This window comes from Adiantum capillus-veneris, chromosome 6 (genome assembly GCF_014529385.1).
Source record: "Adiantum capillus-veneris isolate H3 chromosome 6, ASM1452938v2, whole genome shotgun sequence".
Taxonomy (NCBI): Eukaryota; Viridiplantae; Streptophyta; class Polypodiopsida; order Polypodiales; family Pteridaceae; genus Adiantum; species Adiantum capillus-veneris.
Window position 1 is genome coordinate 101289836 of NC_140936.1, and position 72089 is coordinate 101361924.

Here is a 72089-nt window from a genome sequence, read left to right on the forward strand (position 1 = left end):
CCTCTTCACTGGTTGATGCAATGGTTGATGATTCCTCATCACTTGAGTAAGGAGTCTCCTCCTCGCTCTCTTCATCTGCCGTGGTTTCATAGTTGATATCTAGTTGCTTTCCTTCTCGCCAATCATACACCACCGGTTGACCCTTCTTAAGAATCAAACGACCACTTCCCCATTTTTTATTTGCATTCACAGCAATGAGCCAAGGCCTCCCTAGGATGATGGGATAGCCCTCTCCCTTAGCTGGCATGACATACATATCCACTCGTGCATCTATGTTACATACAGAGACTTTTACATTTTCAATGATCCCCAAACACTTCACACTTGAGTTGTTGGCTAGCCTAGCTTGACAATTAGAGGACTTTGTAATTTCAAGCCCTAACCTATTCATTGATTTTTCCGTGATCACACACATTTGAGCTCCACCATCAACATATACATTAGACACCTTTTTACCCCTTATGTAAGCATCCACAATGGGTTCCACATCTTTTTGTAGCTTTGAGGCCACAACCTTAATGGAAAGATTTTCTTTCTTCTTTGGAATTCTTGTACTTACCAACTTTGGCCATTGCCTTCTTACTTTGGCTGATAGGTGTAGAAGTTGAGGCCATGAAATGTTTGGCTTTTGGGTTTGTAAATCCTCCAGGATGTTGTAGGGCTCTAGCTCCTTTCCCAATAGGAAGTCGTTGATACAAATTTCCCTTTGCCTTGATCTTTTCTTCCTGCTACTTTCAGCTACTTCTATCTTTGACTTCTTCTTCTTGTCCCTTCTGGCTGAATTTGTTCCTTCACTTCTCATGTCTTCAACCTTATCATGTGCTCTTGTGCTTTTTTCTGCCGGCATAACATCAAAGTTTAGAGTATGCTCATCTATTACCTCTTCTAACTTGATGATGTTGACTCCTCTTTCTTCCTCCTCATGTGGGACGGGAGGTATATTTGCTGGTGGTGGTCAACGAAGGATTTGTGGGCCTTGAGCTAGTTCTTGCTGCACAGTGAGAGGAGGCGGTCTGGGGGGATATATATCTCTCGAAAGTCGCCTTGGATGTGGACAATTGTACATGCCATGGCCCATTTCATTGCAATTCCAACATCGCAACTCTTGAGCTTGTCTTCGTTGATTGCGATTCCCTTCTCTTGGTTGTCGTTGTTGAGGTAGGCCCTGTACTAGATTCAGAGTGAGGTTCTCAAGCTGTTGAGTTAGCCTTTGTAAAACCTCTTGTTGAGAGTTATCGCCTATTTGTGAAGATTGTGCAAGAGGGGCCCTAATTGGTGCTTCCATGGTTTGTGAAGACTCCCTCTCACTCACTTCATTCAAACCCCTTGCTCTATGTGCTTGGAAGTGTAGTTTTCTAAACTTGATGATGGCTACCTCACGTGCTTCTTCAAAGGTGGATGGGAATTTTAGCTCTACTTTAGCCTTTAAAAGTGGATACAAGCCAACCATGAATCTCTCTTTTTTTAGAAAGTTAGGTGCACCACCATGATTTTCTAATGTAGCCTCCCACCTACCCCATAGATTGACAAAGGTTGCTTCATAAGAGGGATAGTCTTCAAGTGATACCTGCTTATGTCCAATAAGACATTTCCATAGTCCTTCAGAAGTATCACCTTGCCCGAACTTGGAGAGGAAGCTCGCTCGCAGTCTCTCCCAGTTGGACTTGATTTGGGGTTGGAAGGTCTCATACCATGCTTTAGATTCTGCTTTTAGAACCAACGGGAAGGCTCGTAGCTTTACTTCCTCTTCATCTCTCCCGGATATGAGATGTACCATCTCCAAGTTGTCAAGAAACTCTTGCGCATCTTCCCCACTTCTTGCATAGAACGTGGGAAAAGAACTTGACATTTTGTTTAGACTTTTTGAAATTTCTTTTTTTTAAAAGAAACTTTTCTCGTACGGGCCGCACAAGATTGTTGACACTATAAATCTGATTACATTAAAATGAAGATGTACACATCCATTGTTAATTCGTACTTTATCATAGGTAGAATAAATGGATTAATTGAAGCATTGATTTCATTGAGGTGAGTGGATCCAAATATCCTCCTTATGATAGATTGAAACCTAAACTTAGTTGTAATGATTATATGAATGGATTGTCGAGCAATAGGCCTAAAAGTTTCATTGTTTTGATCGTGATTCATGTGCTACTCTCTGAAAATGTGAACATCAAAAGCAGTTTCATAATTGATGATTGGAAGTATAGTTGGATTGGGTGATGCCAGTATTTCTCTAAGTCTTTCTGCACCAAACATAAAAACAATGCGTTGCTGGAAAAAGACTTTTCTATGTATGTGAACATTTACTCTAATGTGTTGTGCAATATGAAATGGATAGATGGAAACTCCATTGTTCATCACTAAAAAATTTGAAGGTAACTTGGAAATATGTTCCTCAGTAGGGGCACCACTTTATGAGGGCGAGCTTTTTGAAATGGGGCCTCTAAACCCAAACCAATGGGCCTACCCTCACAAAATGTTCGTAAAGAGGTACGCACACTACTTGGGGTACCACCTTCTTTTGGGAGTGGAGAAGGAAACCAATCAAAATAACACTTGCACTCACCCACTCAAGCAACACACTTTGAAAACCCCCTTACTCTATATACACTTTGGACACTTGAACACCATCAACGATTATGCAACCCAATGCCGTGCATCAAATGAAATATGCAATTTGTGGAATAGCATTCACCTTCTCCCCATCAGAATACCCATAATACATCCAAACTCCTCCTCTCTCAAGCACTCATCAAAAATCATGCGCACAAGACTTGCCTCTCAAACACACAAGAGAATCACTTACATCAAACTAACACACTTTGCAAAGAGAGCTCATCTCCATCTATGCAATGTCGTGACACAAATAAAAAAATCACCATGAGAGGTATCCACATGCATATGTAATGAAACAAAAGAGAGTTGGAGTGAGAAATTTCTTTAGACCAATTGAATAAGTGTGGAGAAAACAAACCAATGGTAAATTGAGAATAGAACACTTACTTGATTCCTCGCACACCTTTTAAGGGGAGGAAAGATGCTGTCTAACCATCACGAATTGCGACACTTGAAAGTTTTGAAGATGATTTAATGATCATTACATAACCATGAGAGAGATCATGATGTATTTACAAGTTATTGAGGTGCTACAAATGATTTATTGGGTTGATGGAGTAAGAGATTGTAGAATAGAAAGAGTGGAGGATAGAGTTGCACTTCCTCCAAAGAGGAGGGTTAGGAGGGAGGATGTGAAAGGGGGAGAGTTAGGGTTTTCTCTACTATTGATCAAGAAACAACATGAAGTTGAAAATATAGGTGTGTGTCCTTGAGTCTCTCCAAGGGGGGCTATTTATAGTTGTGTAGGAGTGGGATTATGCTACACTTAATTAGGGTGAGTGATTAGCCCTAATTAAGTGTCCTTTGACCACTCATTGAATATTGGACATAAAAGGGACTATTTATTCACCAAAAATATCATTTTAGACCGTGAAGGCTCCATAGGGGTGCATAATGCAGGTGGGCCCCACCATGAGGCCATACGGGTGGCTCCTACGGGGTATCTCAACTTGTCTGTCTTGGAATTTAGAAAGCATCTTTAGGCTGGTCCCATCACATGCAAGTGACCTTGAACACTCATTGCTCTTCTAGAAGATGAGTAGGGGAAAAATAAGATCTCACCCTCTTGATTTACTTGATTTACAATTCCCTTTTGCTGCGAATCTGACAGATTTACACTATTTTGACCATAACTTTTTACCTGTAGCTCGGAATGACATGCTTCAAAAGGAAAATTTGACCTTCTCAACATGTTTGATATGAATTTGGACTATTATTCATGCCCATGCACCAAGGAATTCGGTTTTTAAGGTCCACACTAAGCTAGGGAACCTTTTGCTTCCAAGTCTTCTTGTATGGGCCCTTTGCTTGTATGCATCCAAGGGGAATCATGCTTTTTCAAAAGGGTATGATGCTTAAACAAATAGAGGAGGGCCCAATATTATTTGCTTGTGAAAATAATATACAATTTGAGTCTTTTTGAAAGGAGAAAAACTATATGTATATTCTTAAGAGATATTGGGCCACCTATATAGAGGGCATAGAAGACTTGTAGAGATGGACCATAATCTTTGGTAAAGACAAATGGAGAGTTGATTTTCCATGGTAATTTATCTATATCGGATGAGAGATGGATATATTATTTTTCTACTACTAATTCACAAGAGGTAAGAAAGTTTGGGGGTAGATAGTTGGTTATTGTATGCTTACTTTTATTTACAAAGCAAAAAAGAAAAGGGTGGTAATATAAATATATGACTAAGGTGACATTTTTGGGAAGAGTACAATGTATGTGACGCCACAAAGGTTAAACGAAGAGGGAGAATTTACTCTAGATAACTTAATAGCGTAGAAAAATATATACACATATGAGGAAGAGGACGTTGAGTAGGCTGAAAAATGTTGCAAAAAGATGGTTACCATTTTATGCCACTCAATGGGATGGAACACTCGTTACATCTTTACCATTCTCTTATGTGGTTTCCATTTTGGTTCTATATATCTCCTTTAGAGCTTTTTTCAACTCTTGATATTTCTTTTTCCGCTCAAGTTCTGTCATGGTTGGATCCTTGTCCTGTTTGTTTGGCTTTGCTTATCCTTCCTTGTTTTTTTGAATGTTTTTGACATTTTTGGATTTTTCGTTTAAAGGATATTTTCAGTGATTTTGGCCTTGAAATAATCATGTGCATCTGTCTGCATCAAGAATTGTGTTCTACTGGAGACTGATGGCATAGGTCTTGTTTTCACGTTTCTGGTGTCTCTTTTTCGTCTATACAATTTTTGTCTTATCGATTTCTGGTTAGAAAAGTCAAAAAACTTATCCTCCCCTCCTTTCAGGAGTAGCTTAGCTCTCACATGTTCTTTTTCTGACCCCGAATCCTTTGAAGCAGCTGAGTGTTCTTTTAACTTATCTGTTGCATCATAGTAGAGGTCTGAAACGACTTGTTTAGCTTTCATCAAGTCCTTGGGTTCTTCAATTTCATCTTCAATGTGGAGGGTTGAAATCATTTGGATAGGAATTATGACATAGCCATCCTCATTGCAAAATTGAGTAGGCATAGACGTATTCACACATACATCCATTGTCGCTAAGATTTGAGTCCACTCAAATGGCTCAAACAAATGCTCTAGAAAGGGTTCATGTACATAGGCTTCGTCTGTGCAATCCCTTTCTAAAATACATTCTTCTCTTTTTAAACTTCCGTTTCTGAAGCTCCGCACATCCAAATAGGAGTATCTTTGTTTAACCAAGATGGAAGCTTACTTTCAGCCGAAGAGACTGAATCAAACTCTTGTATGGAAGTTTTCATGACGTTGGTGCACCTAAAGTTGGTCCAAGTTAGAAGATGGTCAATGCCAGGCAAAGGTGGCAGCTGAGTGCAGTGCAGAAGGCTAGGGCAGGTACCAAAGCCCTAGGCAGCCCAAGGATAGCGGAGGTGTATGTTCAAAGTGGTTTTTTCAGACCAAAGGTGTGCTACAAAGATCTAAGCATGGTGATGGACTTCTGTGCCTGAGATGATGGTTTTTTGTGCTAGAATGTGGTGCTCAGTGTGCTTTCCATGCTGGTCCAGACGGCTTGTCAAACGCAGCTATATGGGGAGAGATATGCCAGTTCGAAGGTGAAAGTGGTTGCAGATTCCCAACGGGATGGACATGTGCGGTTAGGCCAAGGAAGTGGATGTAAAGTGATAAAGCTGGAATACTTGATTTATGGAGCCTATTGGACTTTTCAGATCGATGATCGGAGCTACGGTGAGCAAGATATCAACTGTCAAAGTTTGGACGGGGGCCGGATCTGGGCGGTTTGGCCGCACATCACTAGAAAGTTTGCCTGCGGTGATTTTTCGGGCATCGCCAGGGTTTACAGAGTTGGTATGCAGCATGAGGGACATGCGGGAAAAGACGGCGTGCCATTCCGGGGTCGGAGCGCGGAGAAATAGCCAGTCGAAGTTGGCGGTGGACAATGCAGGTGCAGCTACAAATGATTTTTTTTTGTTTTGGAGTTCATGGTTCAAGGACGCAGTGTGGTCGAAATGCCAAGCCGGGGTGAGGGATGGAAGCCTGGAATACAAACTTTTGGTGGGATTTGACGACTGGAGCAGTGGATTTTTGAGCAGAGAATGGCCAGGGTGAGTGGAGAGGATAAAAATCAAGTTTTCATTGTGTTCAAGTAAATTTTCCAAGTCCATTGGGTGGAGCTGATGAGCAAATGCCATGTGGTGCCCCCATTACCCCACATGCGTAGCAGCCGTCAATGCGGACACGCTATATAGGGTAAGGCGTATGGCCCATATGGTGTACAACGAGAGAGTGGAGCTCTTGGAGCTCGTGGACTATGGCGGAAGGCACCTCCGGCGCTGCGCAGGAGGGTGGGTGGCAGATATCGACAGTTTTGGAGGCAAGGAGCGGCGGCGCCCATGTGGAGCAGTTTAAGGTTGAGACCATAGGGGTAAAAATGAAGGGATAAAAAATAAAAAATGAAGAGCCTAGGGGGCAATAGCGACATCGCTAATGCCCCCCTCCCCCCCCCCCCCCCCCAAGTGCAAAAGAGAGAAAGAGAGCAGATGGAAAAAGGCGGTTCCCCCCTTCCCAAGAGATACCAAAAATGGGTTCCATATGGACCGATTAGATAGCAATTTTCCAAATTGAACCCCCCACCCTATAAAAGTCAAAAATTGATCAAATTAGGGGCTTTTTCCTTGGCCTTTTAAGGAGCCCGTTTGAAGCCTGCAAAGTGGAGCTGTTGGACAGAGGAGTGTGACTGTCAAAGCCCTTTGCATTTTTCTTGTGTAAATGGCCATGGTGATGGCAGTGTGACTTTGTACAAGTGTTTGGTGAAGTGCAATCGAGCGTTTGTTGCCTCTCTGGCTATGGTTTCCCCTTCCCCCCTTCTCTTTCTCATGCTTTCATGTCTCTCCTCGGTGCCGGCTGTGTGGAAGTGTGTGCGCCCCCGGACCGATGGTGTTGTGTGAGAGAGTGAGATTGAGTGGTTGTGTGCGTGTGTAAGGGTGGAGACACGCCGTGGCAACAGATGTGCGTCGTGTGGTGGTTTTGTGGAGTGTGTGAGCAGTGTCAATTGAGAAGGCGGTGGTATGCTAGTGTGAGTTGTGTGTTTGAAGGTGTTTTCCTAGAGGATAGGGGTGCTATGAATGCCCTGAGCTGTAGAGAGGCCCTTGTGTTTGTTCCGGGCGTGTTCCCCCATTCCCCCTCTCCATCTTTTGGTGCCCCCACTGAGGACTATGTTGATGCTCCTAGTTGAAGTCGAAGCGGTGATTTTTGTGATGCCAAAGGTGGGGCTAGCACAAAAAACCATAATCTCGGGCACAGAAGTCCATCGCCATGCTTAGCTCTTTGCAGCACACCTTTGGTCTGAAAAAACCACTTTGAACATACACCTCCACTATCCTTGGGCTGCCTAGGGCTTTGGTACCTGCCCTAGCCTTCTGCACTGCACTCAACTACCACCTTTGCCTGGCATTGACCATCTCCTAACTTGGACCAACTTTAAACGCACCATCATTGTCCACCCCCTCGTTGAACATTTATGTTCAACCACACATGGCCTTATTGCACTAAAAAAACACCCCAAAACAAACTCTCTGTACACTACAAAACACCCACCATATGTACAAAAACTGACCTCTGCTACCCGCTACCTTCACTCATGCGGGTTTCCCAACCCCCTGCTTTACCTGTCACCAACCTCCTGGGTCAAACACTTTGCATTGGTCCCTTCCATCTTCCTACAACAACTTTGCATAGTGCCACACCAAGGCACATACCCAACTGCATAGCCAAACTGCCATCAACATACTTCTACCACTCCAAGCACTCCTTGGCCAACTCCTCACTCGCAACAAAGAACCTTCAAGAACACCAAATTGAGCACCTTCGTGCTCACCATCCTGTTCAATCAACACTTGCGACCTATCTGACCCGCCCTCCCATCAATGTAAAGCTAGATCCTCTTCTAGCAGATCCTGTACGTGCTCAACAGCAAATTGCACAGCCGCCTTGATTAGCATTCCCTTTAACCACCATTGACAAACCTCCTTACAAAGCTTGGACATTTCTTTGGAGTCCGCATCACCTGTCATAGAAGGCATCAACTGCAGAGGAAGAAGCTCTGACCTGGAATCCGCTTTGCCTTTCTCACCTGCCTTGAACTCAATTCCAGCATCGTCGAGCTCCTCCTCGTCAATTGGCCCTTCAAGGTCAATAAGCACCACCTGCTTGTCCGTTTGAACCAACTGCTCTTGCACTGTTGCATCATCAAGCTCTGCCAAGGAAGAGAGAAACTTGTTCTCTACCGCATCCTCTTTGTCCTCTTCCATAGGTACCAATGCTCTAACCCTTTTAGCACAACTTTGCACCTGCTGCACCACTATGGCATATTCCACCGCTATCTTCATCAACATAGCCATTATCATGGCACTGCACACCACATTTACCTGCACATCATCACCTGTAGGCCTAGACTGCTCCACTTGGTCCTCACTAGACACTTCGGCTTATAATTCATGCTACTCCATGCACATATTCACTGCCTCTCCACTCACATGTAGGAGGTCGAACTCATCATACCTGGATTGGGATGACTCGGTCTCCCAACTCGTGTCTGCGTCCATAGAGCTACTGTCACCTGACATAGTTTCCTCTTCGATTTCAAGCTCAGGAATATCCTCTAGCTTCACTGCTTCAATCTCGTCTGCAAACCGCACTCCTTGCTCTTTACCGCACTTTAATGGAGCTTCAACAACTTCACTCGAACTTGGTAGCACTTCCTTTGTCTATTCTGGAACCACCTGCACTTCCCCCACAATTGGAACCGCTCTAGCCGACATCTTCGACATAGGAACCATTCTGTCTCTTTGTAACCAAAGAACCCTTGGTTCTTCTCGCACCTGCACTTCTCTTTGCACCACCTTTGGCTCGGCTACCACCACCTCACACTGCTTTGGCATCACTGCACCTTGCAAACACCGCCTAGCCTAGTGCTTCTTCAAAATCTTCTTGGTTCGCCCTCTCGCTAGAGCTACCGCTTCCTCATATGACATTGGACCGTCTATTTCCACCTTATCTCGCACTTCCTCATGCAGGCAATCCATAAACTTACACAAGTTCAAAAACTGGCATTTTCTGTAGCAGTTACCTTGATCAATTTCCCCCAAAGGGCTTCGAACTCCCACTCGAAGGCTTGAAAATATCCCTCCAAGCTTTGCTTCAAACTTTCTAGTTTCCTCTTTACTTCATCTAGCTGCGGTGCTCAGTGTGCTTTCCATGTTGGTCCAGACGACTCGTCAAACGGAGCTATATGGGGAGAGATATGCCAGTTTGAAGGTGAAAGAGGTTGCAGATTCCTGACAAGATGGACATGTGCGGTTAGGCCAGGGAAGTGGATGTGAAGTGATAGAGCTGGAATACTCAATTTATGGAGCTTGTTGGACTTTTCAGATCGATGATCGGAGCTACGGTGAGCAAGATATCAGCTGTCAAAGTTTGGACGGGGGCCGGATCTGGGGCGGTTTGGCCGCACTGGAAAGTATGCCTGTGGTAATTTTTTGGGCATCGCCAGGGTTTACAGAGTTGGTATGCAACATGTGGGACATGCGGGAAGAGACGGCGTGCCATTCCGAGGTCGGAGCGCAGAGAAATGGCCAGTCGAAGTTGGCGGTGGACAATGGAGGTGCAGCTACAAATGATTTTTTTTCGTTTTGGAGTTCATGGTTCAAGGACGCAGTGTGGTCGAAATTCCAAGCCGGGGTGAGGGATGGAAGCCTGGAATACAAACTTTTGGTGGGATTTGACGACTAGAGCAGTGGATTTTTGAGCAGAGAATGGCGAGGGTGAGTGGAGAGGATAAAAATCAAGTTTTCATTGTGTTCAAGTAAATTTTCCAAGTCCATTGGGTGGAGCTGATGAGTAGATGCCACGTGGCGCCCCCATTACCCCACATGCGCTGCAGCCATCAATGCGGACACGCTATATAGGGTAAGGCGTATGGCCCACATGGTGTACGAGGAGAGAGTGGAGCTCTTGGAGCTCATGGACTATGGAGGAAGGCACCTTAGGCGCTGCGCAGGCGCGTGGGTGGCAGATATCGACAGTTTTGGAGGTGAGGAGCGGCGGCGCCCATGGCGGAGGAGTAGTGGCGATGATGTGGCGCCCGGCATGAGGCGGTTCCCACTGCCTGTGGGGCTCCGAATTTTGGAAGGAGAGGAAGGGAGCAATAGCGACATCGCTATTGCCTCCCCCCCTCAGTTAGGAGGAAAGTCCCACGGCGTGGCAAGGCCGTAGAGGGCAGTGAATAGGAGGAAAGCCCGACCGGGTAGAGATGAGAGAAAAGCCAAGTGGGCCCAAACCAAGGGATGTCCGGGCAAGTCAAAGGTCGGTGGAACCAAAGAAGGCAAAGGAGGATTCAGATAGAGCAAATTCAAGCATGTGGAGCAGTTTAAGGTTGAGACCATAGGGGTAAAAATGAAGGGATAAAAAATAAAAAATGAAGAGCCTAGCACTAGAATGGTAACATGACACTTTTGTGTCTTGTTAAGTGACCGTTTTGCTTGAATTATTTGAAGAGTATGAAAATGAATTTCTAGGTGCTATATATCCACAAAGTTGCCTTATGAGCTGAAAAAAACTTAGCATTTTTTTTTTAATATCGATCTCACCATTAACCTTACTCTTGCACAACATTTTTGAACCTAAACTGTGTGAAAAAACAGGTCCTGTTTTTGGTTTTTTTTTTCAATTTTTGGCAACTATACCACTCTAAACTTCATGTTTGTGAGGTTTAGATGGCTAGAGGTTAGGCCTTCATAGTTCTCAACATGTTTTGATGCTTGTAGGGAGAGCTAAGTGTAAATATTGAAAGTTATGACCAATTTACAAGAATTGCATAATCCTTTTTTTTGGCCAAAATTAGCACTTTTATGATTTTTTTGGTGGCTTTCTTGATATCCAAATTCAATTTTGATTGTGTAAGTGTAATGTATAACATAAAGCTAATCTTCCTTGAGTTTTGGGGGACCTAATATGCTATATAGCATAGTATATGATTGTTGGGATTAAAGCCCAAGTGGCCTCTTATGCGGATATGGCCGGCCGCCCGCCTAACTCACTTACCTCTAACTCTTTGTATATACTAACATATTCTTTGTGAATACTAAGGATTTGGGAGATAACCCTTCTAACATCTCTCTGCGTACTGTACTGTGTAAGCTCACTGTGTGTGTGTGTGAGAGAGAGAGTCGACCCACGCTCCGCTCCGCGACTTCAATTGGTATCAGAGCATATAATCCTTCACAGAATGGGGTTGCAGAACGTATGAATAGGACCATACAAGAGAAGGTCAGAAGCATGTTGTCAAATGCTGAGTTGCCTGATGGATTTTGGGCGGAAGCAGTGGCTACAGCAGTCCATTTGATCAACAGGTCTCCTAGTAGGGTTCTGGATAAGAGTGCAGTGGCCGAGATGCTATGGACAGGCAAGGCACCTTCGTATAAGCATCTCAGAGTCTTTGGTTGTGAAGCTTATAGCCATATTCCTAAGGAGTTCAGAAATAAGTTAGAACCAAAGAGCAAGAAGTGTATATTTCTTGGCTACGGAGAATCGGGCGAGATGGGTTACCGGCTTTGGGATCCTGAGTCCAGAAAGCTTATTCGTAGCAATGATGTGCATTTCAATGAAGCCAAGTTTCACGCTAAGCCAGAGAAGACAGAGGAGATCAGAAGAGTTGTCTTCAGGGAAGATGGACCTAGTGCTAGCACATCAAGACAGCATGGTCAGGCTCAGGAACAGCCTATAGTGGCTAGAGAGGCAGAATCAGTTGTGGTGAGACGTTCTGAGCGTGTCTCCAAACCACCTGATCGTTATGTGCCATCTCTAAATTATGTCATGCTCACAGATTGCGGAGAACCATCTTGTTACAAGGAAGCATTACAAGTGGTTGACTCGAAAAAATGGCAGTTGTCCATGCAGTCAGAGATGACAGCTCTGCATAAAAACCAGACATGGAAGTTGGTTAAATTACCACAGGGCAAAAAGGCTCTACCTTGTAAATGGGTTTACAGGTATAAGATCACCGCTCATGATAGTCAGCCAAAGTACAAAGCAAGGCTTGTTGCCAAGGGCTTTAAGCAAGAACAAGGCATTGACTTTGATGAAGTCTTCTCTCCAGTGGTCAAGATGACTACATTGAGATGCTTTCTTGCATTGGTTGCTATATTGGATTTGGTGTTGCACCAAATGGATGTCAAGACAGCGTTCTTGCATGGTGATTTAGATGTGGAAATTTACATGCAGCAGCCAGAAGGGTTTGTTGAGAAAGGCATGGAACATTTGGTATGCCAGTTGTTAAAGAGTCTTTATGGCTTAAAACAATCACCGAGGGCATGGTACCATAAGTTCCACCAGTTTATGCTTTCTCAAGGCTACAAACGTAGTGAGTTCGATCACTGTCTATATACAAAGAAGGCTAAGGATGGCAGTTGGCTGATCCTTATTTTGTATGTGGATGACATGTTGATTGCTGGCAAACACTTGGAAGAAATTTCAGCTTTGAAGTCAAAGATGGCAAAATCGTTTGACATGAAAGACATGGGTGAGGCAAGTCATATACTTGGTATGCGCATTGAGAGAGACAGATCAAAGAAGTTGATTTGGTTATCTCAAACAGAGTATATTGACAAGGTTTTGCAACGTTTCAATATGGAGAAGGGAAAGGCATTGAGTGTTCCATTGCCACCATATGTGAAACTTAGCAAACAAGATTGTCCTGTGTCTGAGGAAGAAAAGGCTGAAATGGATAAGATTCCATATGCGTCTGCAGTGGGTAGTTTGATGTATGCAATGATTGCTACACGTCCGGATATTGCATTTGCAGTGGGAGTGGTTAGCAGATATATGTCAAATCCCGGCAAGAAACATTGGGAGGCAGTGAAAGGTATCATGAGATACTTAAAACATACAAAGAGTATGCGCATATGCTATGGTAGTCAGGATTTGAGTGTCAGAGGATACACTGACTCAGATTATGCAGGAGACTTGGATAAGAGGAGATCTACATCAGGCTATGTCTTTACATTGGCTGGAGGTGCCATATCATGGCGATCTCGATTACAAGATTGTGTTACGTAGTCTACTACAGAAGCTGAGTATGTTGCAGCAAATGAGGCATGCAAAGAAGCTATTTGGCTTGGTAGATTGGTTGCAGACTTGGGAATCAATGCAGATATGCCAGAGTTATATTGTGATAGTCAAAGTGCTATACAATTGGCAAAGAATCCAGTGTTCCATTCGAAGACTAAGCATATTGATGTGAAGTATCACTTCATTAGGGAAGTACTTGAAGACAAGCAGATACAACTGCTGAAGATCCACACCAAGGACAATCCTGCTGATCTACTCACAAAGGGACTTCCAGGAGAGGGCTTTGTGCATTGTCGTGAGTTATTGGGCATTGGATAGATGGCAGCCATGTAAATCTTTGTACATTTATGTTCATAGATTTACAGTTACTTAAAGTGCCACATTGGACTTTAAGTGGGAGGTTGTTGGGATTAAAGCCCAAGTGGCCTCTTATGCGGATATGGCCGCCCGCCCGCCTAACTCACTTACCTCTAACTCTTTGTATATACTAACATATTCTTTGTGAATACTAAGGATTTGGGAGATAACCCTTCTAACATCTCTCTGCGTACTGTACTGTGTAAGCTCACTGTGTGTGTGAGAGAGAGAGAGAGTCGACCCACGCTCCGCTCCGCGACTTCAATGATGATGGTTGAGTTTTTTGATTGCTGAAGAATACGATACATTTTAGAGTAGCAAGTATAACTTTCTCAATATTGCTAGTTTCTTAGGCCAATTGTGTGTATTTTGTAGGTAGTGACCATATCTAATCATAGACTATAAACTTGGCTAGATATTGAGTAGTTTCTATGGGTTTCTAGAGGTCATAATGCTAAACCCAGTTTTTTCATGTTTGCTGTATTTTTTGCACTTTATCATTGCCCCCAAGGTTCCAATTATAAGAGATAAATTATCCTTTTGACATGCTCCATGGCTCCTTTTGAATCCAGAGGCCCAAAGGGAACTAATAAAGCATGTATATAGTATCTGTATTGAGCGTGACTATAGAAACTTTGATGATAGGTTCGCAGAATGGCAAAAATGCAACTTTTTGTACTTATTTTTTTTGTCCAAAAAAAAATTAGTGAGATAAAAGCAACCATATATTTTGGTCACCAACCCATTGAAGTTAACGGGGCATTTTATCTCATGTCCTACAAAAATCTCCACTCTTATTTATATGCATTCAACCGTAAGAAATTGCAGTTTTGGGCAAAATGCACTGGTCCATCAACTTTGGAGGCTTGTAGTGACCAAGGGATGAGAAAAATTACAAGTTTCTCATTTTTTCCATATGTAGTAGTTATTGAACTATAAGATCCTGAAAGGATTTTTCAAAATGAGTGGATCTACTATGGTTTTGGAATTTTTTCCCAAAACCCTGAAAGGACACTTTTATGTCATGTTAGGTTACCATTCTAGTGCTAGGGGGCAATAGCAAAATTGCTAATGCCCCCCCCCCCCCCCCCCCCCCCAAAGAGAAAAAGAGAGAAAGAGAGCAAAAGAAAAAAGGCAGTGCCCCCCTTCCCAAGAGATACCAAAAATGGGTGCCATATGGACCAATTAGATAGCAATTCCCCAAATTGAACCCCCCACCCTATAAAATTCAAAAATTGATTAAATTAGGGGCTTTTTCCTTGGCCTTTTAAGGAGCCCATTTGAAGCCTGCAAAGTGGAGCTTTTGGACAGAGGAGTGTGACTGTCAAAGCCCTTTGCATTTTATTTGTGTAAATGGCCATGGTGATGGCAGTGTGAGTTTGTACAAGTGTTTGGTGAAGTGCAATCGAGCGTTTGTTGCCTCTCTAGCTATGGTTTCCCCTTCCCCCCTTCTCTTTCTCATGCTTTCATGTCTCTCCTCGGTGCCGGCTGTGTGGAATTGTGTGCCCCCCTGGACCAATGGTGTTGTGTGAGAGAGTGAGATTGAGTGGTTGTGTGCGTGTGTAAGGGTGGAGACACACCGTGGCAACAGGTGTGCATCGTGTGGTGGTTTTGTGGAGTGTGTGAGCAGTGTCAATTGAGCAGGCGGTGGAATGCTAGTGTGAGTTGTGTGTTTGAAGGTGTTTTCCTAGAGGATAGGGGTGCTGTGAATGCTCTGAGCTATAGAGAGGCCCTTGTGTTTGTGCCGGGCTTGTTCCCCCATTCCTCCTCTCCAACGTCTCTATAAGTGTGATCTTTTAAATTAACCCTTGTTATAGATCCCACTTGTTTCAAGTACACATAGTTGTTTCCCGAATCTTGGATAAGCTGTACCAGTCGCATAAAAGGTCTTCCCAATATGATTTTGTAATTGAGTTTCTTCCCAAAGTCTACTATGGAAAAAGTGTGTTGATATTCAATTCCTCAGGAATTAACTATCACTTTTTCTAGCACTCCTAAGGGTCTTTCAATATGTCCGTTAGCCAATTGCAATTTCATTCGAGTTTGCCTAATGGCTGGTTGTCCCTAGGATTCCCATACTGTTTTTGTGGCTATGGATGTGCCTGCCCCACTATCTAGTATTGCCATGGTTTCAATGTCGTTATATTTCACTGGAAGGGTGGTGTTTCCTTCTTCCCCTTCGGAATATTCTCCAACTTTGTTCATTGGAACAGACTGGATCTCTTTGTTATCCATTTCGTATCTTTCCAATTTTTTTACGATGAGCCCCGTTATCCCCACCTTCTCTAGGGTTTTCTATAGATCATTCCATAAATATGGTCTAATTTTTAACAATTCTCCCAAAGTAAGAGTGCATTGGATGGGTATAGACATAATTGAATGAATACTGTCTTCTTCCAAGGTCTGTTCCTCTCTTTTTACTTAAGTGGTCTTACACACTATGGATACATCTTCGCTATCTCCTAAGCAAGAGGGTAATTGGAATTGGAGCTGATCTCTTTAGATAGCTAATTCCAGTGTTAGAAGTTTACAGCTACTATTGATATGTTAGTTCAAACACAGACTGGTCAAGGAAATATAAACAGAACTGGAATACATCTACTGGAATGAGAATCAGATTGAAGTACTGAGAATAATATTCAGATTCAGATTCAGACTCAGAGAGAATGAGTACAAAGTATGTATGACCGGAATATACTGTACTGCTGTATTTGGAATTATAGATGAAAGATTACAATGAAGATGATGTAGCTAAAGAACAACTTAAGGCTAAGGATTATGAATCAAAAGCTTAACAGAGGTACAGCCGACAAATGACTCAATTCATGCCTGCGACTTATGCCAACCCGATTACAATGTAATGGGTCCTATTTATATGCTTTGGGAATTACTGTGGTAACTGCCGTGGTAATTACTGACTGATCCATTGTTTGTCTCACAGGAGCAGGTTCCCACCCAGTGAGACTGTCTCAACCATCTACATCCTTCCCTCCTTTCTTGAATTTTGGCAAGATTCCAAAATTTCTAAAAAAAAATCCACCGTCTGATTCTACTGGAAAGATTGCCATACAAAGATTGCGAGAGACAGCTGAAAAGGCCAAGGTGGAGCTCTCATCATCTACATAGACTGATATCAACCTTCCATTTGAGAATAAGGAAAAATCCTTGACCGAATTCTGAGATGGAACTACCGAGTATCCTTCCACTGAACCCGCTTCCGTTTACCCTTTGGCCTGGATGGCGTCTGAGAAGTCCCAGTGCCATCATTCTCCTTCTGAATGAGTCTGTAAATGGTCTCCTGCTCAAGCTGATCCCACCTTTCTATGGTCAGCTCCATTTCATAAGGTATGAGAGGATGATAGTTTTTGGTGTCGGGATCATAGAGCGTGCGTCTGCCTTTGGTGATCCGAGTTCTGGCCAGTTTGTGACAATGCGAGGCTGTATGAATCCATCCTTCTAGGAGAGGCTGATTGTTTTTTATCCAAGCTTCAAAAAGAATCTCAGCCATCTCTCTATACTGTGGTCCTAGGCCTGGTTTAGCCATAATGTCCTTTTCAGGTAGTTTAGAGGACTCAACAGTGAGTTGCAGCAGTTGGTTGGTGATCTTAGTGAGGCCTCTGATCTGAATTTTCCACTCATACACAGTTTGATCCTCTGCACCTCCTCTTTCAGATCCTGGAGATCATTCAGTTGGAGAGCGTCGTTGAACAGTGTTTGCCAAGTTTTCCATTCCACAATCGATCGCTCATACCAATCCTGGAGTTCATCAGTAATCTTGAAATATGTGAGCCAATCGACTGGTTCTAGATGTTGAGGGTAAAGTGCTAGAAAAAATCTTGGCAACTCTGCCTCTCTTGCTGGTAAAGCATACAAGAGAACTACGGAATCAGAGACAAATTCTAAGAAGTTAAAGGACAGCCTGGTTCTCTTGCTGCATCATTTTTCTGGTTACTCTAACCAGCTGAAACAGTTGCCGGAGAGCAGTTGCCTGTTCTCCCACTGACATTCTTGTTTGAGGTCCCTTGCTGGTGGCAGTCTGATCTTCAAGAATGGTCCGTACCCTTTGACTGAGAACTCCCCTAGCAATCTGCATTTGCACTAAAATCCCTTTCAATTGATTCCTGACATCCTTCATGCATCTATATGTTGGCTTGTTTCCCAGCAGAAGCTATAATTCCATAGCTAGAGAGCGATAATCTGCAGTAGACTGTCATTGCCAATGTGGATTGGTTACTCTCTCTTCAACAATTAGTATCCATTCAGACACCCTTTCCAACAGTTGTATTGTGTTGGGATGCGCAGGTAATTGACAGGCCTCTTGATCATGGAAAGCAACTGATTTCCAATGCTCAGCCATTAACCTGGCTCCGACATAGAGTCGCTGAAAGTGTTCCAGATCAGATATAAGATCATCATTCTCCAGATACCGCTTGGTTATAGGAGCTTGTTGATGTCTCAATCTCTTGTTTAGCGTGATGAGCTATAATGAATGTTGCTCATCACCTGCTGGTCCCTCGGCCATAGCTTTGCCTTTCCCTTTGACATCCCTGTTTTGTTGTGACTGGTGTGTCGGTGGATTCCCAGTGTTGCTGGGTTGTGGTCTTCTGGATGTTGATTGCGTGACTGCTGCCCTTCATGCTGGTCTGGCTGGTCTGCCTGTGCTGATTTCCTCCAGTTGACCCTGTACCACCAGTACCAGGTCTTGGAGGTGGAGATGGAGGAGAGGCATCATCATCATCATCATCATCATCATCATCATTATTCCCTTCGTCTGGTTCATCCTCCTCCTTCTATGCTTCTTCTTCCTTATCCTCATCTTCTTCAATGGTAGTCTGTTGTTCAATGTAATCAAGGATAGCTTGATTTGTCAGAGAACTATTATATTCAGTAACTTTATCCTGCAAATCACTTTGCATCGTCTCCATAAGAGATTTCAAGTTATCCATGTCGAGAACAACATTGCCTGCTGGATTCAAGATCTCAACCAGATTATTATAAATATATATTTCTATTAGTGTGGTCTTCAGAGCATTGTGGCGGATTAGTAAAGAATTGAACTCAACTCGCTTCATTCTTAGCATGGTTTCAAACCTATCAGCAGCTCGTTGTGCTTCAGCCTTTTCTTGCCGCATGATTTGCATCTCAGACTCTACCTTGGCTAGCTTACTTTGTAACTGCTGAATGGTCCTATCTGAGTGAGCTTCAAGGAGAGAGTGGCGCAAGTTCTGGGCTACTCTCCCTTGGTCCAGCTTTTCAATCTTCTCCTCAGCCTCCCTCAATTCAGCTTTTACCTTAATTATTGACCCTGTAGCATCCAGCATTTGTCCCATTCAATTGACAATAGTATTCCATGATGAATGAATGAGTACTAAACAACCATCAATAACTGTTGCTGGGTTAAAATCAGTTGGCTCATAGACTATGACAGGAGCCATATAAGGTAATGCAGCATAATCAGATTTCTGCAATAGGAGACGTCCCTTGAATGGATGAGTTTGCAGGTGTTGTAGCCTATCTTTCTTGGTCAAGTGAAGGGCTTCTCACTGTATGGGATGGAGACTCGGCCAAGTGGATTTGGAGAAACTGGGCCTTTGCCCTTATCAACCTGGTCTGCTGATTTCTCAGAATTAGCCTTTTCTGTCTAATCTTGGCCACTACTGGTGGTTACTGAAATCTAGCCTGCTGACTGGTTGGTTCCACCAGTGGTCTGGTCAGTCTGTTGTTTAGTCTGGCTGACTGGGATCTTTTTAGTAGACACTGTTTTGACTTGACTTTCCAGCTGCTTCAGGAGAGCACTACTCTTAGTCAGTATCGTCCTTGGATTCTTTGAACTGCCAGGTTCATCTTGTTTAGCCTTCCTTTTTAGTCCAATAGGAGTTGACTGGCTTTCTGGCTCTTCTTCATTCGATGACAAGTCAATATTTTTGGATAGTGGAAACAGATTTTGACTCCAAGACATTCCCACCTGATCATGGGTGTCGGGAGCAGTTGCCCAATACAGAAACTGCCAAACATACCAAGCCTTGAATACACTTTGAGATTTCAGCTTGGCAGTTTGCCGAAGCACATTGTGCGACAATATCTGGCAAAGGTTGATAGAGACTTTGGAATCTAGTCTTTTTGCTAAAAGCATGGCAAACAGTTTCTCTGACACATATGTCGGGTTATTCTTCAGACTCACAGCTTCATCCACAAACCGATAAGTAGCGGGAGCTTCCAGTCCTGCAACTGGAATCCCTTGCACACTGGCTTTCCTTTTCCTCTTCGCAGCATCATCCTCCTTCAAACCTGAACTGATCTGCTCTGCAGTTGCCACAGATGGTTTGGGCCCTTTTGGCATACAGAATGCGAAAGCAATGCTTTCTGGTGTGACAGACACCTTCTGGCCATAAATCACAGCATTGCCATCTTCAACATTGAAAGAGTCCAAGACTTGCCTTATAATGGCTGTGTCAAACTCAATCCTTGTGGCTTGTAGAACCACAGGCAAGTCCACCATTGGAGTAGAGCCATAGCTTGCTCAGTAAACACATAATGCTGAATTTTGCTGTAAGGGATGAGTGGAAGAGTTGCCTTTGTAGCAGTAATAAGAGCTTCGGTTTTGTCGATAGTGTCTTGCATCTTTTCTGACAGTTTCCTCCTACTCATGCACCGTGAAGATGATGAAGCAGGTGAAGAAGAAGATGACTTACTTGATTCTTTGAAACCGTACCCAGGTGTGGCTGGCAAAGTTAGAAGACAATCCACAGTCTCCTCAGAGGATGAAGTTTGCGGCTGCAATGAAGACACTTCAGATCTCGGCGATGGTGAGTGGACAACAGGAGGTAATCGTCACGCAGGGGATTTGAGAGGAAAAATTCCTACTTGCCTTACTATTATACGCGTTTGCACCATAAAAGCTCCACCACTTACCGTTCCTAGACTTTGGTGCACCGCTACTGACATGGCAGACATGCATTGGACATGAATTTCACCCGTCATTGAAATAATTACCAATGATATTCCATCTGACTGTTGGTCCCCTAAAAACTCATAACGTTGTCCCCACTGTTCTGGTCCTGGTATCAGCCTGGCTTGGTCCCGCTGGTACTGGTGTGAAACTGGTTCTGAAACTAGAACTGGCTGCACATGAAAAAGCCCCAAGATAGCTGATTTTGGAATTTCTTGGTCTTCAACGCCCAGATTTGCAGTACCCTGTTCTTGGCAAGGCTCTCTAGCTTCTGAATAGTAGAGCTTGATTTTAGCTCCATTATACACCCCTGGCAGCAGTAATCTAGATAGGTCTTTGAGTCTTACCATGCCATTGGAGAAAACCCACTCCACTTCAAATGGTCATGCCCAGGCTATCTTTAGATTCGGCTTCTTAGGACCCAATCTAGACTGATATAGGAGTACCATATCCCCTTTCTAAAACTCCCGACCTTAATTCTTCGGTCATGCCAATGTTTCCTTCTTTGCTAAACAATCCCCTGTTCCAGCATAGCCTGTTGTCTCAGTTCATCTAATTGGGTAAGCTCCTCCAGTCGCTTCTTAAGATTGTGATTAAAATCTAACCCATATTCTATAGCCATTCTAAGACTTGGATAACAAAATACATAGGGACAAGACCTTCAGTGCCATATACCATTCTAGATGGTGTTAATCCTGTAGTGACCTTAAAAGTTGTCTTGTATGCCCATAAAGCAGTCTGAAGCTTCAAATCCCACTGGTCTGGACTTTTTTGCACAATCTTAGTGAGAATAGTCTTAATGTTCTTATTACTACTTTTGACCTATCCATTGCATATAGGATAATAAGGGGTGGATTTTCGATGCTTGACTGAAAGCATATCCAGAAGGATCTCCATAGTGTCATTGATGAAGTGTGTCCCTTGGTCCGACACAATCTCCACAGGACATCCATAATGATAGACAATATTCTCAAATAAAAATCTTGCAGCGGATTTGGCTATGTTGTCAGGAAGAGCCTTAGCTTCTACCCACTTGGTTACATAGCAGGTGGCCATCACTATATACCTATTCTTTCTGGGAGTAACCTTCTTGAAAGGTCCCATAAAATCCAAACTCCATTTCATGAAAACACCCAGTGGTTGTACTGTTGTTAAGGGAGTCATGTCTGCAGTTGTGGGTCTACCAATTCTTTGGCATATGTCACAAGTTTTACAAAACTTTCTAACATCAGATATCAATGTTTGCCACCATAAACCAGCCTGCAAAATCTCCTTGTAAGTAACATCAGTAGAAAAGTGTCCACCAGATTCTTCATTATGCGCCTCTGAGATGACTTGCATTCTCCCCTCCATAGGCACACATCGACGAAGAATACCATCAACACCTAATCGGTAGAGTGAGCCCCCGATGATGGTGAACTTTATAATTTTGATGACCAGAGCCTTCTTTTGGTGTTGCTTCCAGTCATCTGGGAAACCACCCTGAGAAAGAAACTGATATACTTCATATAATTCAGGATCAACTGATTCTACCACTTCCAGCTGAAATAATTCAGCATCCACTGGTTCGTCTCTTAAAGACACTTCAGAATAGCCCACCATACTCCTAGAGAGAAAATCAATGCCACAGTGGTTCTTGCCAGGTTTATGGAAAATCCGAAATTCAAATTCCATAAGGAACACCATCCACCGTATTAGCCTGCCTTGAATAATGACTTTATTAATCAAGAATAAAAGAGCCCGATGATCCACATAGAAATGAAACAATTTTTCGAGCAAATAATGCCTGAATTTTGTAGCACTGAAAACCATCCCTAGAGCTTCTCGTTCAGTGGTTGTATAACCTTGTTCAACCTGACTGAATCTGCGACTGGTGAAGTAGACAGGATAGTCAGTCCTTTTATCTGGCCGTGCTAGTATTGCCCCCATCACTAGCACCAAAGCATCCACATGTACATGGAAGATAACATCCCAGTTTGGTTGTCGAAGGACTGGTTTATTGATAATGGCACTTTTTAAGTTCTAGAAACTTTCCTCACACTCAGCAGTCCAATTGAACTTGCTGGTTTTCTTTGTGAGCTCATATAGTGGTAAAGCTTGGGAGGCAAATTTATGCACAAACCTTCTGTAAAAATTAATATATCCCAAGAAAGAACTTAACTCAGATGCATTCCTGGGGGCCTTGGCCTGTTGAACACACTCGATTTTTTTGTTGGCCATTTCTATTCCATTGCGGGATACTACATGTCCCAGTAGCTATCCTTTCCAGACTAGGAAAATAGATTTAAATAGATTCAGACAAATCCGCTTCTCCTAAAAGCGCTTGAAAACCATTTCCAGGAATAGTAAATGTTGTTCCTCATCTGAATGCACAGTGAAGTGATCCATGAATATGGTGAGGAACCGATGAAGAAACTCATTGAATAACTCCATCATACACCGTTGAAAAGTGGCTGGTGCATTGCATAGGCCAAATGGCATTACCAAATACATAAATGCTCCCCACTCTGTAATGAAAGTGGTCTTCCCCCAGTCCTCGGGAGCAATTTGTAATTGGTTGTAGCCACTATATCCATCCATAAAGTTGTACATCTCATACCCTGCAATCTCATCAAGCAACATATTTGTGAAAGGCAATGGAAATGGATCCTTGATGGTTTGAGCATTAAGTTTCCTATAATCCACACATACTCTCATTTTACCATTCTTTTTGGGAACAACTACAATAGGAAACAACCAATCGCTACTAGCTACTTCAGTGATGAACCCAGCTTTGAGAAGCCTGTCAATATCTTCCTTGACCTTCTTAGCATAATTGGAATTCATTCGGTACCGCTGCAGTCTTACTGGCCTGGCGTCTGGCTTCAGTGGTATCCTGTGTTGGCAGACCTCTAGATCCACCCCTTTCAGATCAGTGTGTTCCCAGGCAAAAACATCTTTGTAATGCTGGACGATTTTGCGTGCTTTCTCCTTTATTGTTGGGTTGAGATGTTTGTTAACTTTGATCATTCTAGGGTTGTCTTCAGAGCCTAGATTCCATTCCTCGTGGTCTGGCGAATCTCAGCAATTTGGCGAGCCATCTCTTCACTCTTACTAGCCCAAGACCCCTTTTTAGGCTTATCCTTGGTCTTCTCATTGGAGCTACTCTCAGAACTGCTGGAAACTCCGCTTTAATCAAAGTTATCAGTAGAAGAACTGCTACTACTGGACCTCGTCTTCTTATGACCTTTTTCCTTCTTAGCTTGTTGTTCTAGCTTCAAGGCTCGCTGCACCAAATCATTGAATTTCTTCGTCGGTACTAGCACCTCATGCTCCCTAAGATTCTTTCTGCGAAAGCCATTCAAGAACCATGCTCGCAGTCGCTTTTTTGATGGTGGTTCCTGCAGAGCCTTGTTAGCTCCTTGATATTCTCAACATAGCTTCGGACTGATAATTTCCTCTGCTTAATCTTATCCAATTCACAAAGAATATCCTCATCACCTCTGTTGTCAGAATATTCCAGTCTGAAGGCTTTAAGTAGTTTATTATAGGATCTAAGCTGGCAAGCCGAGGAATGGTAATATCACTTTCTTGCTGCCTCCTTCAGAGTTTGCGAAAAGTATTCACCCCAGTCATCCTCATCAATATTTTTCAGCTCTCCATACTACTCAAAAGCTTGGATGTGAACATCCAGATCATCCTTCTTGCCTCCTTTGAATACTGGAAAATATATTTTTAACGAGGATCTATAATCATGCCGATCACCGTTGGTCCTTCCGCTTCTCATCTTAGAGTCTGGACGTTGCTTTGGAGTTTTCTTACAGTTGTCAATATCTGCTTCCCAATTAATATCTGCTTCTGTCTCCGTTTCTGTGTCCTCCCTGGCCTGTCTATTGGAAGTATGGTGACTGTCTTTACTACCTTTTTCGCCCTCGTCCCCCTGCCTGGACCGAGAACTTTTAGCCTTGTGTGCTTCTCTTTCTGCCCGTCTGCGTCTGGACTGACTGGAATGCTGTGAGTCCTGCGCCTTATCAGCCTGACTGTGCTCCTCCTGAGCCTCAGTGTCAGTCACCAGCTCATGCTTGGGGTCAAAGTCTCTTTTTGACTCCTCAGCAATAGGGTCAACACGGTAGGATGGTTTTCGGCCACGACTGGTTTTGGGTGCCATTACTGCAGCTGAGAAACTTCCAACTAGGAGATGAGTTTTCTAGTCAATAAGCAACAGCTCTAGCCACCATGATCACCAAAATGGAATTGGAGCTGATCTCTTTAGATAGCTGATTCCAGTGCTAGAAGTTTACAGCTACTGTTGATATGTTAGTTCAAACACAGACTGGTCAAGGAAATATAAACTGAACTGGAATACATCTACTGGAATGAGAATCAGACTAAAGTACTGAGAATGATATTCAGATCCAGATTCAGACTCAAAGAGAATGAGTACAAAGTATGTATGACTGGAATATACTGTACTGCTGTATTTGGATTTATAGATGAAAGATTACAATGAAGATGATGTAGCACAAGAACAACTTAGGGCTAAGGATTATGAATCAAAAGCTTAACACAGGTACAGGCGACAGATGACTCAATTCATGCCCGCAACTTATGCCAACCCAATTACAATGTAATGGGTCCTATTTATATGCTTTGGGAATTACTATGGTAACTGCCGTGGTAATTACTAACTGATCCACTGTTCGTCTCACAGGAGCCGATTCCCACCCAGTGAGACTGTCTCAACCATCTATAGTAATGTTTTCAAGGTCAATGGTTTAGACATTCCTAAAGCTTAAGATCCGCAATCCCCATACAAGGATTGTACATCCATGTCCATATCAGGAGGTAGGTTGTATAACCAAACTTCCTCTATAGCATCTGACTTTAGAGTTAGGCTCCCATCATTGATCTCTCGAACTTTTTTCCATAAGTGTCCTGACCAGTCTTCTTCTACGAATGGAATTCCATCTAAGGGATCTTCACTGTCCAGCACTATAAGTTCTGGCTCTTTTGGTTTCAAGTGGGGTTCTACCACTACTTTGGATTTTTCTTGATTGTCTCTTACCACAAGCTCCTCAGGTTTTTCCATTCTTTCGAGCTTGGGTTTCTGTTTTTCCAACAACTCTTGTGTGATTCTTACCAAATTCTGCTTCCATGTCTGGATAAGGATAGGTTTTCCATTTGTTTTCCATGTTTTGGCATGATTTAAGTACTGCTTGGTAGGCTTCCAAGGTTGCATTAATAGGCTCAAATTTTATCAACCAAAATTGATCCTCCAAACTTCACGGTTATTTCTTTCAGTTCAGTTCCAGGTTCTTTCGCCTTTTCCTGGAATAGCTATTTTGCTTTATCCTCAATTTCAACTCGTTTTTTCTGTGTTCTCATCTCATACCTTTTGCTTCTGCTTCTTTTGGTCTTTTGAGAGGCAACTTTTGTGTTTCTTTTTTTAGCCTACGCTCTAGTGATTACCTTGATTGGAACAATCAGTTCACTCACAGATGAGCTACTAGGTATCACTTGGACTACATTTACTAATGTTTTTCCCTTGTTTAAAGGATTTTTAGGACACTATTTAGGGAAGTGTCCTCCCTTTTTGCAGCATTGTATGCAATAAGCTTCAATCGGCTTGAGGTTTTTGTCAGGCTCTAGGCATTCATTTTTCCAATGATCATCTGCACCACATTTATGACAGTTTCCCATTCTTGGATTAATCATGGGTCTTACCATAGGAGGTCTAGCACCTTGATTAGCCATATAATACATTGGTGTAAGCTATGGTGGAGCATAAGTCACAAGTTCTTCCATTAATGGTGGATGTGAATTATACAAATCTCCTTCTACCATTACTGTAAATGGACTAGGTACAACATAGGGCGTAACAGGCACTAGTGCTTGTTCATCTATGAATCCTTTTGAATGCATGTACTTTATAAGCACTGCATTATGTTTTGGATACGGAGGTTGCTCACCCAACACGGGTTGAGGTCTTTCCATATCTATCAGTGGTCTTTGAGTTGGTGCCATGTTAGGCTGGTATCTGTGCATGGGTTGTCCATGAGGCACGTACTGAACATTCCCATCATACTTTGGTCAAAAATAGCACTCATTGGTCTCATGGTTGGTCCATGTCATAATAATCAATATCTAATTCTCTTAAATGATTTTCTCATATTAAACTGATCATTTAATGTGGGGAAGTGCCAGGGGAGAAAAAGCTAGAATATTGGTTAAGCTAGCAGACCGGCCACAGTAGGGATCCAAAGGAGGGAAAATAGGGATCCAAAGGGGGGGCCATCTGCAAAAGATCCATGTGCAACAATGGGCTAAAAAGACCCTAAGGTTCAGCCCATTAAGACTTCCAAAATGCTAAGGTTCCAAAATTCAAAGGTTGTGTCCAAAGGGTTAAAGCTTAGGGGGAATTGGATGCTTTGTGTGCTCTCCAAAGTCAATGCACATCCCTACATGGGAGGGGGCGAGCCCTTCTTCTAGGGGATGAGAGAGAAAGCCACACACACACACACACAAGCCCCTTTACACAAAGGGAATCAGGGACACGTGTTAGCTCCCTAGCCCAGATGCCCACAAGATGTGCCCAATTCCTATTGGATGACCCTTGAAGTGGACCAATGAGAATTAAGCTAGAGCAAATCTAGTTTAATTAATTTAAAAACATTTAATAAAAGAAACCAATAAGAATTAAGTCTCCTAGAAGACTATTGGGCAGTCTCCCAAAGGGTCCAATTAGCATTCAGGAGCCCCATGGCTTGCCTGATTCCTATTGGCCAGGAGGCAAAGGGTTCCAATGAGAGTTTAGTTTAATTATTTAATTACCTCAAGCTCTCGCAAAAGGGGAAAGGGGGACACATGTCAGAAGGCTATCACTTATGCTGCTTAATTGTAATTGGCTTGACTTGGGGAGGGCCAATGAGGCTGCAGGAAAAGCAAATAGCAAGGGGGCTCGCCCAAGAGAGAGGGGGGGCTGATTTTTGCTTGGCATTATCACACACACACTCACACAATCTCATGTGTGAAGAAATACAAGACTATCTCTTCCCAAGCTTTAATGGAGAACTCATCAACTACTCCAAGCTTGTGAGATAGAAGCCTACCTCAACACTCTCTTGGCATGTGGATGCAAATCCAACCAAGAGCCAAGCTTCAATGCATGCTCATCTCCTCTACCAAGCTAATTACTAAGCTAAGCTATGCTAATATGAGTGATTATGTGAGGAGATGTACATCTTTCTCGTAAGATACTCCTTCTTCCTCTCAATCTACTCTCATACCCTGCTAGCTCTCACCATCTTCGAAGGTGTGTGAGGTCTTGGGTCTGAGAACGGGGATAATTCAAGTTGTGTTTGTTAAGTGTTTTGCTTAGTGCATAAAGCTTCCATCTTCATTGCACTAGCTAGTCTTGAAGGAGCAAAATGAATTGTATTGTACAATGTCTCTCTTGATGGGAGAAACCATAATACAAAGCCTTTTGGAGGGGGGACCGGCTCCATGCAAATCCGGTCCTCAACTGTTGTCAATAGATTAATTTCTCTCTCTTTTGAAAGTATTGTTGATGCTATCTAACTAGGTGTTATGCTTTTTGTTGCTCTCTCCACCCAAGCACTCTTGTAATTCTCATTAGCAATCTATTCTAATGAAATGCCCACTATGTTCATGCTAATTTCCGCTACACATAAGTTATTAGGCCATTAAATGTTACATTGGTATCAGAGCACAAGGTTTCTCTTTTCTTGCTCAAGAAGGGAGGTCCTCAAGCTAGCTACAAATGGTCAGTATTATTAATTGCCTGTGAGTAAGTAGAATAGGGATTTTTCAGCCTTGCAGTGCGCCTGCCTTTGTGCAGTTAACGGGGCATCACCGTCGAGAGCTATGGTCTTAATAGTGGAGTCCTACGGGGCTTGCCTACGGCTTAACCACTATTGAGCTATTAGAAGCTTGACAGGAGCCGTTGCTGTTTTGGTGTTGAAGGACCCTCTCTTCTATTCCTTGCAATTAATGGTATTCGAGCCACGGGTACAGTAGCTTGAGTGCTTTTTCTAAAGGGGTAAAGAGGAGTAGCAACTAGGGCTTGAAGTGCCAAAGTACACCTAAAAAGTTTACACCTAAAAGTTGTTAGAATGGCTGACAATAGTAAAGAGAGTGAAATTAATGTTGATAACTTTGATTTTGCTCATGAGCAAGCTATTAATGATGCTTCAATGCTTGTTAACTATCTTGTTTCTAGGCTTCAACAAGCCATGGGCAATCCATCTCTCCAAAGTGAAGTGCAACGGCAGCTCCGTGCTCACAGGATTCTCCAAGCTCATCACCATGACGAGAGAACACCTAGGAAGCCTCCTTGTGAGACTACCAAAAGAGGTCTCTCTCCGATTCGGGAAGAAGAAGATAATCCATACGAAGGGCTCAAGAATTTACTTCTTGATGATGCATCTCCTTCCCAAAGGAGAATTCAAGAGCCTCCACTGAAGGAACGAGAAAGAAGCGAGTCTCCCACCACCTCGGCGGAGATGGCTCCACGAAGACGGCGGGCTAAACGCTCTCCATCACCACCAAAGCGGAGAAGACCATCATATTCCTATCCTCACCACAATTCAAAGAGGGATGATAAAAAGCAAGAGAAGAAAAAGGCGAGAAAGAGGACACCCTCTTCTCCATATTCTTCATCCTCTTCCTCTTATGAAATCTATGGTGAAGACGACAAAGATCAAGACAAGAAAAAGGCGAGAAAGAGGTCACCCTCTTCTCCACCTTCTTCAAATTCTTCACCTTCTGAAGAAAGTGATGGTGCAACCTTTGAACCATCAAAAAGAAGAGGCCATAGGAAATCCTATGCCGCATGGAAGAGGTCGTCCAAGCTGAAGAAATTCAAAGAGGGAGGGAAGAGCATCTCTTTCCTTACCTATGATGGTACCTTTGGTGCTACGGACAAAGTCTTGGCCTTTATCCAAGAATTCGATGCGGCGTTTGGAGATGAGGGCTTCACGGAGTCCTCTAAGCTACGCCATGTAGCTATGCACTTTCAAAAGTCCGCCAGACAATGGTGGTTTAGCCTACGAGCCAACGCTGAAGCTCCACGAACATGCAAGAATGAGAGCCATGGGGCTCCTGTCTGCTCAGGCTCATTGAAAACTTGTATGCATATGAGTAGCATCCTACAGATCTTATATAACATTGCACAGGAGAGATCTGGCAGACTCTTGAAGAATGACATGGTGCCCGTTAGGGTTTTCACCATGTATTCCTCTATCGCTTGGCCTCTCTCCGGAGCTGGCAGCCTGAGGAAGTTGAGCCAAGTTGGCCTCTTCTTCTACAGTGCTTCACGTGCTTGCCATGTCCTTCAAGGCTGTAGGTGCTCTTGTGAACAGAATCAGGTATCTCGGATTCTTGTTCAACCAGCTTAACCGCCACTTTGGTTGTCTTTATTTGCGCCATATTCTTTCATATCCTTGTACAACCTTTCTTTTACCTGTTGTATTATTGCCCTTAACTCTCCCATTTAAACATCATTCAACTCTGACAAACAGTCTGACAAACACTCTGAACATTCACAGAATTCCGCCATCGCTGCACACTTCAGTACAGACTCGTAGACATACTCTGGAAAGACTCGCTGCTTCCATTATTCATTTAGAATACTACATTGATGAGAATACAAAAAGAGAAAGAAGACAACAGTGTTGACAAAACATTCTACACTTCCTTAATACTGTAGGAATGTGCCATCACATCCTCTTCATCATCGTAATGTGAACTTCCTATTGCCAAACACCCCTTGACATAAATAAACATCCCTACACTTAAGATCCCAAAAGACACACCCCATATTAAGATTCATTACATGGTCACTTTTAAAGTCAAAATCCTACTCCACCGAGGTGTAGCCTTAACACTTGGCACAGCCCGATGGCTTGAGCCATAGGCTGATCTCGGACCCATGATCCCTTGATCCATGTTCAACCACTTTGATTTTCTGCATTCAGTCCTTGCTTCTGCTCCACTTCAACAATTGCATCCTCTACCATAGGTGATAGTACTGCCAGCGGTTTTGCATCCACATCAAACACAAGAATTGAACCTTCTGCAACTGTCTCCATGTTACTCTCATGTAGTTTCTGCATATTTGCAGCTTGTGCTCCCATTTGAATACTAGTTTGTTGCTCCATCAACTGCTTGCGGATTGATTCCAATTGCATTTCCAATTCAGCCTTCCGCTCACGCAACTCGACATTCTCCTCGCGGACCTTATGCAGCAGCTTCAAACCACGACTTGTACTTATCAATCGGCTTCTCCATGTGTTCTTGAAAAAGACCTACTACTTGGTGCCACAATTCCTTGGTGTAATCAAACACCTCTTTCTTCAAAACATCCACATCTGCATCAGACATCAACACACCTATGACACCCTGGCCATCCAAAGTGGCCCTCTCCAGATCCACCAATGGAGTTAATCTATTCATCAAGAAATTATTATCTACAATAAGATGTGCAATGTTATCCTCCACTTCATGAAACTGGTTCTCTGTGGACTCCTTAAGCCCATCTGCCCATATCTGAAACGCTTGTGTAGTTCTTGCCATCTCAAAAATCCGATTACGCACATCCGCACCGACCTGAGCTAACTCCTTCTGTAATAATGTCTTCTCCTTCAATACTTCATCCACCCGGCTTTATAGATGACCGACTTCACACTCCAAGCTATCAATGCGTTCCCCCTCAGACTTTTGTATCTCGAGGGTGAGGATCATAGCCTCCTGATTGCAGATATACCAATTCAAGTCCGACAAACTCTGAACAGCATCTTGAACTGAGAACACCCCATCCAACTTAACACTTGCAGGTTTAGAAAAAGGGGTTGTTTTAATGACTTGTGTCATCGAGGTCTATTCCCATGAACCCTTGCAAACCTTCCGCGGAAACAGAGTTATGGTACAGCTCTTGGTGTCAATTTTTGGCAATCCTATCATAGAAGGGAAAAGAGTGACCTTCCCTGATGACTGCACCTTTTCATCTGTGCCAGATGCTGACTTACTTCCTTGGCCCAATTCAGATTTAAGCTTGTCCATACTAGGCATATCCAATCCAACTTCTGACGCTTTGCATCACTAAAGCTCTGCACATATGGACTCTTAACAAAGCTCTGTGGTGTGGGTGTGAGAGGTATCTGCAGCACATAGGAGAAAATTGCCTGCAAGTAAGGAGCTACCTTGGTAACAGACGGTGACCTTCTTTTATCCCTTGGCTCTGAAAGCTGCAGTCTGTAAAAAATGAAGGATGCCCAATCCACCTTCTGCCCTCGTTCTGCATGATTAATTGGGGCAAACGCCTCTTTGGACATATAGGCATTTTTCACCAACAAACAAACCCTATCCAAATACCAAAATAAGTGAGTACTGCGGAGTTTGCGACAATTCCGCACCATATAATAAGCCCTACTGCCTTCTGGCTGCCCAAATCATCGCATCTGTCATTTTCTTTACCTTGTGCAAAGGATTGTGAGCAACCTTGAATACCTCTGCCACCAACTTTAAGGAAAAGTCCTTTCCCTCCATGATATAGCCAACATTTTCCCTAAGGTGGCAAATCTGCGGTTCTGCAAACTCGTTCTTCTCCCAAAGTGCCCATGGTAAACATGCATACTCATAAAGGCCAACCCGGCGTAGCCATACCTCTGTATCACGATCATGAACGTAGAATATCTCATCGACCTCCATCTCCTCCACAACATCGTCTCCAGTGGATTCTGCCCCCTCACTTTCCTCCACGCTCTGAATACTTTCTCTGCGGGGGCGTAACAGCTCCGCCATGGCCATCTTCATCGAACGAGTTTGCGTCATCTCCTCCTCACCTAGCTCCTGCTATTTAGGCACTGCAGATTTTTTGAAGCTTTCAAAAGACATGGCGTCAAAGGTGATAGGAAGCTCACGCACAATGGTAAAAATTCTTTTGACGAAGAACGCAGGATACATGCATGCAAAATGAGTGTGGCCTTTCACCTTAAATTGTGCGTTGACCACCCCATGATGGTCCTTATTCTGAAATTGCGTGTTAATACCCCGCACACTTGTGTTGATTGGACCACTCGCTTCAAGGGAATCTCCCTTAAAAACATTCCGCGTCGTAAACTGGTGACTTCCTTGATGACATAACCCGTGGACAATGCCACCCAATGCAATTTCGCTATGGATTTTCTCCAACACCACACTTTTGTCAAAACCAAATCCGACCACATTCTGCAACATGAACCCACTGTTGGACACTCTATGGCTGTCAGTGTTCCCCAAAGAGTCCTCCTTGAACTCCAACACTGGTTGTACCCATTTCATTCCAATTTCCTCAGCCTTGTTTACCATCCATCTTGAGTCTCAGGAATCTTGCCATAAAATTTATTCATCCTAAAGCCATTGACCGGTTTCACAACATGTGTACCAAAAACATCCCTCAATCTGAATGTTCCTTGGACTAATTCTTCTACAATTTGATAAGGCCCAAAGTACCTTAACTTCAGTTTTCCTGGGTGTGGTCCCAACTTGGAATTGTACAACATCACCCAATCACCCTTCTAAAAAATATTGAACTTAACCTGCCTTGTCATCCAAGCTTGTCGTCTCTTTTGTCCAATACCTGTTGCATATGCACTATGAATCGGATCCTCTTCCAACTTCAACAACTCCCTCTGTCGATGCAACACAGAATCCTCAGGACTCGGCCTATGTTGAACTGCCAATCTCAGACTTGGAATCCCATACTCAATGGGAACAACAGCCTCAATCCCATAAACCAATTTGAAAGGTGTCATCCATGTGGCAACCTTATATGTTGTACGAAACAACCATAAAGCTAAGTCCAATTTGTCATCCCAATCTTTTCTATTTTCTGAGACAATCTTTTTTAGAATTCTCACTAGCACCTTGTTTGTACTCTCAGCTTGACCATTTGCCTGCAGATGATATGGAGTTGACTTCTTGTGAAAAATCATATGTGTAGCTGTCAACTCGGCAATTATTGAATTCAAAAAATGCACACCCTGATCTGACACTAACTCAATGGGACATCCAAATCTCGTCATAATGTTTGTATACAAAAATCTAGCCACACTTGCTGCTTTATTATCCCTCAAAGATACTGCTTTCACCCATTTGGTAGCATAGTCTGTTGCAACCAAAATGTATCTTGCTCCTGTTCTGCTAGGTTTCGGTGATATTTGCCCAACAAAATCTAATCCCCACTTTTAAAATGGCTCAAGTGGTAAAACTGGGTGATCCTGCAGCCTACCCATTGAAGTAGGTTGTCCAATCTTTTGACATTGCAGACATCCCGATGTGAATCCTTGAGCAACAATGGCCACCACAAGCCAGCTTGCATGATCTTTCTCCCTGTTATTTCTCCAAAAAAATGTCCTCCTGCTGTTCCACAATGTGCTTCCTATAAAACCGCTTTCTGCTGCTCATCACGTACACATCTCCTGATGATCTGATCTGCTCCCTTTCTATACAATGCTCTAGCAATAATCAGAAATGGCCTACTCCTCAATGCAAACTTCTTCCTTTGATCTGATGACATATTAGAAGGCAGCACTCCATTTGTCAAAAACTTCAACATTTAGTCATACCAATTGTCAAAATTCTGCCCCTATACAAAAAACAAATCCGCATCTGAAAACTGATCTGACACTCCTGGTGTCTCCTCAAAATGCTCCAATCCGCTAAGATAATCCACCACTACATGCTGATTCCCTGGTGTATTCAACACTGTATAATCAAACTCCTGCAACAAAAGCATCCATCTGGAAAGTCTACCCTCCATCTTTGGCTTCTTAACTAAGAAGATAAGTGCTTGATGGTCCACATGGAAAACCACTTTATTCCCCAACAAGTAATGTCGAAATTTATCCAAGGCAAATTGCATCCCTAAAGCCTCACGCTTCGTAACAATATAGTTCTTCTTAGTCGGTTTCAAATCCGACTTGCATAATATACTGGTCTGAACCATCTGCGGATCTTCTCCAGCATCAGCGCTGCTCCTACTGCAATATCCGATGCATCCACAAACACATGGAAAGGCAACTGCCAATGTGGAGATTGAATAATAGGTGATACCACTACCATCTTTTTCAAACACTGAAAAGCCTTTTCCTAAGCATATCCCCAGATAAAATTAATATCCTTCTTTGTCAAATGAGTCAAAGGTGCACTGACATATGCCAAATACCTCAAATTCTAATTATGCCACTTAATCTGTCCCATTAACCTAGAAACCTCCTTCACATTAACAGATGCTACTACCTTCTGAATTGCACTGATCTTGTCTAAATCTATGGAAATCCCTTCTTTAGAAATGATATTCCTACAATTTCCCTCTTTGGACTGCAGTTGCACACTTATATGGATTCAAAGATATCCGAAACAATCGACATCTTTCCAAACATTTCCTCAAATATTTCAAATGGTTAATCTTCTCACCAAATACCTAAAAATCATCCATAAAAATCCTCATGAACTTTGTCAAATAAGGTTCAAATGTCTTAAATGCTGCTTTTGAGTAAGAAGGGGGTCCATTCTTCAATCAAAACTCATCATTGTGTATGCAAAAGCTCCCCACTCAGTAATAAATATTGTCTTAGCTACATCCTCATCTGCCATCCGAATCTGATTATACCCTGAAAATCCATCAAGAAAATTGTACATCTCATGTCCTGCTACATCATCCAAAATTGAATTCACAAATGGCAATGGGAATGGATCTGCAATGGTTGCTGCATTCAACTTCCTGTAATCCACACAAACACGGATCTTCCCTGACTTCTTGGGAGCCACCACTATAGGTGACAACCATTCTGCTTGATCAATTGGAACTATAAATCCCACTTGGAGAAGCTTGTCCAACTCCTCTTTAACATGCTTAGCATAATTGGGGTTCATTCTATATCTCTGCTGAATCACTGGAACTGCATCCTCCTTCAAGTTGATTTTGTGCTTATACACATCCGGATCCATGCCCTTCAAATCAGAATAATCCCAAGCAAAAACATCAATAAACTCTGTCAACAACTGCTTCAATTCTTCCTTAAATGCATCATCCAAATGAACACTTATTTTGACAACTTTAGGACTCCCTTGAGATCCCAAATCAAGATCCTGCAATTCATCCTCTTTGACTCTGGCAACCTTCTCCATCAATTTATCATAAAGAAACTCTGCTCTGAGGATTGCCTCCTTTGGTGCAATATCCCCTTCTGAATTATCCTAATCCTTTTCTGCACTACTATGACCAATTTGTGACTTCTTCTCTGACTTCTTGCCTGACTTCAGATCTGCATCTGCTGCTTCTAGCTTATTAGTTGACTTCTTCAACTCTCCCTGATTCACATACTTCTCAACAATCTTCACAACATCCACTTCAAACATTGGAACCACTGTAGTATTAGCCTCTATAAAACATGCTTCCTCATCATCTTCAACTTCCTTAGCTAAATTCATAGTCTGAGCCAGCATTGGTTTCATCGATGTCAAAAACTGCTTCTTGGAACTCATCGGAATCCTCATTGAATTTTTACCCTTCTTCAAAATGACCTCATTCTTTTCCCAATCCTGTTTAAGCTTTGTTGACTTAAACCATGGTCTACCCAACAACATAGAATAAGCATTACCAGCATCTTGCATCTTCAGCACCACGAAATTTGCAGTAAAAGACAATCCATGAACTTTAAGAGTTTTACATCTCAACACTCCAATAGGCTGCACTCTGCGCTGGTCCGCCATCCGCACTTGAAATGGTGCAGGCTCCAACTTCACATTTGTCATCTTCTGAAATTCACTTTTTGACAGAATATTCACCCCGGATCCACCATTCAACATAAATTCTGGAAACACACGGCCATCAAACTCGAGCTGCATAGTTGGTATAGTGAAATCCACATCATTTGGATTAATTTGATAACTCCCAATCGATTTCTCCAATGCATTTGAAGTCATGGGGACTTTTGTCATCCTGGTTGCAGAATAAAACCTATCTCGGAAAATTGGTACCAACAAAAGCAACTGATCCAATGTAAAGTGCATAGGAGTATTTAGCAGTTCTTCAAACAATGTTGCTAACTGTAATTCAGAATTGACCACTTTTTGCATCTGCTTTCGCATCTTTTAGAAATTGTCTCATTAGGACCCAACTTATGAACTTCCTCAACTGCTTCATCTCTTACATCTCTTTGCTCCTCCCAATCTAGAGGTGGTTTAAGATGTGCTTTTGAACGTGTTACTACCAAACTATCCAAATCTTCCCACATATCCTTTGAGGGACTACATTCTAAAGGACAATTTATCGAAACCGTATTCGCTTTGTGATCCAGAAAAACCTCAACACCAACTAAATTGTCTGAGCCGCTTCCTTTGTTCTGCTTCCTGTTGTGCTGGTGGTGCAGGCAACTGTGCTACCTGCGCATTCCCTATTTGGGATTCCACCCTTGTGGATTCCAATTTTGTGGTTGTTGCCACCCCTGTGGCTGCTGCCAGTTTTGCTGTTGATTCCAATTTCCTCCCCATGGCCTAAAATTCTGATATTCTCCAAACCTTGGTCAAAATCCTTGAATGAAATTTCCTCAAAATGTTTGATTCTGATTCTAAGGTGGTCTCCACCCCGAGAATGGCTGCTGATTTCTCTACCATCCCAGATTATTAAATACCTTTTGTTGTCCACTTGTATCCGGAAAGACTCCACTTTCTTGTGCAAAATTTTGCTGAATCCTCTCTGGGATTGGTCCTCGAAAATTTGGATTATACCAGCAATTAGGTGTAACATGACCATCTTTTTCCACAAATGTCACAATGGAGCTTCCTGGTAGATGACTCCGGCTTGACACCCAACTTTTTCAATTTCTTCTCTACCATCATTTACAATGTACTACTCTTAGACTTCCCTTTGGCCTTCTTCTTACCCTTCTTCTTATGCTTCCTCTTCTTGTCCTCCTTCTCTGAATCAGAATCTGATTCTAAACTCTCATCGGATTCTGAATTGCTACCCGAATCTGAATTTGAATCTGTATCTGTATCCGTATCCGAATCTGAATTGGAATCTGACTCATCCTTACTACTGTCATCTGCTGATCTCTTCTTCTTTTTACCCTTTTTCTCCTTATTTTTGGACTTCTTTATAGAGGAACCTGGGTTAAGAACTCCAAACCTCTTTCTGCCCTTGTGGCAGTTGCCACCAAATTATCCAATCCTGCTCCAACATCAACCCCAGCAACTGCATTCTGCAATTCTTTCCGCAACCCATTCATATAATATGCGGCTAACATTTCATCTGTAGGCCTCTCTGCATAGGTAAGCCTATTCAAGTACTGATTAAACCTCTGAGTATAATCCTCAACAAACATTTTTTTCTGCTCAATGCCCTTCACTTTATTAAGCACATCATTTGGTGTCTTCTCCTTTCGGAATCTGTTCAGAAATGCATTTCTCAATGCATCATAATCCACAAAATGTCCCACATTGAAATTACTCAACCATTGCATGGATTTTCCCTCCAATGTCGCTTGGAATTGTCGCATTTTGGCTGCTGCATCATATACTCCATCAAATCCTCTTGCCTGCCATCTTGTGTCAAATTGAGCTACGTGGCAATCAGGGTCCTGTTTGGATTTCCTTAAGAAGGTCCCGAACTTGATGCAAAATCTGCTCTAGCCGTTGCCACCATATTCCTTTGCGGATTTGGAGATAATTGCCCTGCTGAGGATGATGATGATGATCCCGGTATTACTGGTTGCCGTGGAATATCTCCACCAATGCCCAGAGGGTCATGTTCTAATCTTCTCCTTGTTAGAAACAATTGCTGCAACACTTCACCTCCAACATATCTTGGGGCTAATGGCCTATTCTCCTCAGCCTCATTGAAAATTCCCCCATATTGCTCAATGTCCTCTAAATCCTCCGTACTCGGCTCTAATGCTTCCTCCAAATTGTCAACTTGGACACCTCTGTCTTCACGATTCTTCTGTCCTGCTTCATGTTGTTCCTGCTGTTGCTGCAACTCCCGCTGCCTCGCAGCCAAGCTTGTCAAATAAGAATGTGATGGCTGTGGTAAATTATCCAGAATTGATTACCCAATGGCACTTGACCTCTTCAAAACCAAACTGTCATAATAACTGCCGATGCCTTTTCGATTCCACTTCATCCTGGCACTCCACCTTCTCAAAGAAGAGAGTAACTTCGACCATGAACACACGTCACCAACACCGTGATCGCAGTGTATTATTGCTCTTAACTCTCCCATTTAAACATCATTTAACTCTGACAAATAGTCTGACAAACACTCTGAACATTCACAGAATTCCGCCATCGCTGCACACTTTAGTACAGACTCGCAGACATACTCTGGAAAGACTCGCTACTTCCATTATGCATTTAGAATACTACATTGATGATAATACAGAAAGAGAAAGAAGACAACAATGCTGACAAAACATTCTACACTTCCTTAATACTGCACGAGTCTGCCATCACATCCTCTTCATCATCGTAACGTGAACTACCTATTGCCGAACACCTCTTGACATAAATAAACATCCCTACACTTAAGATCCCAAAAGACACACCCCATATTAAGGTTCATTACATAGTCACTTTTAAAGTCAAAATCCTACTCCACCGAGGTGTAGCGTTAACACCTATAAAAGTTCTACTTTGATGAGAGGGTACGGCATGGATAGTTGGTGCCATTGAGCGTTGATTTGATTGGGAGTGAGTTGAGTGACATTGACAGAGTGTAGAACTCTTAACTCCCAATCCATAGCGGCCTTCCACTGCTCATCCACCTCTAAGGTGATCTTCTCCTTCAGTGCGTCTTCTTCAGCTTTTGATAGCTGGACCATTGGCACTATATTTGCATCTGTGACGTGAATCTGAAAATATTCATCACCACTCGGCTCTTTTGTGGACTGCGTCTCAAACTCAGTAAACGAGACCGAGGGAATGTCTATTTGTTGCCGCTCTGAAGTGCCTGCCTCTTCCTGCATGTCTGGCTTTCTATCTCTGAGGAGCTGATTTATCCGCTTGAGTTCTGGTATCTCCTTTAGGAGCTCCTCCTCTCTTTGAACCCGCATAAGTGCCACGTCTTTGCGTTGTGACTGTTCAAGCTTTAATTCCAGTTCTAAGTCCTTGTTTTTCTTTTCAAGTGCCTTGTACACTGTTAGCGGGTCGCCACGACGGGCGTCTGCAGCATAGCTTTCTGGCACTAACATAATGTCAATACTCAGGAAAAGTGACTCGGATGGGGCACGAAGACTCTATGAGATCGTCAATCTCACAAAGTGAACCTTAACAAGCAAACACACTAACTCTACAAGAAAACCAACACTCAACGATCAGGGAAATCTGCTTATGTCCTTTCTCACAGCTCTAGGTCATCACGCCATTTCGGCACTCGAACGGACTCGAAATGCAACGAAACTTTAGGAGGAGGTCTAGGACACCTAGGGGCACTATCCTAACAAGTCTAGTCGCAATACAACAAGGTACCAAAATCACAATCCATCATGAAAAAGGTCCTAAAAACTGCAACAGAACTATCTAGAAAGGTCGCCCACAGACACATAATCACGAACCACATCAAAACTGACAATGCTTACACTTGAATGAAAGAGAAAAGAGAGAGGAACACAATGCAAGTTTCTGAATTGAAAACGGATTATCAAATCATTAGTTGCGCCGATTACAAGATGGAGCAGCTCGTAGCTTGAGCGTACGTTTTTTGAGCTCCCTTCTTCTTCTCAAGATAAGCCTCCTTTCACATTAAGGTTATTGAACTTTATACCTAGGACATTCTAAATGGCTAGTGTCCAGTTTACATGGACCTTACAAATATCATTACATTATTACAAATCAGGGAATTGATCCATTACTTTGGAATCAGGATTTACACAGAGTATCACTACACTAGCTCGAACAAAATAATAGACTACAAATGTGGTGTCGGGCTACGTGCCTGACCAGTTGGACACCCGTTTGATTTATCCTCAAACATTCCCCCCTTCCTAATTTGTGCCTTCCCTTGACACGACCTTGTGCAGTCTTGTCATAGGGTTGTCTTCAACTTTGTCTTCAAGGTTGGTCTTCAACTTGGGAAGTGCTTTGTCAATGATCACACTCCCCCCTTCCTTGAGTGATTCATATCTTTCGTGTTGTTGATACATGATTTGAGCGTGATTGTTGAGGCAACTTTTGTTCTTGTTGCACATTTTCCTCTTTGTTGCCAGTCTTGGCCGCTGGGAAGATGGATGTTGATGTGTCTGAGATTACAAAATTGAACCTCTTTGGGGCGTGGACTTTATGATGGATTTTCTTTCAAGGTCCACTGCAATTTGAGTTTTCTGCAATAGGTCACCAATGTTGAAGCATTGTGTGAGCTACATATGGTTGTTGTGGAAAGCTCGCTTGCTAAATTTTTCATTGCTTGTCGTTGTAGGCCATTCGTTGACTTGCCATTGTTTGATGGAGCTTTGACATTGTTGCCCTTTTAGATAAAAGATTCTCTTGATAAGCATCTGGGGACCTGCAGTTTTTGCTCCAAGTTGTTGTCAATTGATTTGGGTAGCCATTTCCTTATTGATGATGTAGAAGGAATATATACAAGAAGTTGATGATGAGAGTTTCTAGATTAGGGCCTTAAAACCCAGATGACAAAAGGGAAAAACCCGGTGTGGTACTATGACATGTACATAGTGGGAACGCATGCTACAAGAGTTATCTTGTAACTTTTTAGATACATAGTTATATTTTCTATAATGTACATATGCATATTTAAGTATAATAATAAGCCTTCTATCTCATCCTATTATTTTTCTTAAGGGTAACCTATTCTTACTTTACCATCAGAAAATACTATGGGAAAAGCATCAATAGCTCCGCCTCTTTAACTTGGGGTAACAAGCATTCATTCTTTATTTCTACTATCTCATTATCTTCTCACACCCTAGCTAGATTCTATATCTAAGGTAAAATCCAATATATATATATTCTATGTATTTTTCATATTTTTCTTATATTTCTTTTTAAATAGCTACTAGGAGGGAATCAAATCCTAGTGGGACACTAGGTGACATGATTTCAAGGATGCACTTATTTTAATGCATTATTGTAAACATGATTAAAAAAATTTATCAAGAATCAATGTCATGCTTTCATATGACATGAGGCGTCCTTTGGAATCAAATGAAAGTCTAGCCTAAGGGGACCACAGGAAGACTTTTGTTGCCAGAAATGGACCCTATTTTGATGATTTTTGTACACAAGGTTCCAATCCGAATTGGAAAACAATTTTAAAGTGAAAATCGTAGCTAATGAGCTGAAGTTTTTGCCCATGTTTTTACTTTTTTATTTGGAGCCACGGTAAACGAGATATGATCAAAATACTAGACCCCAGTCTGCCCACATCATGCAGGGACAGCTCATTTCCAACTTTTCCAGATTCTATTCACACTGGCTCCTATCTTCTTGTGTAAACCCTTGGGGGTTCCCTTAACCTATAAAAGGGGACCTCTTCTTCCTTGAAAAGAACTCAAGCATTCAAGCCATTAATGAGAGGAATTCATGAGTAGTAATGCCAAATTGTACTTACCCATTAACATAAGCCTAAGCCTACACTTTCTTCTAGAGGAAGACTAGCCATTCTTGCATGCTATCCTTGAAAGATCAAATCTAATCAAACAAGGTCTTGGACTTGGCATATCAATCAAAGTTGAATTTTCCCTTCTTCTTCTCTCTCCGTCAATAATGGTGTCGAAGGGTTTGTCAAGTAAGATATGTTCTACATTGATGTTTTCTTGATTTCTTGTTGTTTCTTTTTCATCTCTAATCCAACATATATATATATATATATATATATATATATATATATATATATATATATATATAATCTCATATTCTTAACCAAATCTATCTCTCTCACTATTAGTAATTCATCCTCTCTACAAATTTTAGGTTCTCCTTGCTACAAGTACATCTCTCCCCGCAGTATACTTATTGCCTACGGGCAAGAATAGGGCTTGGGACGGAAACTCTCTTCTCTTCTCTTCCCTTCTCTTCTCTTATATCTACATTTCTCACATACTATCCTAGATGAATAATCCACATGATGATAATTTCTATCGCTTTCACTGTGTACAATCTATTAGAATTAACGTATGGATTAGCCATAAAATACACTTTCAACAACGTATAGTGTTTCTCTTTGGCCCAGAAAGGCTCAGTGAAATACTTCTATCACCAGATCCCATTATACTACCTCTCATAGACTATAACTTTTCTTTTGACGTAAGCGTAGTTATCTTGCTATGAACCAAGAGGATTTGTATACACAATTAATCCCAATCACTAGACAAAATATATATATTATGGTAAGCACAAAACTACAATTCCAAAGAACAATTCGTAGCCTATTTGGTCAGCCAAGATTGAATGCCATTAACTCATCTATTAACTCTTTCATACTACTTATGATACGATATGACCATAGCCTTGATGTTTTCATCTTTGTGTTATTTTGACATTCCCTTTTGTGTTCTTTCTTTGTGTGTGTGAGTGCAAGAGAGAAAGAGTGGGACTTCTTTGATTGCACTTCCGTCCAAACCCTAGTCTTCATGGCATCTATGGTTTAACTCCTTCATATAGTTTTTTTTAGTTCTCTCACAAACTCGCACAGCCATAAGCCCGGTGCTTTCCCGGCAAGACCACAAATTTCTCGACACCGGTAAGTGCCTTTGGTATATGCTCGTGATCATATGGACTTGAAGTACTTGTCATGTAAGGTGAGTGCTTGGGAGAAACAAAGGAAGAGTGCCTAATGTAAGTGCCAATTATGGGACACTCTATATGCATACAAGAAATTTGTCAAAGAAAAGCATGTAGTGTAAGAGATAGAGTTGATGGGTGCTTCAAGGAAAAAATGTAGCACGTGGGACATCAAAGGACGTCTCAATAGCTTCCATGTTTCCAAGAAGGGTTTCTGACGTAGAAGCTTCTCCACTCATACCTCACTGTGTTGAGTGTGTGAGTGTCTTTTGGACTTCCTTCTTTACTTACCACTATACTATAATGATTTTGACACTTATGCTCACCTATACCAGCATGAGCGACATAACGTAATTATGCTCAACTCTTCCAGCTTGAGCAGTACCTAAAATAACTAAGACGCTTAAACCACAAAGAATATTACATGAAGGATTGGGACTAACGCCTCGCTCATTTAGTAGCTTAGCTGCTCGACTTTGACTTTTATGCCATGTATTTTTAATGGCGACTTGGACTTACCTGTTCAAGGACAAAAACCCAATTCCATAAGTTCTTGAAATTTAGGCCTCTTCCATTGTGTTGGTCTTTGGATGCCACCATTTTGTCGAGTAGGTTGGCATATTTTGGCTCCTCTTGACTTGCTTGTCGTATGTTCACACTACTTTGTGGAACAAGTCCTTCAACTCAAATAGGGCTTGATGTAGCCTTTGTGTTATCTTGCATGAGAAGCGATTGAATCTGTATGTGGGTTCTTCGAGATTGAGTTTCGACAAGAGATTTTGGAACCCATCTTGCCTTTGGTCCTTGTGTGACCGTCGTTTGTATTTTATCTTCTTCTATAATTTGATGGACACTAGGCTTTGGCATCCATATTTGATGATTTCCTTTGTAGAAGCCTTGACTTTGGATTTGATGATGAGGTATCCATCTAGAGATTGTAGCAGCCTTTGTTGCAATTGGCTTTTGTTGGCTCTTGGTTGTCATTGCTTGCCTTTGGATAGAAACTTGTGCTGCATGATTTGTCTTGGATGTTCCAAATTGAGCTACACCTTTTGGTAACCATATTTGAGTGTTACCTTCATAAAATCCTTGTGCTTCCAGTAGCTTGACTGGAATCATTCGCTACTTCACCCGTTGTTGGGTAGCTTGATTTAAGTCTGACTTTGGTACCCAAACTTGTCGCATTCCTTCTTGCTTTGATTTTTGCTTTTGCCTTTTGTGGTAGTTCTTTCTCCTGATTGAGTTGTTTGTCTTGCATTTATAGTTCATCTTGCTCTTTGTAGAACTCTTTGATTGAGATGAGTAGATTCAGGCTGTTACTTTAGGCTTTTTGGCCCAAACATTAGCGTTTCCTTGGAAGTATCCTTGAGAAGTGATTGACTCATTTGATGCTACCCACCCTATCACCTTTTGTTGTTGAAGCTGAACTTGTGCTTCATGTATCCAAACTGGGTCTTTGACTTGGATGTGATCTTTGGATACTAGCACGTGGTTGATATTCTTCGGTTTCTTATGTATTCTTTTTTGTGATGGAAACTTTGGTTGATAGACTTTTTGCTTTGGTTTCCATTGCATTGTTGATGGTTTGGCTCTTGATGTAGAAGCTTCATTGGAAGTTTGATGTAGGGTCCTTGAAGATAAGGTCATCTTGCAATGTTTATATACTTCAAATTTTATCTTTGCTTGAAATTTTTCCACGATGGTTGGCGATTTCTTCTCTGCATGGATTTGAGGTGCTTTTTGGGTTGTTGATGGTGTTGTTTCTAAAGATTTTGGTTGTTGTTGAAAGAAGATGTTCCTCTAGCTTTCTGTCAGGACCAGACTCTCTTTGATATGATGGGAGTCAATTATGTGGAAAGTATCTTTATACTCCCCAATACTCAATTTGAGTATGGCTTCTGCCACTCCAAATCTAGGCATTGGAATTTCTGAACTTGTGTACACGATCTCCGCTAGCTCCATGATTGGTGGCTTTCCCATCATGATCCAAGTTCCATATTTCATTAGATTCTTTGTTGCTTCTGGATCTATCACAGCTGAACATGTGATTTTGAGTCCTGTTTCCCCGCTTATGCTGAATTTGATCGTCGTAGGAGACAATCGATCTTCTTCCTTGTCCCTGTTCTTCTTTTGATCTTGCGTTTGTTGAAGATTTTCCATTGAACTTGGAAGATTTTCTCCTTCATCTACTTTCATTTGCACTTTTTCTGGAGTCATCTTCTTTGAAACAGCTTTTACCGATTCTTCAGGTATGTCAATGCTGACATATTCTCGTGGTTGCTCTACTTCCTTCATTTGCACTTTGGCATCATGCTCCATGGTGTGGCTATCTGTCTCACATTTTTTGCTTTCACACTCACAAACCTCGTTAGCTTCCTTCAACACCTTTATCGTAAATAAGGGAGTTATATCATACCCTTCCTCATCACAGAATTTAGTCGGGGTCACCTCATTCACACACACATCAAGAGTGGCCAGTATTTGATCCCATCCAAAGGGTTCAAATAACTCCTCTGGAAAAGGTTCTGGTACATATGCCTCATCTTTTACTAAACGCTCTAGGATGCAATCTTGCTTTCTGAGACTTCTCCTCTCAGGAGCTCCATACATCCAAATATGTGCTTTGCTTTCCAAATCAATTGTGGAGTTTAAGTCCTCCCCCGGGGTTCGTACTACATCTTTATAACTAGTATGATCCTTGACACTGATTTTCGTTGTGACCTCTTTGTGTCTCAAGTAGATATAGTCATAGCCCCAGTCTTGTACCATTTTGAGCTGACGCATGAATGGTCTGCCCAATATGATGTCAAAGTTGTTGATCTTGTCAAATTTCATTATGGAAAAGGTGTGCTCATACTCGATGCCACACGAGGATACAATGGTTTGCTCTAATATTCCAATCGGTTTTTCCATGTATCCATCCGCTAATTGCAGTTTCACTCGAGTTTTCCTAAGAGCAGGCTTTCCATATCTCTTTGGTTGCAATGGCAATTCCTACCCCACTATCTAATAAGGCAACTGTCTTTACGTCTTTGTACTCAAGTGGTAAGGTGGTTTTTCCTTCGTCTCCTTCACAGTGGTCACCCACCTTATTTATCGGTACTGGCTTTGTCTGTCGCTTCTTCGACGAGGTGTCATCCATGTTTTTGTCCACAAGTTGGTCATGAGAAGGGATTTCAACCCTATGTTTTCCAGGTGTTTGCCCATTTGCCCCATAGATGCGGTCTAATTTTTAGTAGCTCTGAGAGATAAAGTGTGCATTGTATAGGAGAAGACATCAATCCATGCAAGCTTTTGGTATCCATCATTTTGGTGTGGCTTTCCATCGATAAGGTACCATTTTAACCTCGGTTTTTGTCTCGTGTTCTCCTATGAAAGATGGAAAAGTCTTTAGAGAGCGTGGTTTACTCTCTTCAGATGCGATATACCCGACATCCCCGTATAGAGATCATATATCTCCTGGGAAAAATTCATGATCCATGTTTATCTCAGGAATAGGTGCTGTCTGTAAGGTAGCACTACCATCTTTCCGGTTTTTGATTGATTCCCACAAGGATTGTGGCCACGGTTCTTCTACCTCTGGAATAGGCATCACTGCTTATGAGCCCACCCCATCTGTGGTATTGGCTACTTCCCTTGTATCTAGAGGTGCCTCAACTTTTGGCTCTTCCTCTTCGTTTTCAATACCACGACTTTCCAATTCCTGGACTTTTCGCGGATTAGCACCTCTGTTTTGGGAGCATCTGGAACTGGTTTCATAAGAGCTTAGGCCTTCTAGATGAGCTCCTTGCACATTTGCAACCTCTCTTTTTCATACCCTGGATGAGGAGACCTTAGCCATCTATCCTCTTGGGTTTGGTTGGGTTTTAGTCTAGCTTCATAAGCTTTCAAGATTGCATCCAAAGGTTCATTCACTTTGTCGACCAAAACTGAACCTCCTAAGTTAGTCTTTGACTCTTTAGGTCCCTTTGTGTTTTTGTTCCTTTCTTGCTCTTGTCTAAGTTGCTCTCTTGTTTGATTCAATTCAATTTCCAAACCCGCTTTCTCCTTCAACCTCTTCAATTTCATTTTGTCCCGTCTGCCTTTCCATGATTTTTGTAAGGTCTCTGACCCCGATCAAAAAGAACACCATTGTACCTTGAAATGAAATTAATGGAATAAGTTACTATTTTTAGCAGTTTTCCAAATTCTGTCAGTGCCATGATGTTTAGAATGTTTTAAAGCTCCGAAATGTGAATTAAAATAATTTTTGTAAAAAAATTCCAAAAATAGTAAGTTTTTGGTCACCCGACCTGTCCAGTTTTGATCGTCTCGAAAAACTGCACCCGTACCCCGAATTTCAAAAAAATGCATTTTCAGACCCGGGGGGCTGCTAAATATGGCAGGTACTCGGGCCCGTACGTCTTAGTTAGAGCTTCATATAGCAATTTTCGGCATCAAAATCCGACTCGTATGACCCGTTTTAGCCTAGAACCAAATTTCCTAAAAATTGTCCGGGGAGGTACTGGGGGCCCGAGGCTGTGTGGGAACAAGTTCCAGCCCACTCCAGACCAGCTTTAGCAGCTAGGGGGCGCCCTCTTGCTTTGTGGGAGTCCTGGGAAAGCTGCCAAGCCAGTAACTAAGTCTCAGAGTCAGTTAAACTGGCCAACCTGACACTTGGTGAGTAGGGACCTAGACTTACCATGCAAGGACTGAGTGCTCACTCAGATGCTTATAGCAGCACAAATCGATTTTCAGCTTGTAGGAGCCTATTTAGAGACCTGCACACACACACACACACACACACACACACACACACACATGCTCACACACACACAGTGCACACACACACACCTACAAACACTCTGGGAAGGTGCTGCCGAAACACACACCTTTTGAACGAGAAGCAAGGAGGGAGGTGCTGTAGAATTCTCGCCTCAAGAAGCTCGATTAGATCAGAGAATTGAGAGGATTATCAGCCCTTAATCACGGTAACCACGGTTTAATTAATGCTTTCTGCAAATCCTTTTCATTACCATCTAAATTTCTCGTCTATTATGCTTATTCCTAGTCGCAATTCTCTAAAATTACTCTCTAAATTCTCCTTAACCATATTCTATTATGTAATCATCATCCCATAGCTGAATTATCAGCCATTCATCACTCTTAATTAATGATTAGTGCACGATTATTATAATTTTCTCTCACTAGGTAGCATAGAAATTAATCGGTAAGCTGGTAATTGTGTAGATTGATGAGAATCACTCTTTCTATCACGCATTAATATTGTAGCTGATTTAGATCCATCTCTGTTATGCATTAAGATATAATTAAGGTAAGATTAATCTGTCGTTAAGTCTCTAAGAGGTGGTTTTTCTCACACCTATGCATGCGGTGATTCTGCACCCTCTAATTGCTAGGAAAGAGATTAATCGTGCTTAATTCATCTCTCTGGTAATTCCATTAGTGAAATCCTATTATTCTTAATCATGTAAGCTGAGTAATTATCTTTAGAGCCGGTTCCCATAGGATTATGTGTCATCCATAATGATTGCTATATGGAAAAATCTAAATCTCTCATGTAGCAGGCATTGTTTGATGTTGCTAATCTATCATTTGGCTTGTTATGACGCTTACGAACATTAGCTCTTTTCCCCAAGTTAATTACTTAAAGTAGTGAGTTTAAAATGGCCCCGGTTAAGAGGACTCGCTTTGGTGGAGCCCACGACCACAAGGCACGAAGGAGCAAGGTGAACGGGAAGGGATAAGCTCCCATGGAGGAACAAATACCGGCCATCTCACGGGCCATCGACGAAGAAATGGAAGAGGTAGATCATAATTTCATTCAAGTTGTTTAATTTAACATTTCACACGTTTAGTTAGGAATGAAAATATCCCCAAACATGTTGGAGAAATCCGACGAAAACCTCGGCATTGAATTCATTGTACATTAAGTTCTAAAGTAGGAAGGAAATGATTGATGGGTATGCTGGTTGCAATTAGGAAAGAATGTCTGCTAGTGAAAATTTAGCTCGACATGTTCATTTTATTTCCAATGTTGAATCAGTCCTGACCCCCCTACTAATCACAGGGGGCAGAGTTCCTCGTTAAGGGCTCTTGAATCCACGACTTGCTTTCTATGCGGTGGGAACCCACGACTTGCTTTCTATGCGGTGGGAGTGTCCATGACGTGCTTTTTATGCGGTGGACATACCTAGTTGTATGGACAGCTAGGCGACAACGGGAGGAGTGAACTCTCCCTGGAGAGGGGATGTTGTACCTCCAGAACATTGGAATTTTAATGAATAAGTTTGAGTAGAATTTTTACTAGAATACTGTCTTGGTGTTGTTTGCAATACTGGTTGAAGGGCTGTCTTAACGAACAATGTGCTTCGGAATTAAAACAAGGAATGTTTATGTTGAACAACCTTTGTGGTAGTAATTAGGTCACACAAGGAAGTGTGAGTGTGGGGGTGGAAAGTGGGGGCTTGGCTCAGGTTGCCAATGCCTATGAGTTGGGTGGTCCCGATTGGTCGGGAACTCTCTGTCCCCATTGTGCTTACTTCGATATTAGTAATACTCATTGCCTGAGTGTACGTGCCTCTGAAACATGGGAAAAAAGGCACTCGGGGTTTCTCTCCTCTTGGAAGGTGGGTCTTAGGATCGCTAGATAGTTCAAGTACGCTTCCCCTGCGAGGTGGAGCTAGATCTCCCTGCTAGTAGGCTGGAACTCGACTCACTTTGTGATGAGAGATCGTCCGCTAGTCGAACACTGAACCATTTTTTTTGCTTCCGCAATAGATTTAGTGGCCACCGGGTTCACCATCAGATCCGCCATTGGAAACGGCGGGGTGGGGACCTCACAATTTTCTTCCGAATCTTCCTACCGGTTTGTTCTCAAATTCTATTTGAATAGGCAATGTGGCTTTTTCAGCTGGTTTGTTTTTGGCAGCTTCTTGAGCTTGAGCTCTAGTCATCACGTTTAAAGGAATGGCGGGTTCTACCTCGGATCTGCTTGAAGAAGGCATCACGCCTACAACATTCATTGTTGATTTCCCTTTGTAGTCTGGATTTTTAGCACAGTGTTGGCGTAGATGGTCTAGACCACAACATTCATAGAATATAAATAATTCAATTTGTGGACCCTTGTTTGGACAACTTCGTGCCCAATGATCACCTCCACACTCATAGCATGGACCTTCTTGTTTCACAGCTGTGGTGATCCAGCTAATGGTTGTTCTTGCCTTGTGAGGATGTTCTTTGAACCATACTCCTGTGAATGCATGGCTATGAACATGAGCGTATTTGCATCCATGCGGTATTTGTTTCTCATGGATTGTGGCATATGCATTGGTTGAGCGTAGTTCACTATCACTCTCCCATCATTCAGAAGTTGTGGTTGTTGGCCTAACACATGTTGTGGCTTTGGCTGAGTGTTACACCATGGAGTGGGGTGATCCCCTCCACAAGTATTGCATATCCTCAATTGAGGATGTCGTACATTTAGGTTTTTCTTGTAGCCTTTGTTTATTCTTCTAATCACTCCCTCGACCACTCGATCAATGATTGGTTCACAAGGAGTTTGAACATCTTGTTTTGTGGTGGGTTCGCTCTTTGGAGAAGAGTCACTACTAGTTGTGTTGTCTGTATCTTCAGTCACCTCTCCGTAGGCCTTGCAATTGTCAACTAGATATAGAGCTTCTCTAGTGACTTGCTCAAACGTTGTTCATCCTTTCAAATGTAGGTCCTTTTTTAGAGTTTCATTCCTCAAGCCCTCTATAAAGAGAACTGATAACCTCTCATCTTGTGGTAGCTCTCTCACAGGACATCTGTCTATGTACTGCTTGAAGTGAAGCAAAGCTTCCTTCACTCTTTCATTCGCTTTCTGTTGGAAAGCGTACATTTAGGACACTGTGTTATGTTTGATTTCCCTTTTTGAGAATTCCTCTACAAACTCTTGTAAGAGTTGTGCTATGTTGGGAAAATCATCCCTATGCAATGGTTGGAACCAAGTCAAAGCTGTTCCTTCTAATGTCAGTCCAAAATCCGTCATACTGATCATGGAAATCCGCAATTTGTTCAGCTCTCAAAACTTGTTTGAAGAGTGAGACATGAGCATATGGATCCCCTGACCCAGTGTACTTTGTCTTGACACATTGAGCCACTTGATATGGTCTTAATCGTTGTGGTCCAGTCAGTAATCTAACCAGTTCATGGTCTCTTGGAAAGACGTCTCTCGTTGTCTCCTCTTGTCTCGGAGAGAATCTCGGTGGAATCCTCTCTGATATGTAGTCTAGTATCATTTTTGGTTGAAAGTAGGTAGAGATCGGAGTACCCTTGTATGTGTATCTATCGAGGTCAATGGGATCAACAAGTTGGTACTCTCTTCCATACTTATCTACCATCAAAACTTGCACTCCATTGGCATCTGTATATGTGAAGGCATAGAGGTTCTTATGTGTGGTCGACTCTCTAGCATTGGGTTCTACACATCTGTAAAAGATGTATGGCTCCCCGTTTGTGAAACTGTATAAGCCATCATCAGCATAATCTGTAAGCACTCTCATGGATTCATTGGCTTTTATGAATCTCACGTTTGGTTTGTCGATTAGAGGATGCCTCTCCTCTAGGTATTCTCCCAATCCCCCTGTTGAAGGCATTGCAGCGTTTCTTGCTTTTGTCATGTCTCCACGTGGAGTAGAGAACCCTGGTGGTGAATGATTTATCATGATTAAAGATCACTCAAATCTCTCAAGATAGTCCTTGACAAGCTCACTTTGGCTTAGTGCAAATTATCTCTTTTTGCCCCTGATAAGGTCTCTCAAAAGTCAAGAATTTGTGACTTTTTTGGTTTCTGGAAATTGGTCTTGGGGTACCCTAAAAGTTTGGATTTAGGTGTGTGCTATTGCCCGCAAGCCTTCTTCCTAGCTATACCTGACTCAATTTGGAGTTTTCTATCAAAAGTTAGAGCACTTTTAGTGAACTGGACTTGAAACAGCACTCAAAACAGTCTCAGGACCAGAAAACAAAACCTTTGGCTTGTTTCTTGGTCTCTAGAAGGTATTTTTAGCTCACACTTGAGATTTGGGATATACTCAAGTATGTCTACAAGACCATCAACTCAGATACCCCCACTATGCTGAGAGGTACATGGATCGCGAATTTTTCCCTGTCAGATTTTTTCCTTCAAATTTTCTCAAATTTTAATTGTGTGTAGACAAGGTCATGTGCATGCTATATACCCATTTTCAACAAATTTTGTGGTGGAGGTACATGGATCGCGATCCATGTTCAACCACATCTGGACTTGTCCTCTTAGGGGTTTGTTCCTGACTATGTCCACAAGCTAAATCTCAAATATTTTTGGATTTGGACTGGGTTTGATAGGTCAAATGGTCAATACAAGGTCTGCATTGCGATTTTCAGTCAGTCACCTGTTTTGTTCCCTTTTGACCCAAATTTGCTCAATTTTTTCCAAAATTGGACTTGGGGATATGTTTTCTTGTGTAAGCACTACTGATGTGGAAAGTTTCAACTCAAGCTGTCACTATGGGTACATGGATCGTGATCCATGTTTGGAGACCAAATTGACTTCTCTTTGTACCATCAGATTCACCATGCTTAGGAGGTCCTATGGTATCAAAATTTTTGAAAATGAACCTCTGGATTGAAAGTTAGGTCAGTTTTGGCACTTGCACAGAGTACTTGGCAGTTCTGGACTTTTGATTTGGTTTTTGGTATCCAACTTCACTTTTGAAAAGACCACTAGATTCCTTGTGATGTCCTCTAGCTATGGTGCAAGTTTGGTATCAATGTGTGACAAAGGAACATGGATTTCGATCCATGTATCTATGTGTCAGAAGGTACTGAAACTTGGCACACAGCTTGTCCTTGGTCTCCTGATCCCTGGTATCTGGTTTTTGTGTGATTTGGACTTGTTTAGGTCATGCAAAAGTCAATTCACAGGTCTGTTTTAGAGTTTTCACCTTAAACAGTTTATGGAACTTTTGATGACTTTTTTGGACTTTTTTGACAAAAATTCTTTGGGGACTTTTGTTAACAATGGTCTCTGCTACAAGCTTGAAAAGTTTTTTTCCAAATATTTCTCAAGGGTACATGGATCGCGATCCATGTTCCACCACTTTTGGATCTGAATTTTTGGTGCGTTGATAGCTTATGATGTTTATAGACTGCTCACCAAATCTTTTTGAATTTGAATCAGTTTTGCCCAACCAAAACTGAATTCTACAGTTTGTTATGGTAGTTTAGAGAATTTTTTGTTTTTGGCTCTTTGGACCACTTTTTACTACTTTTTTGCATTTGGTTCTTTTGGGAAAAGTGTTTGTCTATGTCTTTGCTACCTACTGCCCAAACATCAGCCAAAAAAATTTCATGAGAGACATGGATCGCGATCCATGTTTGACCACATTTTGACATGAAACTTAGTCAGCTTGAAGTCAATGTTATGGTGATACTCTTCCCCAAATATTTTTGAATTTGGGCAACTTTTTCCCAGTCAAAAGTGAGTTTTTCTGTCTGCCCTACGATTTTTTGACTAGTTTCTGTATTTGACTATTTTGACCAACTTTTTTCAATTTTTTGACATGGTCCCTTTTGGCAAAGTTGTTCCAAATTATATAAGGAATGTACTTGTCAAATATTAGCCCCAAATGTCAAAAAGATACATGGATCGCGATCCATGTTTGACAGCATTTTTTCATGAATTTTGTTCTGTTGGTTCTTTATGCCCTGTGGAAGTCAAATCTCACCCCTTTTTGAATTTGGATCCCAAAATCTCAAGATTTGTCCAATTTTGTGTTTGAAATGCCTATTTTGTTGTTTTTGCCCTACCAACCAATTCTGATGTGATTTTTGAGTTTTTCTTTCAAGCAAACTTGATCCGATCAGTTTCCCAATGATGTACACTGTAATAGGTCACTTTTCACCAAAAATGGTTTTTTGGGGTACATGGATCGCGATCCATGTTCCTCCACAGAATCTTGCCAAACTTTCCAGATTTCTTCTAGAGAGTCTGTTGATTCCCTTGATCCACAAATTTTTGAATTTGGATCACTTTTGAGGTCTCTATTATCAAATTTTTAGAATTTCAGAGTTATGGTCATTTTTGCCACCTAGAGGCACTATCCTAGCAAGTCTGGTTGCTGTTATAGAATTGATATTTTATTATCTATTGCAGCTGACAGGTGGCAAAAGCATCAGCAGATAATGGATTATGCAGAAGGATGTTACATTTTATGTATATTTGGTTATTCAAGTGCTCCTTATGAGCTTTGGCCAATTATGTACGACCGGCCAGTTTGTACTCACTTTGAGCATTCAAGAAATCTATAAATTAAATACGTGCAAGAGGGAAATGCTCACTCTTGCACGGGGGGAGATTGTACCCAGTCCTTGTGTCTTGTTCTCTCCTCTCCTCTCTTCTCTCTCGTCGTGCCGGCGTAGCACTCCACTCTAGGAGGTGCTCCTACACGCGTTCTTTCACTCTCTCCCGCTCTCTATCTCTCTTTGTTCGCGTATATCGTCGATTATGTGCTCGTGGATTCGCCAGGTATGGAGATTAGTCCGTTTTATGGTTTGTACTATATTGTTTTCGGTATTTTGCAGGGCAGCCACACATTCGTTTGTAGCAGTGGTATCAGAGCACAAGGCTACGCTCTTGGTAACAAACAATCAAAGAGACCTACAACCTAACATCCGAGAGAATTTAGATCTTTTTATCCTGCACCAGAGATAAGTACAGCTACACAATTCTTTTCCCTTTCATTTAATTTTATCATTTTGTCTCTCTTTGTTGTGGAAAAATCTATGAAGAACTTAATCGTACATTTATTTTTCATTAATTTTATATACTAAGAAAAGCTTGAACATTGTCAACATAGGGTTTAGCACTCTTAATAATACTACTAATAATATCGACATAGCGAGTGTGCATAATTGATTAAGAGAAATTCTTCATTTGATCGGAGATGTGTTTAATACACAACGACGACAAAGAAGAAGCAATAGACGTAGTAGAAGAAGAAGAATCAACCATTCTGTTTGATTTTGTTTTTTCGTCGTAGGTAAGAAGTTTCGGAGAGTAGGATAGAGAGTTTTTAATATGGCTGGTAGCCTGTAGAGATCAAAACTCTAGCACGGATTACACAAGATCCCAAGAATATGTTCCATGCATAGAGAGTTAATATATGATAAAAATATATATATAATAATAAAAAAATGGCGCAATTCATAGATCACAGAGCTCGTATAGGGGGTTGAGCTTTGGTGGACGGCATGTGCAGGCAATTCTCGGGTGCAATGAAGGGAGCCAACAGTGCCTGGCATAGATGGGGGGCATCAGCGACAAGCTGCTGTCACGTGCATAGTATAACACACAAGAGGCTCTGTATACCTTATCAAATCCACCCTTAGTGCATGAGATTTGGTGGGGCATTTATCTCTCTCGCGCGCGACTGTAGTCGCCACTGCCATAACTCGTTCTCTTTTTTTTAGCCGCCACCCCATGCTGTGACGCACTCCAGCAAACTCTCTCTCTCTCTCTCCCTCGCGACCACCCCCCCCCCCCCCCTTTAACCACCAACCACACCCTCTCTCTCTCCTTCTCAACATCTGTAGTCGTTGTTGTGACGTACCTTTTCTCTCTATCTCCCATGCAGCCGTTAGAAAATTGTGGATAGCCAGTTTTCTCTCTGCGGCGTGCGCTCACTCCCTACCAGCTACCTATCATGGGCCATACACACCACAAAAAAAGGGGGCGGCTATGATTACCCAACACTCAGACACAGCTGAACCACTCTCTCTCTCTCTCTACTGTCTATATGCAGTGGCTTTTCCTATCCCAACCACCCAATCTTTCTCTATCTCTCTCTAGCCACCACCCACAATCAGTCTCTCTCTATCTCTCTTTTGCTGAAAACCCCTCTCTTGTTCACCTACTTTGAGGCCATGTATACTTTCTCTATGATCTCTTTTACTTGAGGTGCGATTGTTTTCTCACTCCTGGTTGATGCCCACCAGCTACAGCCGGACCTCCCTCCCCATTGGCCATTATCACTCTCTCCTAGCTGAACTGGCTCTGGCAGCCTCTCAGCTCTCACACTCTCTCTCCTAGGCTAGTCGCTACCTGCCCTGCATAACAAGATTGTGGCTCAACCAGAGATGAAATTTTTAGCAGTTCCTGCTGGCATCAATCTCGAGTAGATAAAATCAACAATAATTTTGCTTCATCATGATTACCTATTACTCAATCTCTCGCACACACAAATTGGAGTTCTCCACCCTCGTGCTCTCACTCAATTGCCCGAAACCACCATAAGTAGTTCGCCATACACACGAAGACAAGATCTATTGGAGGCAGCTTCGGACACAGGTGAAGCAGTCTCGCAAATATTGCGCCTATCGCTGCCTCTGTTGTCGACATCTACTACTGTTGAATTTTCTTCATGATCTGCCTTGTGGGTATGTTTTGTTTAGCCTGATGCGTTCTCCAAATCAAAAGGATGTTGCTTGTCTTGATCAGCACTAGCATCGTCCATATTGCAAGATGCAGAGGGAAGCTCTTGTCTTTTGCTCATCTGCTTTGGTAGCAGCATGAGACAAATTAATACTCTCACTGTGCACAAAGCTCAAGGGCTAATTACTACACATATCTCTTCAATTGACAAGCATTTTGATAGATTACCAGCAGCTATATTTGTTGCCTACACGCCTGCAGCTGGTCGATCATTCATGTGCTGGTTAAGCCCTACATAGTAATAGCGAGTCATGAGCAAAGGAGTGCAGGGAAGCTCAGAAAGAAGGACACCCTTTCACCTCCTCCCCTCCATAATGACAACCTACAGAGGCGCACATTCCCAAAGCTCTGCAGAGATTGCTACATTACTTTCTTAGATGCCGCCCAATGCAGCACATACACGGGCATTGACGAAGCTTTTCCGTGACTACTGCAATACTCTTTGCGATGACGCTCACTACAGCGCATCCTAGCGCACCCACAATGATGATGGGGATGAAGTCTGATTTTTTTAATTTCTTTTTGAACTTTAGCTTTAATGTTTTTACAATTTAGTCTTTTTTAAATTATTTAAGTACCTAAACATTGGATTAGATTCACCCTGATTGTAACAATTCTGGACTCAAAATGTCATTTTGGCCTTCGAAGGCATTTAATGTAACATTTTCTTTCATTCCATTTCGCACTTTCTACTACATCTGACACCTCCACAACAGTGCCCCCCACCCTTAATTACAATCCCAATACACCCCATCAACAACTATAATCTGGCTAGATAATAATATATCCACAAATATAACTAAAGCATAGTGAGGAACATTCATGAATGATACAAATTTTCGATGGGTAACAACACAAATGTACGCAGCAAGTGTTTCGAACACAATGGATTATATCACACTATTTGCAAAGACTTTATTGAAGATTTTTATGGTATTCTGTCGGTACGTAGCACAATATTTTAAACACCTTTGCAATTCCTAACAATGCTATTAGCATTTTATATTTAGTTGGTTAATGCTAGCACACGTTAGTACAAAATGTTCTATGCTCATACTCCTACTGCCAGCTTGCTTGGTAACCACTTTTTGCAACTTTATCTAATTACGATCCGACACTATTGCATGCTCTTTCTCAGATTCCTTGTATCGATCAACATTGTCAAATATCCTGCATTCTTAATTAGGGACTTAAAATTTGTTAGACTTCTCAAACTGTGAAGATTTTCTGGGTTTTCTCCTTTCGAATAGCTCATTGTTACATTTTACTAGTTATTGTACATTAGCGCTGCTCCGCACCATTATGTTTAGTTCGTTTACAACAATTTTAAAGAAATAAAGGTATCTGTCTTGCTTGACCGTAATCAAATGATTTTTATCATGATCTTCACTTGTTCCATTTCTCTAACTCATTTAAGGATTCACAAAAACCTATGCAGGCCATAATGCAAGGACGTCAGATAAGTAATCTCTTTACTTTATTTTACAAACTCATTTTTACAGCTTTTGTACTAATATCCTAACCATATTTTATCCGACTTTATGATACCCTCTTGCACTGCTAAGGTCATGCCCTCTAATTATATTGAAAGAATTTTATGTTGGGATGATTTTTCAGTAAGCTATGCAACTACTCATGCGAGCTAAGATGCTCTGGGACAGTGCACAACCATTTGTAAGTCCTTTGGTGATATACTGCACTGTGATGTCGACAACGTAGTAAATATACTTTTTTTCATTTATGTCTTGTCTAGTCCATTGGTCACATGCACACAGATTCGTCGATTTAGGCAGTGTGTCAATGCTCATCTAGTATAGATTCGCCGATTTAGGCAGCACAACAACAAACTACAGATTCACGCTTTTTAAACAATATCCAATGCAGATTCGCCGATTTAGGCAGCATTAGTGCAGATTCGCCGGTTTAGGCAGCACGTCTTATTGGTGTAGACTCGCCGGTTGAGGCAACACCGATCACGAAATCATGCTGCACTGGCTCGCCACCACTGTAACTGGTATGATTTTGTTACCCGAGTACATAATGAAAGTGATTTGGATTTGGACTTATATTGTGGAATTGGAATTGGATTGGGATTTGGTATCTTGTAATTATTACGGCAGTGCTTATGGGATGAGACTTGACATTATGAGATTGATGATGAGCGTGACCAATGATATCCTGATTCATCAGGGTATGACATATACTGCTTATTCTAGTGGTATGGGACACTAGAATAGGTAGTATGTGGATGACGACAGACATAAGCAATATTGTCTAATTTAATGTATTTTTTTCTTTTACTATTTGATACAGATTTCTAATCATTGTTTTTGACAAGTATTGTTTGCAGATTTTTTTTCTTCGCAACTGAGGACAGTTGCTTTCCAACGGAGAGGTATCTTATAGAATTGATATTTTATTATCTATTGCAGCTGACAGGTGGCAAAAGCATCAGCAGATAATGGATTATGCAGAAGGATGTTACATTTTATGTATATTTGGTTATTCAAGTGCTCCTTATGAGCTTTGGCCAATTATGTACGACCGACCAGTTTGTACTCACTTTGAGCATTCAAGAAATCTATAAATTAAATACGTGCAAGAGGGAAATGCTCACTCTTGCACAAGGGGAGATTGTACCCAGTCCTTGTGTCTTGTTCTCTCCTCTCCTCTCTTCTCTCTCACCGTGCCGGCGTAGCACTCCACTTTAGGAGGTGCGCCTACATGCGTTCTTTCACTCTCTCCCGCTCTCTATCTCTCTATGTTCGCGTATATCGTCGATTATGTGCTCGTGGATTCGCCAGGTATGGATATTAGTCCGTTTTATGGTTTGTACTATATTGTTTTCGGTATTTTGCAGGGCAGCCACGCATTCGTTTGTAGCAGTCGCAATCCAACAAGGTACCAAAATCACGATCCATCATGAAAAAGGTCCTAAAAACTGCAACAGAACTATCCAGAAAGGTCGCCCTATGGTCTAGGAACACTCTCCTATGGTCAAAACGACTAAAAACAGAGATTTAAGCACTCAAATATGCATTTACAGCTCACAGACGCGTAGTCGCGAACCACAACAAAACTGACAATGCTTACACTTGAATGAAAGAGCAAAGAGAGAGGAACACAATGCAAGTTTCTGAATTGAAAACGGATTACCAAATCATTAGTTGCGTCGGTTACAAGATGGAGCAGCTGGTAGCTTGAGCATACGTTTTTTGAGCTCCCTTCTTCTTCTCAAGATAAGCCTCCTTTCACATTAAGGTTATTGACCTTTATATCTAGGGCATTCTAAATGACCAGTGGACGGTTTACATGGACTTTATAAATATCATTACAGCATTACAAATCGGGGAATTGATCCATTACTCTGGAATCAGGATTTACACAGAGTATCACTACACTAGCTGGGACAAAATAAAAGACTACAAATGTGGTGTCGGGCTACATGTCCGACCAGTTGGGTGCCCGTTTGATTTCTCCTCCATAGAATCTTGCCAAACTTTCCAGATTGCTTCTAGAGAGTCTGTTGATGCCCTTGATCCACAAATTTTTGAATTTGGATCACTTTTGAGGTCTCTACCATCAAATTTTCAGAATTTAAGAGTTATGGTCATTTTTGCCAAAATATGGCTTTCACCCTTTTTTCCTTCAATCTTTTAGCCCAAATTTGATGGTGGTAGTTTCTACTTACCCTACTCCTAAGTACTGAAATGAAACATGAAACAAAAACAAACAGAACTGTACAAAATAAAGTCGTAACGAAAAATGGTACAGCACTCTGAAAGCATAGAGAAAATAGGAGAATGAAATGGTTTTAGCTATCTCACTCACAACCCTCTTTACTTCTCAAGAATAGATCTAGCAAGTCCTCGACTTTTAAACTCTATCAAGCACTAAACCCCGTGTCTAGCTGCTTTACTGCTAAGGTGTAAATGGAATGGAGAGACAAATCTTAGAAAAAGAACACTCTAAATACGCACTAGGTCACTCACCATCTAAGGATCCTATCCCCGACAGCTGCGCCAATGTAAACGGGTCACCGCGACGGACGTCTGCAGCATAGCTTTCTTGCACAAACATAATGTCAATACTCAGGGGAAGTGACTCGGATGGGGCATGTAGACTCTATGAGATCATCAATGTCACGAAGTGAACCTTAACAAGCAAACACAGTAACTCTACAAGCAAACCAACACGCAACAATTAGGGAAATCTGCCTATGTCCTTTCTCACAGCTCTAGGTCATCATGCCATTTCAGCACTCGAACGGACTTGAAATGCAACAAATCTTTTGGAGGAGGTCTAGGACACCTAGGGGCACTATCCTAGCAGGTCTGGTCGCAATCCAACAAGGTACCAAAATCACGATCCATCATGAAAAAGGTCCTGAAAACTGCAATAAAACTATCCAGAAAGGTCGCCCTATGGTCTAGGAACACTCTCGTATGGTCAAAATGACTAAAAACAGCGATTTAAGCACTCAAATCTACATTTACAGCTCACAGACGCATAGTCGCGAACCACAACAAAATTGACAATGCTTACACTTGAATGAAAGAGCAAAGATAGAGGAACACAATACAAGTTTTTGAATCGAAAACGGATCACCAAATCATTAGTTACGTCGATTACAAGATGTAGCAGCTCATAGCTTGAGCGTACGTTTTTTGAGCTCCCTTCTTCTTCTCAAGATAAGCCTCCTTTCACATTAAGGTTATTGACCTTTATACCTAGGATTTTCTAAATGGCCAATGGCTGGTTTACATGGACCTTACAAATATCATTACAACATTAAAACTCAGGGAATCGATCCATTACTCTGCAATCAGGATTTACACAGAGTATCACTACACTAGCTTGGACAAAATAATAGACTACAAATGTGGTGTCGGGCTATGTGTCTGACTAGTTGGGCGCCAGTTTGATTTATCCTCCACAGAATCTTGCTAAACTTTCCAGATTGCTTCTAGAGAGTTTGTTGATGCCCTTGATCCACAAATTTTTGAATTTGGATCACTTTTGAGGTCTCTACCATCAAATTTTTAGAATTTCAGAGTTATGGTCATTTTTGCCAAAGTATGGTTTTCATCCTTTTTTCCTTTAATCTTTTAGCCCAGATTTGATGGTGGTAGTTTACTTACCCTACTCCTAAGTACTGAAATGAAACATGAAACAAAAACAAACAGAACGATACAAAATAAAGTCGTAATGGAAAACGGTACAGCACTCTGGAAGCATAGAGAAAATCGGAGAATGAAATGCTTTTAGCTATCTCACTCATGACCCTCTTTACTTATCAAGAATAGATCTAGCAAGTCCTCAACTTCTAGACTCTATCAAGCATTAAACCCCGTGTCTAGCTGCTTCACTGCTAAGGTGTAAATGGAATGGAGAGACAAATCTTAGAAAAAGGACACTCTAAATACGCACTAGGTCACTCACCATCTAAGGATCATATCCCTGGTAGAGGCGCCAATGTTAGCGGGTCGCCACGACGGACGTCTGCAACATAGCTTCTAGCACTAACATAATGTCAATACTCAGGGAAAGTGACTTGGATGGGGCACGGAGACTCTATGAGATTGTCAATCTCACGAAGTGAACCTTAACAATCAAACACACTAACTCTACAAGCTAACCAGCACTCAACAATTAGGGAAATCTGCCTATGTCGTTTCTCACAACTCTAGGTCATCATGCCATTTCAGCACTCGAACGGACTCAAAATGCAACAAAACTTTTGGAGGAGGTCTAGGTCACATAGGGGCACTATCCTAGCATGTCTGGTCGCAATCCAACAAGGTACCAAAATCACGATCCATCATGAAAAAGGTCCTGAAAACTGCAACCGAACTATCCAGAAAGGTCGCCCTATGGTCTAGGAACACTCTCCTATGGTCAAAACAACTAAAAAGCGATTTAAGCACTCAAATCTGCATTTAGCTCACAGACACGTAATCGCGAACCACAACAAAACTGACAATGCTTACACTTGAATGAAAGAGCAAAGATAGAGGAACACAATACAAGTTTCTGAATCGAAAACGGATTACCAAATCATTACTTGCGTCGATTACAAGATGTAGAAGCTGGTAGCTTGAGCGTACGTTTTTTGAGCTCCCTTCTTCTTCTCAAGATAAGCCTCCTTTCACATTAAGGTTATTGACCTTTATACCTAGGGAATACTAAATGGCCAACGACCGGTTTACATGGACCTTACAAATATCATTACAACATTACAACTCAGGGAATTGATCCATTACTCTGGAATCAGGATTGACATAGAGTATCACGACACTAGCTTGGACAAAATGATAGACTACAAATGTGGTGTCGGGCTACATGCCCGACCAGTTTGGCGCCCGTTTGATTTATCCTCCACAGAATCTTGCTAAACTTTCCAGATTGCTTCTAGAGAGTCTGTTGATGCCCTTGATCCACGAATTTTTGAATTTGGATCACTTTTGAGGTCTCTACCATCAAATTTTTAGAACTTCAGAGTTATGGTCATTTTTGCCAAAATATGGTTTTCACCCTATTTTCCTTCAATCTTTTAGCCCAAATTTGATGGTGGTAGTTTCTACTTACCCTACTCCTAAGTACTGAAATGAAACATGAAACAAAAACAAACAGAACGGTACAAAATAAAGTCGTAACGGAAAACGGTACAGCACTCTGAAATCATAGAGAAAATCAAAGAATGAAATGCTTTTAGCTATCTCACTCACGACCCTCTTTACTTCTCAAGAATAGATCTAGCGAGTCCTCAACTTCTAAACTCTATCAAACACTAAACCCCCTGTCTAGCTGCTTCACTGCTAAGGTGTAAATGGAATAGAGAGACAAATCTTAGAAAAAGAACACTCTAAATACGCACTAGGTCACTCACCATCTAAGGATCATATCCCCGACAGCGGCGCCAATGTTAGAGGGTCGCCACAACGGACGTCTGCAGCATAGCTTTCTGGCACTAACATAATGTCAATACTCAAGAAAAGTGACTTTGATGGGGCACGGAGACTCTATGAGATCGTCAATATCACGAAGTGAACCTTAACAAGAAAACACACTAACTCTACAAGCAAACCAACACTTAATGATCAGGGAAATCTGCCTATGTCCTTTCTCATAGCTTTAGGTCATCACGCCATTTCGGCACTCGAACGGACTCGAAATGCAACGAAACTTTAGGAGGAGGTCTAGGACACCTAGGGGCACTATCCTAGCAAGTCTAGTCTCAATCCAACAAGGTACCAAAATCACGATCCATCATGAAAAAGGTCCTAAAAAGTGCAACAGGTTTATCCAAAAAGGTCGCCTTATGGTCTAAGAACACTCTCCTATGGTCAAAACGACCAAAAACAACGATTTAAGCACTCAAATCTGCATTTACAGCTCACAGACGCTGGATAGAGGGAATGGGGAGCACGCCCAACGTGCCAACACGGAATGCCTCCTATAGCCCAGGGCACACACTGCACCCCAACCCAGTTTGCGAGCACCTTCGACTCGCTCTTTTCACCAACCCACACGCGTACACGCGCTCACATAGACACACAGTAACTCACACAACCCGTGCACCTCAATGCAGTAGCTTTTACGCTCTCCCACACGCTCAAAATGCCACGCGCACTCTCTCTCTCTCTGCAACACTTCGTCGGGGCGGCACACACTTGCCGACACGCCCGTACACACACGGACGAGAGCAGAAGAGCTGGGGGGAAAGGGGGGCGAGACGACTTCAAAATCAACTACAATGGGGGGCTTCTTTTCTTCATTCACACCAGAAATAGGTACAACACCATAGCCGCAACCGGCGCACAACAAAAAAAGCACAAAGGGTGAGCCCCGCTCCAGCCATACACAAAGATTTCCACGAGACCTGCTCCTTGTGATCTTACCCCCGCTTCATGGACCATATCTTGTGTGATGGCTTCGATCGCCCAGCACACACAAGAAAAATACCTTTTTTCCTTCTTCTCCTCCTTCCTCTTTCTTTCTCCCAGCTCCAAAGCCAAGGCCCCCAAAAAACTCAAGCCCGCTGCCCTTCTCTCTCCTTCTTTTCCAAGGCAAAAGGAAAAAATTAAAACATGCTTTTTTGGGCAATGAAGCCCGGCGCTACTTGGGCTTTCCCTCTACCTTTCCTTTGTTTCCTTTAGCCTTTGAATTCCCTTCCCTTTCTTTTTTTCAACTCCAGCCAACCAAGGCAAACTTTGCTTCTTTTATTTATTACAACCAAGGAGGTTCATGTGTTTGTTTCCCACATGGTCGGTGCTTTTGTGTGCACGGATTCTCCAAATAAGATTTTTCCAGCCACGTCGCCTGGGAACTTCGTCGACTAATTTCCAATTCTAGCTCTCGCCCACCACCCAATGTCACGCTCACCTCGAACAACACATCCAAAGAAGGGAAAAAAGCTGAGTTTACCCCTGCCGCAATATCCTATTGCCAAGCCCGCAAAGCCTGGATGGAAGTTTGCATCGCCGACTTGCTTTAACACAATCACCATTGCTTCTCGACTCTTCCAGGCTCGCAATCCGAGACAACCCAAAACGGAAAAAATCATCTGACAGTGGCCTTTCACTACCCACGGCTCCCAACTTCATCTCCCTGTATTTGACCAACTGAGTATTCGATTGACGTGCAGTCGACTCATGATGACTCCACATAGCGCACACTATTATCGAGAACCTTGGCGAGGCCCAACATATGCAAGATGACACATCCTCCAATGCGGTCAAGTGGGCTCAGACTCGGCCCCCGAAAAATCTTCAAACGGCCATGACTTTCTATCCATAGCTCCGATTCGCAATCCGAGAAGACATGCATGCTCCGTAACTCGGGCTTTACACATATATGCACTGACATCAGTCCGGGCGACCTGTCCCCAGCTACCTTGTCCGTCGGGGATCTTCTACACACTCCAGCTTTAAACCGCAATATCTTGCACACCGAGGCTCCGTTTGACGAGCCGTCTGGACGAGCTTCTAGAGCATCTTGAACACCACATTTCAAGGCACATTCCACGCATCTCGAACATTTTGACGTGCCGTCCCAATTAGCCCACTTCGAAGTCCCCCTGGCCTAAAAAAACACTTTCAATCTGCATTTTCGTTGCCACTGTCCTGCCAAGGTCTCCCACACTAGCTTTATCCCTCTACCATGCAGTTGTTAGCACCCTTTGTACTGCATAGCACACTTTATAGCGCGGACCAACTTTGGTTGCACCAACGCGTAGTCACAAACCACAACAAAACTGACAATGCTTACACTTGAATGAAGGAGCAAAGAGAGAGGAACACAATGCAAGTTTCTGAATCAAAAACGGATTACCAAATCATTAGTTGCGTCGATTACAAGATGGACCAGCTCGTAGCTTGAGCATACGTTTTTTGAGCTCCCTTCTTCTTCTCAAGATAAGCCTCCTTTCACATTAAGGTTATTGACCTTTATACCTTGGGCAATCTAAATGGTCAGTGGCCGGTTTACATGGACCTTACAAATATCATTACAGCATTACAACTCAGGGAATTGATCCATTACTATGGAATTAGGATTTACACAGAGTATCACTACACTAGTTTGGACAAAATAATAGACTACAAATGTGGTGTCTATTAAGTATGGAACCTGATTTACCCTTGTAATTTTCTGTGGTAAAAGCGCACATTTGTAAGGCCCCCATTATGAGGAGAAGCCATCGTGTGTGAGAGAAAATCACTCATCAGAAACCAAAATTTTCACGGTTAAGAATCAAGGGCAACTTTTTTCCCTCGTCGGAATATTCCTTTTCGTCGGAATATTATGGCCGAACGGCGGCCGAAAAGTGGTCGGAAAACAACCGTCGGTTGGTCGGTGGCCGGTAGTCAATGGCCAGTGGCCGGTGGTCGGAAGTCAATGGCCGGTGGCCGGTGGCCGAATTCAATTGGGTGAACCACGTATATCGTGTGTAATCTCTCTCTCTCTCTCTCTCTCTCTCTCTCTCTCTCTACTCTATAATCTCATGTATGTAAATTTGTCTCTCTCCATTAAGTAATCTACTCAATTATCTATTTAGCTACGTCTTATTTCCTAACAGTGTCGAGCTATGTGTCCGACCAATTGGACGCACGTTTGATTTATCCTCAAACATACAATTCATCAGTTCCCTTGATCGAGGCCCACGACTGGGTTTTCTCTGATTTGCCGTAAGAAAATTGTCTGATCATTGATTCTCTATTCAGAATATTGCAGGGAAGCATTGGCAACATCTAACTGCACATGAATTTCTGAGCTGACAGAGAGGTCGTTTTTTACCTTGCAGGCATCAGATAATTTGGCGAGGAGGTCACCTAACTCCTCCATTTCTTTTTGTTGTTTATCCTTGGCTATCTAATGTTGTTCCGCTTCTGCCTTTAGCTGTTTCACTTACCTTTGGAGACTAGTGATGATAATCATCCTGTCTTTGAGCTCTCCTTGAAGAGCGTCGATCACCATTTCTAATTCCTTGGCCTTTGTGTTGCGGTTCAAAGCTGCTGAACGGAGTCTCTTTGTCATTTCCTGCATCTGGCATGCTTATTCATTGACCTGTATTATAACTTCATCATTTGACTGCCACTCCTTCTGTCTTGCTAGCTAGGATTTGTTTACAGCCTCATATGTTGCTTCTTGCTGCGTCATAATTGCAGGTGGTTCTTGTGTGGAGGTAGATGGTTGGTTTTTTTCTTGGCCATCCTGAGGCTTTGATGCCTCGGCAGTTTTTGGTTGAGTAGAAGTAGATGGTGTGGTCTCAACCCTTACTATCTCTTCAGGTACCGACCTTTCTACCTTGTCTGGATCGGGCTCCATCTCATGTGTAGTGGTAGGCTCTTTTTTTGTATCTGCTTTCTTATCAGTTTCTTCCTCCAGCTTTTGAGTCTCTTCTACTACTGCTCCGATTCTGGCTCTGCTTCTTTTTCCTTATGTCCATCGGTGTGGTCAGCTTTTTGTGTAGATTCTATTCGTTGGGTGGACTCAGAATCTTTCTCTTTGTTAGTCTCTGCTTCTTCATTGGTACCTTTGCTTGGTGGTGATGGTGGTGGGCTAGGCATGGGATGGTCCTGTTGTTCCAGAGGCGGTGAGGTGGGTTGGGGAGATCCCTGGCTTTGCTCTTGTGTAGCCGTTTCCTCAGCTTTCTTTGCCGCTTCTTCTACCTCTTTCAGTTTTAAGGCATCGGCCTCTTGGTACATTCTTTCTAAATAATCTGTTGGATAATCTACCTCTTTTCTTGTATGATGCTTTGTTCGAGGTCCTTTCAATCCTGTGGGTACCACTTTTTTGGGTCCTTTCTTGTGCTTGCCTACTGCGCTGGTAAGTCTGTTTTTCTCTTTTAAAATGCGCTTGTTTTTGAGATGGCTCTTCTTGGTGGGCAACCACAGCTTTCCTCTTCATCTCTTCCCTCCTATCTCTCTTTTCTTCGTTGTCAGAGCTCTCGCTGCAGTGCCGCTCTGGTAAGCTGTCAGCTGACTCATCATCTTATTTCTTTGACCTTTTACATGACCTTGTAGCTCGTGGAGAGGGTTGTGCTACCAAGATCCATGTATTCTGATCAGGGACAGGTAATAGGTTGTCGGCCATGCCGATGGCATGATAGGCTATTCTAGTCAACACTTCTGGCACGCCCAAGTATGTGATTTTTCCCTCCTTCTTGGTGCCCTTCAAGGATGTCAAGACATACTACGCGTGGTCCACAGGCTGCCTTGTTGTTGACTTAAGAACCTGAGTGAAGGTGGTGGCCATGGCGTGATTTGGTGTAGTGTACCTTGGTGGCCTTTTTGCCAGAAAATGAAAGTGTTGATGGTACAAATGGGCTGGCTCTTCCACCTGTTTGTGGATAAGATCGGCGAATGTAGCCACGGTTGTCTCCTTGGTAAATGTGCCTGCGGTTTTTCTGTCTCTTGCCCGCATGGTCATTCCTTCAATGGGAAATCTGAGTGCCTCTGCCACTATCTCTTTGGTGATTACTACCTCGATCTTTTTCCCTTGGGTGTCGGTTATTTGTGCGGTTCCGTCCTCTTTGATGGTGGATAGAAGCTCGTAAGCTTTCTGAAAGTATACTCCGCAAGGCTCTTGCTCATAGAAATGCCTGAGCCCTAACCTGCGGTTAGCCTCTTTAGTTTCTGGCTTGGCAGCTACATCATAGACCTCTTTAGGCAAGAGTTGCAACTCCACCTGATGCCCTTCTTCACTCTTGAACCTGATAGTGAAGACCATAGTGTGGTGCTCTTCCAGTTGAGTTGATACGCAGGTAGTTCTTGTAGTTTCTCTTTTTGGTTTAGCTTCTTCTTGGACTTCTCCACTGCTTGCATTGCTCCTGTTTAGTGAATAGAGTGCAAAGTTAGCAGATTTGTCGGATTTTTCTTTGGAATGTCCTTTTAGACTGAAATGCTGATAATCTAGTCCAAATTGCTTCAAATCAATTTTTGAACAAGAAAAGACGCAGAAAATCATGCAAGGAACAAAATTGTATGGTCAAAACAAAAATTTGCAACCAAAGTAAATAATCGCGATTATTTACAGCTGAGGAAAATTTCCAACGTTTTGCAAACTTGGCTTTCTAAGCTTAAAGTATATACCCAATACATGCTCTGAGTGAATTATGGGCTCATTTGGATGCACAGGTTGAAAATGGTACCAAGTTTGCTTTAGGTCTCTGAAACAGAGGATATAAAGGAAATTTGATATTTTGAACTCCAAATTGATTCAAAGTTGGCTAGTGGGCTTATCACAACATGTACTTTGGATGTATGATGGCCAAATATCAAAATTCTCCAATTTTGACCAAAAAGTAAATAATTGCGATTATTAACTTTTCTTCCAAAATTGACATTTTTTGGTACAAATTGGTTCTAGGCATGGTATAGACCTTGGGTATGAGATATGAGGTGATTTGGATCAAGAAAAGTTGTTCATACCCAAATTTTTTCTTGCAAAGACTTCTTTGCGTCTTTTGGCAATTTTACAAGTAATGGGTGGTCATTTTGACTCATACTTGATTTTTGGCATGTAATAGGTGTGTACACATGATAGGTGATATGATTTGACAATTTCCAATCATGATTATTAACTTCATTGACAAAAACTTTGCAAAACCCCCAAATTTTGACCTAGACATGTTTCATACACCTAATACAAGTCCTAAATTGAATTTGGTCATGCCGGCATCACTTTGTGCTCTGTCGACTCTGAAATCACCGTTTTTTGTGATTACTCTGTCTATTGGGTTGGTCGGTCAACTTCGAGGCTTTGGACTTGTTCGTAACATAGTCGTGAAGCTACCTGTCCAATTCTGGCTCATTTGGAGTCAGTTTGGCCTCGTACATCGAATTTGATGCTTTGTAACCTTCGAGCCATTTTTTGCTTTTTAAGAGTGTTGCTTGATGGATTTCACCAAACCAATCATATACATTGTATATGGACCTCATTAGCAAGCCATCTGCGGAGTCAGGTCGAAATTCTGGCATTTGCCAAAAACCTAACTTTTCTACTGGGGGTCGACCCCCTTGACCCCGGTCGAATGGTCATCTGATGGTATAGAAAGGTTCTATTATGTTAGGGCATGCTATGGTTCAAATCCCATCCGATTTGGTGAAGCTAGCAGGCCGCTATGGTTAGTTTTAGGTTGTAGGTCTTCGTGCACTGCTCGATTTCTAGGGTTTTTTCTAAGGCTTTAGACTAGCTACCGGCCATACAAAATTGATCATTATCAAGTAAAGAACTTATCCCTCATGTCTCGTGTGAGACGGCGTTGAAAACGATCAACTGTGGACTCCGAAAATGTCGCGAGAAAGAGGCCGAAATCTCTCTCTGCAAAGGCTCCAAGTGGAAATGAGGTGGTTTTACCCTACCATGGATATCTATACCTGGACTTCCCGAACCAAATTCCCCTAGATTCCCCCATTAGTCCTACTAGGCCGTGAATTCTATGTTAGACTCAAAAATTTCTCTGATTGGATTCCTGTAGAATTTTGCAAAAGTAGGCTTGGCCGCCTAATTTAAGCTTCCCGCTTTTGTCTTTTGATTTCATTGAAAATTTTTGTGCTTGTCCGCCTTGTCCTTCTGATCACCATTGTGTCTTCCATTTTTCCTTCTGAGCTTCCCTGCTATTTATTATTAATTTTGACATGTTTAATTGAAAAAATCAAAGAAAATAGCAAAATTCTCTAGAAAAGTAAAGTAAAAATCCAATAATTAAAAAAATCCCTTGAAAAACACAGATTTATTGTTTTTTGATGGATTTCTCCATTTTTAAGTCTCCCTATCAACAAAAATGATGAAAAATATCCAAAAAAATGACTATTTTTAATGATTTTTTAATAGTATATACACTATTTACACTCATCGGGAAGATATTATTAGTGAATTTTTCCCTGATGATGAATTATAACGGCATTATTAGGTAATTTTGCAAATATTACACATTGACATGGAACTTTTTTCTCCCTTTTCAAACATTACCCTTAATTACTTAGTACTTAGTGCCCTTCCACCCCTCCTAGGTGGCGTACTCTGGGATGACTGCATGCATGGGTTGAACAATTGTGTCTATGCATAGCCGTGATTGGCTCTACCATGATATGAAGATCAATGCCATTCAAACCCATATGTTGTGTAAGAGCTGGGTCTTGAGTAATTAATTCAATGGTTTTCGATGTCGAGGTTTGCTGCTGACGTCTTCCAAAGAGAAAATCTTGTAGCTTTTGTGCTCTCTGTTTGATTGTACCCTCAGGGTGTTTTAGCACGCTGATTGTTGGAGCTGTTGGTAGCACTTTTGATTATTGTCGAGCTTTTTCTCTCCATTGGTAATTCAGTCGGCTTGGTGCTGCTTGGTGTGGTGGAGTCTGTTAAGACTTAACTCGCCACTGCTTGATTGGTTTCGCGGTTTGTGGAGAAGTTAAGTTCTCATTTTTCTTCCAAACCCTTTTTATGTTAGGTTCCTTGCTTGAAGATACTCGAATTTGTGTTCGAATCCATGGAACCTTCTTTTGTTTCTTCGGTGAAGTTTTAGGCACCCAGATCTGAATTGGTTTATCCTTAAGCTGTGCTTTTGGTACCCAAATCTTCCTGACTCCTTGCATGCTACATGTAGCATTTGATTGTCGAGGGGATGGAGAAGATTGGATTCATGGATTGGTCTGTTGATTGCTTCTTTTCCATTTCTCCTTACTTGGTGCAATTGGAACAATGAGTTGCCCACCTTTAGGTGATAGCTTTAGTTAATTCATATCCCAATCTTGTACTGCTTTGTATGTACGCATCCAGGGAATT

The 72089-nt window shown here is 42.1% G+C and overlaps 2 protein-coding genes across 2 annotated transcripts; both read right to left on the bottom strand.

Annotated features, from left to right (window-relative positions):
- Positions 1–32365: 32365 nt before the first annotated feature.
- On the bottom strand, positions 32366–32860 carry LOC147455983 (uncharacterized). Its single transcript, XM_086515367.1, has one exon. It carries the CDS (start codon positions 32858–32860, stop codon positions 32366–32368), a length of 495 nt encoding a protein of 164 aa, XP_086371493.1.
- Positions 32861–33932: 1072 nt separating this feature from the next.
- Positions 33933–35683, bottom strand: LOC147455984 (uncharacterized). Its single transcript, XM_086513790.1, has 5 exons — positions 35210–35683; positions 34793–34873; positions 34487–34642; positions 34146–34274; positions 33933–34100 (listed from the first exon to the last, which is right to left on the bottom strand). The coding sequence occupies exons 1-5, from the start codon at positions 35681–35683 to the stop codon at positions 33933–33935; spliced, it is 1008 nt and encodes a 335-aa protein (XP_086369916.1).
- Between the last annotated feature and the right edge of the window lie 36406 nt (positions 35684–72089).

Bases quoted from the DNA above. Each gene is read 5' to 3' on its own strand.
- LOC147455983 (XM_086515367.1), bottom strand. From the start codon at position 32,860: ATGGTAAACAAGGCTGAGGAAATTGGAATGAAATGGGTACAACCAGTG.
- LOC147455984 (XM_086513790.1), bottom strand. From the start codon at position 35,683: ATGGAGAAGGTTGCCAGAGTCAAAGAGGATGAATTGCAGGATCTTGAT. The intron at 34,275-34,486 runs GTATATTATGCA...CTTTTGTTGCAG, and splicing joins TCCGCAGATGGTTCAGACCA to GAGTTTGATTATACAGTGTT. The intron at 34,101-34,145 runs GTATAGGGGCAG...TAAATGTTGAAG, and splicing joins CAGATGCGGATTTGTTTTTT to TTTTTGACAAATGGAGTGCT.